This window comes from Scyliorhinus canicula, chromosome 3 (assembly GCF_902713615.1).
Source record: "Scyliorhinus canicula chromosome 3, sScyCan1.1, whole genome shotgun sequence".
Taxonomy (NCBI): domain Eukaryota; kingdom Metazoa; phylum Chordata; class Chondrichthyes; order Carcharhiniformes; family Scyliorhinidae; genus Scyliorhinus; species Scyliorhinus canicula.
Genome location: NC_052148.1, coordinates 93,371,028 through 93,443,116, shown reverse-complemented (window position 1 = coordinate 93,443,116; position 72,089 = coordinate 93,371,028). Strand labels below are relative to the sequence as shown.

General features: G+C 47.4%; 1 protein-coding gene across 1 annotated transcript; it reads right to left on the bottom strand.

Annotated features, from left to right (window-relative positions):
• Window positions 1-15,429: 15,429 nt before the first annotated feature.
• LOC119963624 (serine protease 53-like) lies at window positions 15,430-60,614 on the bottom strand. Its single transcript, XM_038792954.1, has 10 exons — window positions 60,488-60,614; window positions 60,262-60,406; window positions 47,223-47,370; window positions 46,550-46,825; window positions 43,890-44,078; window positions 28,011-28,083; window positions 27,766-27,910; window positions 25,386-25,536; window positions 18,958-19,230; window positions 15,430-15,957 (listed from the first exon to the last, which is right to left on the bottom strand). The coding sequence occupies exons 1-10, from the start codon at window positions 60,540-60,542 to the stop codon at window positions 15,775-15,777; spliced, it is 1,638 nt and encodes a 545-aa protein (XP_038648882.1). The 5' UTR covers window positions 60,543-60,614; the 3' UTR covers window positions 15,430-15,774.
• Window positions 60,615-72,089: the final 11,475 nt, after the last annotated feature.

Genomic DNA, 72,089 nt, shown 5'->3' with positions numbered 1-72,089 from the left:
GGTAATTTCTTCAGATCAAAATGCACAATACAAAAATGAAACAAAACAAAATGGCAGTTTGGAAAATGAAAAATGAAATGAAAATCGCTTATTGTCACAAGTAGGCTTCAAATGAAGTTACTGTGAAAAGCCCCTAGTCGCCACATTCCGGCGCCTGTTCGGGGAGGCTGGTACGGGAATTGAACCATGCTGCTGGCCTGCCATGGTCTGCTTTAAAAGCCAGCTAATTAGCCCTGTGCTAAAAAAAGCCCCTGGTTTGCAAAGCTAAAGCAAAAAGAACAGGTTTTAAAGGTTAGGTTAAAGATGATTACGGAGAGCCCAAAAAAAAAGGTTCTCTCCCTGTCTCATAAGAAAATCATAATTTTAAGGTTCTGTCCACTTTCTGACTGTGATTGGGTTAAAATAATTAGAATTTATCTAATTTGACCAAAATGTCAGTCTATCACATTTTAAGAGATCATGCGGCATGAGAGAACTTCTATATGTTTCCATAATATGGTGTGATCAAACCACCTGTTGCCCAACATGTTTTCTAGAACTGGGATTTTTGCCCACAAATGATAAAAATGAGTTTACTCTGCAGCGTGGCCTTGTAGTGTCTAGTCCGCTTTCAAACTGACTTCCTTATCTGATCTTTTCCCACGCTCTCAGCCTTTTCTGCTGTCATGGCTAATAGGGGCTGATTTAGCTCACTGGGCTAAATCGCTGGCTTTTAAAGCAGACCAAGCAGGCCAGCAGCACGGTTCGATTCCTGTATCAGCTTCCCCGGACAGGCGCTGGAATGTGGCAACTAGGGGCTTTTCACAGTAACTTCATTGAAGCCTACTCGTGACAATAAGCGATTTTCATTTTCATATGACTTTAATAGTATAATTTCTTCCTTTAAACTTTTATTACCTATAAGGAAAGTAGATTTCTATCAGTCCCCCCTTTGATTATTCAAAATATTAAATGAAATGAATCAAAATAAAATAGAAATTAAGGAAGAAATGCAATAGGATAGAGATAATCTTGGAGAGAAACTCATTCACATTGTCTTTAATAGTTTACTTGTTTGAGAACAGCCTTCAACAATGGAGCGGCGCAAAGCTTTCCAAAGTGTTATAAACATTCTGCTAATATTTCATGTGTGCAAATAAAATGATTATACAGTAAAATAACAAATCATTAAAAATTGAAGTTGAGTAAATGATTTAGTAATAATTGGTAAAATTATTATTAAAATTGATTATTTAATTCAGCAGTAAAATGATTAATAATGCAATAATAATGCAGTAAATAATAGTTCAACAGAAACTGTTCATTTCATTCTTATTGCCTGGTGGTGCACATGGATTACCATGAACCATGTGGATTGGTGGCACACTATGGGTAGGCCTGCATTAGTCAAAGTATCTGATCAGCAACATCAGTATGTAAATGATAAGTCCAAATATGCAAAATAGGAAAAGTCCTTGAATGATGTTAATTCCTGTGCCACCCAACCATCCGGAAAGGTAACCCCAAAGAGTGTAATCAGAGGATTGGTCAAGTTTTTAAAACTTTGTCTTGGATGTGTATTACCAAGTCTTTGACATCTTCTGAATTATCTGGGATGTAGGTGCACCACTCTGCACCAGTCAGAGCACAGGGGCCACCTTTTCTGGCAAGGAAATAGTCAAGTGCCATGCTAACAGATCAACATGCCTGCTGAAATGGTTAATTTTTCCACAGAAACAAAAGGGACAGAGAGTGGGCGGAGAATTTGGAATGATGCCATTTGCATCTCTCTACGTGGTCAACATTTTTTTAAATCACCCAAATGGACTGGGGAGTTAAAATTGGATTGCTGCCAAACCCATCTTATCTTTGTTTTGGAACAGTCTGACCTAAACAGGGGTTGCTTACTTTCAAACATCTCTCTTGAATCCTGGCAGTCTGATTTTTTTTTAAAATCAGAGTTTCACATTGCATGAAGTTTCATTTCCTATCCAAACTAATTTTAAACATTTTTTAGAACTAAATACAGTAACTGTTGCTAACTCGCCAGGACAAGGGAAGGGAGAATATATGACTGAATGTTTAGGGCAGCTTTTCGCTTGGTAATTGCAAAGGGAGCTGTACTTGTCCTTATCAACTTGCTGTGAATAGCCTTGGTTTAAAGTTTGCAAAAAATCTTTTTCGCAGACGGAATCATAGTTTGAAACTTTGTTTTCCAGCACGTGTTTGCTCCTTCACGGATCCGTGATAAATGGGTGGCGCTCTGAAAAATATACCATTTATACCATTTGGTTGTTTCTGGTGTTAAAAGGAATATGTAAGAAAGGGATACCACCTTCTGAATGGGTAGGGATTGCAGTACATACCCAACATCCAGAGATGTTAACATTTTCAGCATAAACTTTGTCATATGAAGAAACGTATTGTCATTTAACTCCTGGGTAAGGCCTGTTGGGCTAAACATGAAACTGAAAATCAATATTGTGGCATTTTTACAGATTCTGATTTTGATACGCGCGCTTCACAGAAGGACCTTCCCACTTGGTCCCAACTCGCTAGTGCTGTAGTTCTTTTTGTAGATGGATTTGCCAGGCCCCAAGTCGTGACTCTCCTCAGGAAGATTTTTGCAGGCCGCCTAAACCTATTGATAAGCACACATCTGTTAATTTTTGACAATAACTAAGTAAAGCATCACTGTCTGGCTTTCTTAAGTCAATAGTTCCTGCAGGGAACTATTTATTGTGTTGGATGCCTGTCGCCTTCTTGGCTGAAGTTGCCTCTGTTACTTCCACATAATCATTTCTTTCATCTTCCCCCCCCTTTTTTTTACACTTCCCCAAGGAGCAAAGATGATGGATTTACGGTGATTGCATGGTGGAAGTAAAAATTAGTTTCTTTCAAAACTGCTGATGTTGGTTCCATGTTGAATAGGCCATAATTATTTTTGTCCTTTGCCCAAATTGTGTGTGGCTCCAGAGGTTTCTTTTTGAAATGTCTGATGGACCATGTGGCTTTTCCATTTTCAGAATTAAGAGAAAAATGTAATTGTGCCATTATGTCCATGCCCAGAAGGGCCTGTGTTATTGGCCCTATCCAGATGGAGGCTATCAGTTGATGTGTGCCGAATTCAAGCAATGTGGGTTCTGTTTTGTAGTCATGTAGTCATGTAATCTGAACCCCTGCAATCTGAAAGGGCATGAATTCGCAAAATGGCCGTCTTCACCACAAAAAAGACATTTCCTCTCTTTTCTCGAATTGTTTAGCGGAATAAGAACAGTGGTCAGGGTTGGTGTTACCCGGAGGTGGAGGAGTAATTTCTGCTGGGGTTGCTGCGCTTCTGGCAGTGGCTGCTGCTTTGGGCTGGGGCTGAGGGCTGTTACAGTTTTTAACTTCCAAGCTATGGTTCAGTTGAATGCATTGTTCGATGAAGGGCCTGAAGGTAGTACCTTCTCGCTCCCATTCAGGAAAAACCATGTTTAGGGCATGAGACACTTCAGGTCTCAAACCAGCAACAAAAGCGGTTTTAAATGGTTCTAGATTACTTGTATCCCAAATCCTCTCTGCTTCCTGGAATTCCATTCCAGAAAGCTCCTTCCAAACTGATTCAAACCTTTCCTCATAGTCTGTGACATCCTCCAAATGCTTCTGAACTCAGGCTGTTATTTTTCCACAGTCAGTTTTAGGTGGGTTGAATCTTAATACATTGTTTATCGGTTGTTTCTATCGCTTTATCTTTAAACTGTTTGGTGCTTAGTGGGGTGAGTCGTAGTGCTCCAGTCCTGCCACTAGGTTTGTCTTTTACTTCACTATCATCGTTCAAGTTAACTAGCTTCCTTTGTTCAGAGCCTCATGAAGTGATAACAATCTTGGAGCCTGCTCCGGAAGGCTTTTGAATTGGGGTTCACAGCATGTTTTGGTCGGCCTCAGAGTGAGATAGCAGCTCGTTCTCGGGGACAAGGACCCTTGAACCCGGAACAGACATATAGTCTTGCTGCTCAGAACCCCCTTGTGGAGTCTATATCAGAATATTCATAGTTGTCGTGTCAGCAGCAGCTTTCGACAATGCCGGAGCTGTTACCAGTACAGTCTTGGTTAGAATTATTTCTGCTTCCACCTGTGGTGGAGTTGTTGGCTTTGGAGAATTGAGACATAGCTGAGGTTTTAAAAACAGATTTGGCAGCTTCGTCAACTTTCCTCTCTGTAATTTGTAATGACTTTTCATAGGCTGAAGGAATATTCGGGTAGTTTTCCGCCAAACTCTCTTTATATTTCCAAGGGACCATTTGCTCTTGGTAATGTTGTTTTTTAATTCAGTTTCCGCATTTGCTTCGGACAAATCGAATTGCCGATTAAAAGGAGATTTGAGACCTCTGAACAAATTTTCAGTAGAAATAACTGGTGGAGCTCGGCTGCCCCTTGAGACCGAGGGAAGCTCTGCAGCACCCTTGGAAGCAACAGGGAGTTTTTTAGGACTATTGTCCCTCATAACTCTTCTGCAAAACTTAGGAGGTGTGGGGACCCTTTTTTTTCGTCACTTTTAACTCTTCCGATAAATAACTGACTAAAGTACTTGCAAGACCCAATATCTCAGCCATTTCTTCGAAGGTTCTTTTGTCGGTTAAATGAAATGAAATTTAAATCGCTTATTGTCACAAGTAGGCTTCAAATGAAGTTACTGTGAAAAGCCCCTAGTCGCCACATTCCGGCGCCTGTCGGGGAGGCTGGAACGGGAATTGAACCGTGCTGCTGGCCTGCCTTGATCTGCTTTAAAAGCCAGCTCTTTAGCCCTGTGCTAAACCAGCCCCAGGTAGGGGAAGTTCCGCAAGCTGTTGTGGTTTGAGACTTTAATTGAGGCAAAGTTGTTGTCTTACCTCAGTCTAGCCGATTTTCGGATCAAAGTCTTCCGGTTGTCCGGTCTGCAATTCTGCCTTCGGGCTACACTGTTATTTGGAGGGCCTCTCCGGCACGGTCTGCCTTCAGGCCACTCCATTCTTCCTCCGTTCATCTGACTCCGTCAATTTTCCCCTCTACCGTTTGCCGACTACGCCAATTGGTGTATTTGTACTTTGTTAATATATTCATGCGTCCTAACCGTTTTGAACACTAAGGACAATTTATCATGGCCAATCCACCTAACCTGCACGTCTTTGGACTGTGGGAGGAAACCAGAGCACCCGGAGAAAACGCATGCAGACACGGGGAGAACGTGCAGATTCCACACAGCCAGTGACCCAGCTGGGGATCGAACCTGGGACCCTGGCGCTGTGAAGCCACAGTGCTAGCCACTGTGCTATCATGCTGCCCATTGTTCACATTAATCAATCATGGCATAACCAAAATGACTTCTGAACTTGTGGGCCAAGGAAAATAATTGGTTTAGGACATGTCGGGCGCGATTCTCCACAACGGCCGACGCCGGCATGAAACTCGGAGTGTTTCACGACGCTGTCGGAGGCCGCTCCTCGCCCCCTATTCTACCCCCCCCGGGGCTAGGTGTGGCGTTGCGCGAATCTCGGGCGCTGGGCCTTGACACTGGCGTCAAAGCGGCACAACGAGAATGACGCGACCGGCGGCGCCTAAGTGACGTCAGCCGCGCATGCGCAGGTTGGCCGGCTCCAACCCGCGCATGCGCGGTTGCCGTCTTCCCCTCCGCTGCCCCGCAAGGCGTGGCGCTTGATCTTGCGGGGTGGCGGAGGGGAAAGAATGCGTCTCTTAGAGACGCCGGCCCGATGATCGGCGGGCCAGTCCCCTCCCGAGCACGGCCGTGGTACTCGATCCCTTCTCCGCCCCCCACAGGCCCCACACTTACCTGTCACACGCTGTTTACGCCGGCAGCGACCAGGTGTGGTTGACAGCGGCGTGAACAGGTCGGGAACATCAGGTCGCTCGGCCCATCCGGGCCGGAGAATCGCGGGTCGCCGTGAAAATCTCCGAGCGGCGTGTCACAAAACACAACACGATTTTGTGGGGGGGGTGGGAGAATCGCGGGGGGGTGCCAGAGCGGCCCTCCCGCGATTCTTCCACCCGGCGTGGGGAGCGGATAATCACGCCCGTCATGTAGGATGTTAGGTTACATAACCATTCTGGAATTTTATTGAATTTACCTCTCGGGACAGAGAGAAACATTCTAGAAATTTTCTTCAGAACGTTAAGTAGCATGTGCATGATTCATGATCAAATATTGTGCATTGTCCGCAGTGGGTTAGCCCTGCTGCCTCACGGCGCCGAGGTCTCAGGTTCGATCCCAGCTCTGGGTCATGTCTGTGTGGAGTTTGCACATTCTCCCCGTGTTTGCTTGGGTTTCACCCCCATAACCCAATGATATGCAGGCTCGGTGGATTGGCCATGCTAAATTGCCCCTTAATTGGAAAAAATGAATAGGGTACACAAAATGTATTTTTAAAAATATTGTGCATTGTCTCTGCAAAATGTGGCCTTTCCCTATGTTAAAAAAATGCATTACCTGTTAGCCATGAAAGGTTCTGTGATATTTCTGTCTTCCAGGAAATTTAAAAATGGATAGAGTGCTTTGTATTAAAAAAATTAACTCAAATGGCTTCCTGCTGCACTGTGGGGATTCTATGAATCTCTGAATACAGAAACTATTTCAAGGCGAGCTGCTCAAATTTTGCTTTCGCTCTGCACTTGTTTACCACCAGGGGTCCTCATACGAGCAGGTCAGAGTTTGTTTTACCAGCACAAATTGGTACAATGTGAAGAAAAAATAGAATTATTTAACAGTGTAAAGGGCATAAAAAGTGTCAAAATCAGCAACACGCAGCAGTGCACAAAGTGCATGAAGTAACATCAAACATATGTGGAAGTGTTATTTCCGTGCATCAAAGATCTTAACTTGAATTTACATGCAAATGTTGAATCATAGAACAACACTACACAGTACAAGAGCATTCGGTCCATCAGGCCTGCATCTGTTCTTTTGAAGAGCAACCTAGTTTTACCCTTTGCTCTTTCACCATACTTCTGTTATCGTCCAATTCCCTTTTGAATTTATTTCCACCACCCTATCAGGCTGTGCATCCGACACCTTAATTGCATAAAAATATTTTTCCTCATGTCACCTCTAGCTCTTTAGCTAACAAACTTCAATCTCTATGCATAGGTTATTGACTCTCCAGCCATTGGAAACATTTCCCTATACTTACTCAAAACACTTCATGATCTTTAACACCTGTCAAACCTCCTCTGAGACTCCCCTGCTCTAAGGAGAACAGCCCAAACACCTCCAGTCAATTCATATGGCTAGAGAGATAGTGCAGGAGGGATGGCTTTAGATTCTTGGGAAATTAGGATCAGCTTTGAGGGAGATGGGACTGGTACATGGTAGATTGGTTGCATCTAAATAGTGCAAAGAACAAGAGGCGGGATTCTGCAGGAATCGGCGGGGCGGGCAACTCCAGCCCGAAGGAGTGGCGTGAACCACTCCGGCGTCTGGCCGCCCCAAAGGTGTGGAATCCTCCTCACCTTCAGGGGCTAGGCCGGCGCTGGAGTGGTTTGCGCCACACCGGCTGGCGGGGATGGGACTTGGCGCCACCCCAACCGGCACCGAAGGGCCTCCGACAGCTGCCGCGAGTTGGCACATACGCAGGAGCGCCAGCGTGTGCTGGCTTCATCCCAAAACATGCACGGGGGGGGGTTCATCTCCGCGTCGGCCATTGCTGAGGACCACAGCAGCCGACGCGGAAGTATAGAGTGCCCCCACGGCACAGGCACCTCCCGGGGCCGGATCCCCCCGCGCCCCCCTGATGACCCTGGAGGCCGCCCGCGCAGCCAGGTCCCGCTGGCAAATACCTGGTGTTATATACGCCTGCGGGACTGGCCGGAAACGGGCAGCCACTCGGCCCATCGCGGGCCGGAGAATCGCCGGTGGGCCGCTGCCAGAGGCCGCCGACTGGCGCAGCGCGATTCCCGCCCCCCCAAATCCCCCGTGTCCTAGAATTCGGCAGCTGGCAGGGGTGGGATTCACTCCACCCGCCGGACCCGACTCACGACCCGGCGGAGGGTCGGAGAATCCTGCCCAGCTTTTCTCATGCTGTTGGGTTAATTTAAATTAACTTGGTAGGGGGTTGGGAGCCTAACCATACGTTCAGAAGGGAATTAAGAAAATCTAGAAACAGAAGTCAGAAATTTAGTAGGTGAGTATGGAAGGCAAAGGAAGTAAAGGCTAGAAAATAGACAACTAAGGGGTTTGGCAGTACTTAATGGTATATATTTGGGGGCCGGTTAGCTCAGTTGGCTGTACGACTGGTTCGTGATGTAGAGCAACGGCAACAGAGTAGGTTCAATTCCTGTACTAGCTGAGGTTATTTACGAAGGACATCCCTTCTCAACCTTGCCCCTTGCCTGGCTGACAAATTAAGTCACCACCAGTCAGCTCACACTCAAAGGGAGAGTGATCTCTGAGACTGTGGTGACATTATACTTCAATGCAAGGAGTTAAGTGAATAGGCCAGGACACAGATAGACACAAAGGCTTTTCTGGTTGTGCCCACCCTGAGACCAGAAATTCTCATCCAAGGTCAAAGGGCCTTTAAATGATCTGTCAAATTTTCCATCCCACCCACGGAAGTATGTTAATTTGTTCTATCATGGGAAGTGAACATCACTGGCAAAGTCAGTATTTGTTGCCCATATCAAATTGCCCTTAAATTTAGTGACTTGCTGGGTCATTTCAGAGATTTCAGAGGGCAGTTAAAGGTCAACCACATTTCTGAGGATCTGCAATCCCCCCCCCCCCCATAACCAACAACCACTGCAGCAGCATTGCTGGCGCTACCTCCTCTCAATGCCAGGTTCCCTCTTCCTCAATGCAAGGTACCCCCCCCTCAATGCCAGGTCCCCCTTCACTGCCTTTTTCCTCTGTCTCTGCCAAGTTCCTCCTTCAAGGGCCTTGTCACTCTCCCCCCACCACACATAACGGGAACCAAACAAGAGCAATTGGGCCCACCTGAGAAGGCTTGCCCCGGCATTGCCCCCGGCACAGGCTGGGACAGGCTGTCACAGACTGGCACTGCCAGATTAGCACTGCCAATCATAAAGTGCCAACTGATGCCATGGGGTAATGCCAGGGTACTGTCTGTACATGTCCCCCTCACCCCGGTGACCTTACGTACCTTGATGCCCTGGCAGAATCGCCTTGACTTGGTAAAGTTGATGTGAAGCTCGCCGATGGCAATGAGGTTTAAATATTCAGTGAGGGTGGATCAAGTGAAGAGTAGGCCCTTTAATGATATGCATATTCATTGAAATGGGTGTAAATGAGATTCCCGCCCTTTCTGGGTGGGAACTTCGTTATGTCACCGACAAATGGCGTGGAAATTCGGGAAATGAGATCTCGCCGGCAAGAATCTCGTTTCCCGACTCTTGCTCCATTTTGCGCCCCTGTTGCCGATCTCACTGACAGAGAACGGGGGAGAAAAATTGCCTCCTGATGTACCATCAATTCGACTCAAGGCACATTTAGGATCCGAACTGTGGCTTTAATCTGTTAGTTGTTAGCCCGGTGGTCGACTACAGAGAATGGCCGACCGCCGGGAACTCTGGGTACTTATACCCTGCCTCCTCTTGCCTCTTGACCAATTGGAGAGCAGTCACATGACTAGTCCCAACCAATCGGACGAGAGGCACATGACCAGCCAGAGCCAATGGGAAGCCAGTGATCTGCACCAATGGCAGTGCTTATATCCATACCACCACGCCCTCCAAAAAAGTAACCTGGGTGTGGAGGCACAACATGCAAACATGGTCCTTAATGACTGCCTTTCATTTATATTCATGAAAGTCGGGTCAAAGCGATTGGCATCATAGTGCCATCTCCAGTAGTGCTATGGATCTGAATTTCACCCCGGTTATCTGTTTTTAGCACTGTAATATATTTCTTAATCAAAAGTGTTAAACCTCTGCATTTCAGTTCCTTCACTACATTTTTTTACTACCTCGCAGCTCGGAATACAAAGCATCCAATCCACCCCCCACGCTGAGCCAAATGATTGGCAGGTCATAAACCGCGATTTTCCACGCCCGTTCGTGTTGGATGGGTTCGGTGACGGAAGCATAAAAAACTTGGGAACTGCACGGTTGCGATTTACATGATGCACAACGGGATTGCCCCTCCCCCATCAGTGACAGGGTGCGTTTCCTTACATTTCAACATTGGGAATGTCAGTATAACATAATAAGTTAATATATGGGCCAGAATTCTCCGGCTGTTTGCTGGCGGCAGAATTTTCTGGTCCCGCCGGCTGCAGGTTTCCCGGTGGCATAGGGTGGCTTCAGTGGAATTCTCATTGACAGTGGCAGGTACAGAGAATCCTGCCACCAGAGAACGGCACGCCGCCACCTACCACCGGGAAACACGTGGCTGGCAGGCCAGGGAATCTATCCATGATTGTCAGACTTCTATGCTGGAAGCAAACCTCTCCACCCCCCACTTGTCAGAAAGTCCGGCATGATGGCAGAATTACATGAATCATGGCTGGTCTCCAAAGGAGCGCACCTGACAGACCTCCCAGGGGAGCTCAGGTGACTGCAGAGCTCAGAGAGGCCATGCTTGGACCCTGTCCTGACACCCATGGCACTGCCCATGCGTACCCTCTGGCACAGCCTGGATTATGCCTTGGTAGTGCCTGCGCAGTGCCAGGTGATTCCTGGACAGTGCTAGGAATTCCCAGGTAATACTTGCGGTTACCTGGGAGGAGTTCCAGGGTTAGCTGCTTTGCTTGTTCTGTGCTAGGGCAGCCTTTAAAAATGACACCAAAAGGGCAGTATGGTGGCGCAATGGGTTAGCCCTGCTGCCTCACGCCGCCGAGGTCCCAGGTTTGATCCTGCCTCTGCATCACTGTCCGTGTGGAGTTTGCACATTCTCCCCATGTTTGCGTGGGTTTCGCCCCCACAACCCAAAGATGTGCAGATAGGTGGATTGGCCACGCCAAATTGACCCTTATTTGGAAGAAATTAATTGGGTACTCTAAAAAAAAATTTTTTTTAAATAGCACCTTGATTCTAGCTTCCATGTTGCTGGCAGAGCAGGTGAATCAGAGGCCACCCCACCAGTGATACCTTGTGGACCCAATCCTTGAAGGTTTGTTTCAAGGTGCTGCACTATACGGTGGAGAAAGCCCCATTGATGTCAACAACTTCAATGTCGCTATTCCCACCCGCAATTTAAGGGAAAATCTCGTCCATCATATTACCATATGGATATTTGGGCCTGCAGCTCACCAACACTTATCAATCATACATCACACATTTACACTAATGGGCCAGGGTTTCATGGGCCCCAGGAAGCAAGCTGGGATGCAGAGATGTCCAGAGGTGCCATTCCAACAGATCTCCAACCACCACTGGAAATTTACTACTGCCAGGAATGGTGGCAGGCAGTCTACCCATCCTTCGGCCAATTGAAATCCTTAAATGGCCAAGTAAAGGCCACTTAAGTCCCTCTTCCCACCACCATTGGTACATTACCAGTGGCAGTTGGGCACTTCGCTGCAGCGTGATATATTCTATTGACCTTCCTGAAGGCTTAGTGAGGGCTTGCTGATCAGGTTCACTCTGGCCCATGGAGGCTGGCTCCCAACAGCAAATGTCACACCTGCTGGAAGGTCCCTCCCTGCCCGAACAATTGACCCCTCCCAATGTTGCTGGAGCCTGACAGATTAACCTCAGAGTTCCAATCTCATTTGCCTGCTCAAAAGCTATTGATCTGAGGCCTGCTGTTGTCTCAGCAGTGACCACATCCCTAGTGATGCTGCTGGGGCTGAAGATCATCCGATTGGCTGCCAGCTCATGGAAGCAGGATATTCTCTCTCAGAGGACCCAGAAGCCAAAAGACCACCAACTGACAGCCTGTTCAACATGAAATCCAGTCAGGACTTCACTGGCCAGCAGTGGCAGTGTTGCCTCCAACTTTCCACCCCACTCCCTGAAATATGGCAGCCCTACACTCCAAACTTAACTTAGACCTCTTTGTATTCTCTATTATCCTCACCTAATCCAGTCTTATATCAAAATCCTGTAGGACTTAAGAAGACATTACAAATGTAATCACTTCTAACGGCAGCAAGCATTTATTGCAAAGAAACTAACAAGTCTTAACACATATTAATGCTCTGATATAACAGTAGAACATTAATGGATTAATATTACATACATTCGGAAAGGAAGGCACAGTATCGAGCTAAGCCTGCTTCTGATGTTCCTCCCTCTTTCCTTCTTCAAAATCTCTCTCTTAAAACTCATTACTTATCCTTATTTTCTGCATACTTAAATTCCTTAACAAAGCTTTCTTCTCTTTTCACATCACGTCTGCATGAATACATTTTGACCATGTCATCAGGACAGAATAGGATTCGAGATGATTGCAAGCAATGCGATCAACAGACATTTCATGATTTAATTACTCCAGTTCTCCATCTGTCTGGTAGTTGTCATATCCCTCCTGTCTGTGTGGCTATTTCTACTGTTCGGAAACCAGTGAATATAATTGGAATGTTCTAACATAATCAAGATAGCTACAACTGTAGCGTGTACCCGACAAATTGAAAAGTTGCCACAAGGTACACTAACACAGCAACAAGCTTTCGCCTTTGCTCAGTTTGGGTTCTGTCAGGGCCACTCAGCCCCTCATATCATTACTGCTGTGGTCTAAAGATGGACAAAAAAGCTGAACTCAAGTGGTGAGGTGAGACTGATTGCTCTTGACGTCAGGGCAGCATTTGACTGACTGCAGCATTAAAGAGCCCGAGAAAAACAGGATTCAATGGAAATCAGGAGGAAAGCTCCCCACTGGTTGGAATCAATGCAAAGGAAGGTGCTAGTGGTTGTTGGGAGCCAATCATAGCCGCAGGATATCACTGCAGGAGTTCCTCAGGGTAGTTTCCTAGGCCCAACCATCTGCAACTACTTAAAAACGATCCTCTCTTCAGCATAAGATCAGAGGATATTCGCTGATGATTGTGGAATATCCAGTACCATTCGCGATTCCTCAGATATTAAAACAGTTCCCATGTCCATATGCAAAACGACCTGAACAATATTCAGGCTTGGGGTGGTAAGTGGAAAGTAACATTCACACCACACAAGAACCGGACAATAGGAATCTGACCATAAACCCTTGATATTCAAAGACTTTACTGCTGAATTCCCCACAATCAACATCCTGGGGGTTACCATTGACTAGAAACATAACTGAACCAGCCATAAAAATAGTGTGGCGACAAAAAAAGGGCAGAGGCTGCAGAAAGACAGGAGTGTGATGGAATACTCTCCACGTGACAGAATGCATGCATAAAATCTCTAACTGTGCATCAAACTGTCATATCATCTTATTCCATTCTCATTAGCCATGGCACTAGTAATAATCCAGACTGTGTGCTGTCTAGTAACTCACTGCAGAAATGACTAAATTCACCTGATAGTGTGCAGCAGATTGCCTTTAAATTAAATAACAGGGTACCTCATGATTGACGCAACAGACGGAGTTGATTGCCAGTAAGGGATAGAGCATTGAGTGTAATTGTTTGAGGTGCAAATTGGTCCCCAAAATTGGGCCCAACGTGAGAAGTGTTTCTTTTTCTTGATTTTTCACACAAATTTATTTGCACATAACTGATTCTGAAATCTACGATGAACAACCAACACAAACAGGCAGCTTGATAACTTGAAAAAAATGCTTTTAGAAATGTGCCTTAAGAGTCGTAACTTAGTGCAGATTTCTCAATACAGCTGAGAATGGGTTTAGCAAAACGAATAAGCATTTTTAATGACAGTAGCAATCCATTGCCTGTGCAATGTTAAATGGCTGCAAATGAATTCTTCATGATGCACAGAACCATTTGCTGGTTATATTAAGGTACAGTTGTCAGTTTCTTAGTAAATTTTAAATAATCACATCAAAAGATTTAAAAATCTGTCTATCGGTTTCCTTGCACCCAAAAGAACCACTTTATTTTATGACCCTCCTTGAAAGTCCCCAAACAGACACAAAGAGCAGAAACTTCTCATTGTAATTCATTCATCCTGGGAGGGTGACCACTTTTGCAAAAATGGGAGTTTCAAATGTAATATTTTCTAACGTAGCAGCAAAAGTTGGCAGAAATTTGATGTGGGAGGGCTGGAGCCAAGATAGAAGGCCTGGAGAAAAGATCGCGAAGACATAACCTAAGGTTCAAGGGTGTGGCTGAAAGGGTGGAGGGCCAGAGGCCTACAGAATACTTTGCTGATATGCTAGTGAAGTTGATGGGAGCGCGGGAGGATCCCTCCCAATATGAATTGGACAGGACCCACCGGTTGTTCCGGCCGAAACCGAGGACAAATGAACCACCGAGGACGGTGATCGTCAGTTTCCATCATTTCCAGGTGAAGGAGAAAGTGCTGAGGTGGGCGAAGCAGAATGCGAGGTGGAGTCGGAAGGCAAGGGTATACGTATATACCAGGACCTGACGACGAAGCTGCCAAGGAGGTGGGTGGCCTTCGGCCAAGCAAAGGCAGCATTGTACAAGCACAACATGCGGTTTGGTGTGATTTACCCAGCGAAGCTGCGGGTCACGCACAATGTCATAGGCTACTACTTCAACACAGCGGTGGAGGTGGAGGCAGATGCATTTGTGAAGGCAGATGATCTAAGGTTCTCCTGCCTTGTAGATGGAGGACAGGCTGGGGGGGGGGGGGGGGGGGGGGGGGGGGGGGGGGGGGGTCAGGATTCCAAGCCTTTGACCTGCTCTTATAGCCACAGTATGTATATATATATTGCTAATCCAGTACAGTTCTGGTCAATGGTAACCCCCAGAAAATTGATACTACGGGATTCAGCAATGGTAATGCCATTGAATGTCAAGAGGCACAGGTTAGATCCTCTCTTGTAGGAGATAGTCAATACCTAGCACTCGTGTGATGTGAATGCCACTTGCCACTTGTTAGTCCAAGCCTGGATATTGTACCTTCCGCACTGTAACCAATCACTGTTTGTCAATGTACCATTTGTCAATGTTCTCTGTTGATTATTATTTTGTCTACTATGTACGCACTGTATACATTCCTTCGGCTGCAGAAAAATACTTTTCACTGTACTTCGGTATGTGTGACAATAAATCAAATCAAATCAAAATCATATCTCAACCATCTACCTTTGTGCCAGGTATAACTCCAACCAGCAGATGGTTTTCTCCCTGATTTCCATTGACTCCAATGTTGCTAGAGCTCCTTGATGCCACACTGGGTCAAATGCTGCCTTGATGTCAAGGGCAGTCAGTCTCATCTAACCTCTAGAGTTCCGTATCCAACAGTGAGGGTATGAAGGCTATAATAATAGATAGTAACTTAAAAAGATTTACCTTTGTGTAAAACCTGTTTTATGTTCTTTCTGGTATAATGAATAGATTTAATTTATATCATTATATGGAAAAGAAATTCTATCATAACTAGTAATTGGTATAATTTTGGCAAAATATCATACAGTGCATTGTTTATCTTCCCGCAGTAATGGAGGGATTCCTGTGTAAAAAATATTACTGCAATGTATTTGAGCGAAAGTAGCATTATCTCAATTCTTTGGAATGCTAAATCTGATGTTAATTAGCTTTCTTTTCCTTTGGAGCATTCTGGGAACTTGCTGGTTAGCAGTCAAAAACCATACATAGCCTGGCTAAATTTATAGAGCTGTCTTATGCAACTGGAGGAGACCTTTTAACATGTTTAACAGGTGATCGCTGTTTACTTTTCAAGGTCAGTGTTTATACACACGCTTACTGTTTCAACCAAGTGGCGTGCTATTCCTTATTAATTTTGCTCAAATGTGAAGCTGCCACTTTGGCCTTTGATTGTTCCCTTTATCCACTTGAGGTAATGGTTTGTTAGACGTGTATAAATGCCAGGTTTCTTCGGTTCTTCGCAACCCGGTTCATAAACAGCAATGCCTGTTAACTGCTTTTTCATGCATATCAATGGTCCACCTGAATCTCCCTGTGACAAAATAGATAAAAATATTATCTATATATAATAGAAAACTATATAACAATATGATATAAACAAGGTTGTTGCAAAATGCAGCATTATTATGATGCCTCAATGCAGCCACCTTTTTTCCAGCTTGTGCTCAGCTTATTCAAACCATAGGGTCCATTGAGGTGCTGTTTACAGTTCTGGCCATTGAAGAACTGTGGGGTTATCCTGATAATCGATAGGATACTTCAAACTGACAAATGTAGAATATTATTGAGTTGCTACTGCAAATATCTGCAGGGGTGGCCGATGGCACAGTGGGTTAGCACTGCTGCCACACAGCGCCAGGGACTCGGGTTCAATTCCAGCCTTTGCACATTCTCCTTGTGTCTGCGTGGGTTTCCTCTGGGTGCTCCGGTTTCCTCCCACAGATGTGCAGGTTAGGTGGATTGGCTATGATAAATTGCCCCTTAGTGTTAAAAGATCTGCAAGTTAGGTTAAGGGGTTATTGAGATAGGGCGTGGAAGTGGGTTTGGGAGGAGTGCTCTTTCAGAGGGTCGTGCAGATTAGATGGGCTGAATGGTCTCCTTCTGCACTGTTGAGATTCTATGACTCTATGATTTCATGCAACTTTCATTCCCTAACCATGGATGATTAATATACATAAAGTACAATACTCCACTGTCCTGAGCTTACAGCCAAAAGTTGTTGATGGTGAGCCTATTGTGCAGCCCACCATTATGGCTGTTGTTCTTTACTATTAGTATTACCACCATTAGAGCACTGACAATAATTACTTCATAAATTTCCCTACAAAATAATTGAAAATCCAAACCAAATCCAAATCAATGGTTTCAAATTAGAGTTGTATTGCACTACACATATCACATCAACTCAAACTACAGAGAGGTTTAGAAAAAGTCAAAGTGAGCTGAGATTATAAATCAGACCACGTGTATAGAGTTAGAGGTCACAAGCATAACTGAGTTAAATCTGAAAAATAGGAGGTAGTTGAGACACTTGATTGGCTAAAAATTTGATAAAGAGGAGTTATTAGAGGAGGCCATAATTTTTAGGTACTTCTTAGATACAGCTATCAATGCCAGAGGATGGGAGAATTTTGAATGTAACACTCATGTTCAAAAAGGGTGCAAGGATAAATGAAACAAATACAGGCCAGTCAATTTAATCCTGATGATGGGAAAACTCCCAGAAATGATAATCTGGTACTAAATTAACAATCATTAGATTATTTAAGGAAAGTTAGCACAGATCTATCAAAGTCAAATTGTTAAGTAACTTGATTGAGAATAGAGAGGATTGAGGGGGGCAATGCAGTTAATGTGGTGTACATGGACTTCCAAAAGGTATTTAATGAAATGGCACATGATCGGCTCATCAACATAGTTGAAGCACATGCAATTAAAGTGAAAATGGATAGGAAAACAAAGAGTAGTGTTGAATTGTTGTTTCTCAGACTGGAGAATGCATGAAGTGGGGTTCCCAGGGTTGGTTTGACGACCAGTGCTTTTGTTGTTACATATCAATGACCTAAACTTGAGCGTATAAACACCATGAGTTTGTGGGAGGGAGGTAACTAGTATACATGTTAAAGAGGTCACTGGTATATATGGTACAAGCACAGATCCCTGTGGGAGTCCATGTTTGGTTATAAGTGGGATCTGATTTGATCTCCAAGATGGAAATTAAGTTGATTAGTTGTTGGGTTTTCACACAGCAGGCTATTTTGGAGAGTCTCGACAGCATGCTTGTGCACTACAGTAGGATAGATCAACAAGGTGATTCCTGTCTTCTGCAAACAGTTCTCAAATTGTGTGACATTGCAGCCTGTGCAAAGATCTGTTTGTTGGGGAGGTGGGGAGGGGGGTGTGGGAGGTATCCATTGCAGCTTCCAGGGTGGGACACAGTCTACTTAAAAGGAGGCATTCCAGGACCTTGGGCGGGATTCTCCGACCCCCCGCCGAGTCGGAGAATCGCCGGGTGCCGGTGTCAATCCTGCCCCCCCGGCGTGTCCCGAATTCTCCGCCACCTGAGATTCGGCGGGGGCGGGAATCGTCCCCGCCGGTCGCTGGGCCTCCCGCGGTGATTCTCTGGCCCGCGATGGGCCGAAGTCCCGCCGCTGTCAAGCCTCTCCCGCCGTCGGGAGCCAAAACACCTACCTGACCGGCGGGATTGGCGGCGCGGGCGGGCGCCCGGGTCCTGGGGGGGGGGGGGGGCACGGTGCGATCTGACCCCGGGGGGTGCCCCCATGGTGGCCTGGCCCGCGATCAGGGCCCACCGATCAGCGGGCGGGCCTGTGCGTGAGGGCACTCTTTTTCTTCCACCTTCGCCATGGTCTTCACCATGGCGGACGTGACCCCCCTCCCCTGCGCATGCGCCGGGATGAAGTCAGCAGCTGCTGACACTCCGGCACATGCGCAGACATACGCTGGCTGGCGAAGTCATTTTGGCCCCAGCTGGCGTGGCGGCAATGGCCGTTCCCGCCGGCCGGCGGAGCGGGAACCACTCCGGCGCGGGCCTAGTCCCTCAATGTGAGGGCCTGGCCCCTAAAGGTGCAGAGACTTCCGCACCTTTGGGACGGCCCGACGTCGGAGTGGTTCACGCCACTCCGACACACCGGGAGCCCCCGCCCCGCCGGGTAGGGGAGAATCCCGACCCTTGTTACTGAGAAATGGACAATGGGTACAAGCTGCATGAGTTGTCCAGTGGCTCCCTGGCTTGACAATGGCCACTATCCTGGATTGGCACCAGACATTTGGAATGGTGCCTGTGCTGTGGATGTTGGTAAACAGTTTTTCTAACCACTTCCTTCCCTGTGATCTGATGTTTGTCAGGAATTCTGGCTATATCCCATTGACTCCTGCTGCTTTGCCACCAGGGCTGTGTCCACTTCCTCCTATGTGAATGGACAATTCACTATTTTATTCATAACAACTATGCACATGACATATACTTAATACAGATATATTAATGGAATTAGTAACAATACTTCCAACTTACCTTGCACGTTTTAGCTCGACCCTCTTTATCGCCAGCACATATCATATCATCAGTTATGACTGGATTATGGTTATAAAACTCTTTACTGTTGCAGGTTTCTTGCTTTATCACAATTAGACTTATTTTTTGCAAAATGTCAGATGGATCATCATCATCAATCGTTGTTTGTCCCCATCCGAGAGTTTTGCATTTTGTTCCATATTTGATGGTTTTTGTTGATTTTGGCAGTTTGAGGACGTTTACATATTTGTTCTGTTTTGCAGTTTTGTTCAACTAAAGCACAAAGAAGGAAGGTCAGTACTAAGCGACTGATTTTTGTGACATGAAATTATATAAAATGAAAGGTTGCTGATAAAATCACCAAGGATTGAACCTCTGCATGAATATTTTCCACATTGACATGCAAATGGTGCAATTCTCCCATGATCCTGCTGGCAGGCCCAATGGTGGGTGGTTGGGGGTGGTGTTTGGTGGGGGAGGTTGGGGGGGGGGGGGGGGGAGGAAGAATTCAGCAGGAGGCCCAGAAATTGGTTGTCTGCCGGCATGAATTTTCCAGGAATCTTCCACTGGTGCCTGCCATGGTGGATCAGGAAACCCGCTGGAGGCCGGCATGAAACTGATTTCCATTCTGTTAATAGGATGCAAATGGCAACCCAACTTCCCACCCTTGAACCTCTACGACGCCAGCCTAAAAGCACGTCAGTGCGAAACATGTTCAGAACAACGTGGCGTGCAGGTATCGGGACTCCCCTGAACAATGTGTGGGGCTGCCTCCGGAGTTCAGGATGGAGGCCACTGGTAACCCTAGATGCCGGAAGACCACACCAGTGGGTGGGGTAAGCATCAGCAGGAGTGTCATTGTGAGGAGGTCCATCTTCCAGCCTCAGAGTGTCCCTGCATATCAATCTGACATCTCAGGAGGTCTCTCTTCATTATCAGGAGGTTCATCTGCTTTCTTCAATAATGGGTCAGTGATGTTAGACACATTTTCAATATGGTGCCTGGATATAACAGTGGACTCATCAACAGGCCTGTGCCACCACCGAATATGTCGAAACCCCCCCCCCCCCCAGTTGCATAAGCAATGAGATCAGGGTGAGAGGATATGGTGTGTTTTCCTGTCAGCCCCACAGTGGAAAACACTCCAGGTTTCCGCCCCCACTATGGGACTCAGTCCCCAGATGGACAATTCTGCCCTACTTTTTCAAATGTATCCATTACATTGTGTCAGAGAAAGGTTGTACTAACAGAGAAAATTGAGGGTCCATATACACCTTTGAAAGTGACAAGACTAGATGACAAACCCATTGTCCTTATTTGAGGAAGGTTGTAAATGGGCTGGAAGCAGTCCGGAGAAGGTTTACTGGACCAATACCTGGAATTGATGGGTTGTTTTATGATTGAAGGTTGGAGAGCTTATGCTTGCTGTGGTATTATCACAACCATCAGCATCACACGGGTGATTGCAGTACCGTGCATAGCCACTAGAGGGAGCTGCAAATACTACTATGTAAACCAGTGATGCTAGTCTTGGGGGAGGAGTATAAGCAAGAGACAGCTAGTGAAGGTCATAAGAGCAGTTAGTGTGAGAAGGTTAGATAATAGTTTATACCAGTGAGTGAGATTAGCAGTAGGTGAGTGTAGTTAGATATTATTGATCAATTCTGTATTCTAAAAGGACTAAGTGTTGAAACCCAATTTGGTAGTGTAAATAAAATCATAACTTTGTTTAAGTAAAAGCTATATTGTTGTCTTTGTGGAGCACTATACAATCCATCCTGAATAAGCAACGCAATGAATACCTCATTCGTATCCACTGGCGTTTAGGAGAGTAAGAGGCGACTTGATTGAAACATGTAAGATCCTGATGGGTCTTGACAGTGGATGTGGGGAGGATATTTCCTCTTGTGACAGAATTTAAAACTAGAGATTCAAGTTTAAAAATGAGAGGTAGTCCATTCAAGAAGGGGGTGTAGGCAGAGGGTGGAATTTTCCCATAATTTGTCAGTGTGTCTGACGCTGACTGAAAGCTGACATGTATCTCTCCCAACCAGATCTTCAGACACTCTGACAAAAAAAAATCAGGGGGCATGGTTTACTCCATCAATCTGGCAGAGGGGGAGCCTGATAGAGATCAGAGTAATAGCACTCAAATTGAACTACCCCCCACCCCCAAAGACACGGAGGAACCCCCTGACCACCACCACAAAGGTATCAGGGGCTCTCCCTTACTGGCCCCAACCATACAAGGTATCGGGGGCAGGCCATCAACCACCCCCACCCCTTCACCTTCTTCACTGGGAAATTCCCTCTTCAAAGGCATCGATCAGCCCGTTTCCCTCGGCCGCCATCACATATAATGGGGCTCCCCAGAGGGCCTACCCTGTCGCTGTCCTCGGAACAGGTTGGCACTGCCAGGTTGGGGTGGCAAAAATCAGGAAATGAGCTCACACCAGCAAGAATCTACTTTCCTGGCTCATAAGAATTTGTGCCCGTGTCGCTGTTTGCAGCAGAAATGAATGCAAAATCCCCCCCATTGTCTTTGAATATCTTTAAGGAAGAGCAAGACAGATTCTTCATAAGCAAGGGGTGAAAGGTTATCTGGGGTAGGTAGGGAGACATGTGGGGTTGTGGTTAAAATCAGATCAGCCATGATCTTATTGAACGGCGGAGCAGGCTCGAAGGGCTGATTGGCCTACTCCTGCTTCTTATTCATACATTCATATGTTCATAGAGCAGGCGGTGGTGTAGTGGTATTGTCACTGGACTAGTAAATCAGAGACCCAGGGTAATGCTCTGGGGACCTAGATTCATATCCCGCCACTGCAGATGGTGAAACTTAAATTCAATAAAAATCTGCAAATAAAGTCTAATGCTCACCATGAAACCATTGTCGATTGTCGTAAAAAAAAAAACACCTGGTTCACTAATGTCCTTTAGGGAAGGAAATCTGCCATGCTTAGCTGGTCTGGCTTACAGGTGACTCCAGACCCACAGCAATGTGGTTGACTCTTAAATGCCCTTGAAAATGGCCCAGCAAGCCACTCAGTTGTATTCAACCGCTGCACAAACACAAAGGAATGAAACCGGACGGATGCCCTGGCATCGAACTATGTTTAACTGAAGCCATGAGATTTCATGGGGTCCAGAGTTGATGTTGAGGACTCCCAAAGGAACTCCCTCCCAAGTGTATACCACCATGCCGTCTCCTCTGCTGGGTCTGTCCTGTTTATGAGACAGGACATACCCAGGAATGGTGATAGTGGTGTCTCGACATGGTCTGTAAGGTATGATTATGTGCGTGTGACTATGTCAGGCTATTGCTGAACTAGTCTGTGAGACAGCTCTCCCAACTTTGGCACAAGCCAAATTTAAATTCAGAGGGAATTTAACATTCAACCAAATTGCTGTGGGTCGGGAGTCACAAAATAATAATAATAATAATGGCTTATTGTCACAAGTAGGCTTCAATGAAGTTCCTGTGAAAAGCGCCTAGTCGCCACATTCCGGCGCCCGTTCGGGGTGGCCGGTAGGCCAGAATGCATCAAATTTGTTTATAATTTCTTGTTTAATTCCATTGCCAACATCACCACTGCAGTTTGGGGGTCTACATATAAGCCCCACTAACGTTTTTTGCTCTTTGGTGTTTCTCAGCTCTCCACATAAAGATTCCACATTGCTGGAGTTAATGGGCTGAATTCTCTGCCGTCGGGATTCTCCATTTTGCCGGAGAACCCCACACAATATCCTTGCTCACTATTGCATTAATTCCTCTTTAACCAGGAATGACACCGCTGCCTTGTTTAAATTTTTGCCTGTCCTTCCTAAATGTTGAATTATCCCAGGATGTTGAGTTCCCATTCCTGATCACCCTGCAGCCATGTCTCCATATTCCCGACTATATCATTACGCTTACATGTATTTGCATTATTAATTCATCCACTTAATTGCAAATGCACTGTTCATTAAGGCATAAAACCATTAGGCCTGCGGTGTGACCACCTCTCTATACATCCTTTCCACGATACTGTCTGCCTGACGGATGCTGCACAATGTCCCCAGCTGCCTCTTCAGCTCCGGAATCTGGGCTTCCAGGACTTGCAGCCGAAGACACTTCTTGCATACATGCTGGCCCAAGGCACTGAAATGTTCCCGGCTTGCCACATGTAGCATGAGGAGCAAGTCATAGCTTTGAACTCTCTTGTCCTAGCCCTTTAAATTCAACCTTTGGTGGATGCTTGGTATCAGATTACATTCAATTCTCTAGGGCCCTTCTTTCCTTGTCTTCTGGCCCCTGGTCCAGTGATGAGAGACATGAGGAATATTTTAAAAAACATTTTCTTTAGGATGTGCACATTGATGGTCAGACCAGCATTCATTATCCATCCACAATTACCCTCTTGAGTGACAGCTAAGAATGAACCACATTTTTATATGTCTAGTGTGGCATGTAGGCCAAGCCACGCAAGGATAGTAAATTTATTTTCCTGAAGAACATAAGCGAGCCAAATGGATTTTGACAAGGTCAGCACGGTAGCATGGTGGTTAGCATCAATGCTTCACAGCTCCAGGGTCCCAGGTTCGATTCCCGGCTGGGTCACTGTCTGTGCGGAGTCTGCACATCCTCCCCCTGTGTGCGTGGGTTTCCTCCGGGTGCTCCGGTTTCCTCCCACAGTCCAAAGATGTGGATAGCACAATGGCTTCACAGCTCCAGGGTCCCAGGTTCGATTCCGGCTTGGGTCACTGTCTGTGCGGAGTCTGCACATCCTCCCCGTGTGGGTGTGGGTTTCCTCCGGGTGCTCCGGTTTCCTCCCACAGTCCAAAGATGTGCAGGTTAGGTGGATTGGCCATGATAAAATTGCCCTTAGTGTCCAAAATTGCCCTTAGTGTTGGGTGGGGTTACTGAGTTATGGGGATAGGGTGGAGGTGTTGACCTTGGGTAGGGGGTAGGGTGCTCTTTCCAAGAGCCGGTGCAGACTCGATGGGCCGAATGGCCTCCTTCTGCACTGTAAATTCTATGATCTATGACAACATTCTGGTGGTTTATGGTCATTTTTAATCAGTCAAGCACTTTATCCCAGGCACATTAGTTCATTGAATTGAAATTCTACCAGATATCATGGTGGGATTTAAGCTCATGTTACCAGAGCATTAAGATGCACTCTGGATTACGAATCCAGCAACATTATCACTTTGCCACTGCACCCGCAAACTGTGATTGTGCTCTTTACAACAGAGAAGATTGTCAGAAGTGTTCAAAATCAGGAATGGCTTTGATAGAGTAAAGGAAGAGAAAAGCTTCCAATAGTTGACGGTTAGGTAACCAGAGAACACCGATTCTCTGATTGGCAGCTGTTTGGCAGGATGATGGTAGCAGGTTTAATAGTAATATGTAAAAGAGATTTAGACAGATTCCTGAAAAGAAGAAAGATTGTAGGATTTGGGAAAGAAAAGCGGAGGAGTTGATTAACAGGGTGTTTTTTAACAGGGATGATGGGCTCGGTGGTCTGTTGCAATGTCTGATTCTTTGACCTACAACAAACATCAATAATTATCCTATGATTAGCAACAGTTTCACCTGAAGTGTTTGTACCAAACACAATTGGACAATTTTCGTCCATTCATTCTATTTAATTTTAGTGATTATTCTGTGGGCTGAGATTTACTTCTCCTGTTTGTGGTGAATGTGTTTAGTGGTGCAACTTGAAATATTGTAAAAAGGACCTATACATGTTCCCCAGCAGTGTAAATTCCATGGTGGCATGCTTACAGAGTGGGACAATTCACACGTGTCATTGTAAGGCGTACAACTGGCTGCCTGTACATCGAGGGGAACCCAGAGGTGAGTTCACAGAACTTAGTGCAGCAACTCGTGAGGATCCCAATGCAAGGAAGTGGATCTGTGGATTTATGCTGGTGAGGGAGCTCACAGCAGTCTCCACAGCAGCTTCTTAGTGGCTGGCTTGGAGCAGGGGCAGCAGAGCGGAATCGCGGATGGGCATATTGGGCCATGCAGCTGACAAAGCGTTTCAAGATTGAGCATTCTTCTGCAGCTGAGACAGTTCCATATCAGCTGCATTGCCACATTTGGAGTCTGGCTTCAAAGTAGTTATGCCCGCACAAGCAACACTAATTTCTGGGAGTGTCAAGGATGGTTCCTGCTCCGTTAACCCTTTGTACGCAGACTCCAAAATCAATCCAATGTTATGGGCGACTGGACAAGTTGGAGGATCCTCTGGACAGGTGGAAATGGATCACTCAATAAGGATGACACTTTGAACACCCAGCATTACAGTGTCATTGGCATCAATGGGTTCAGTGCCACTTTCCGTGCCCAATATCCAACATTGCTGATTCCTACAATGATTCCACCCATAGACATTTACAATGCTACACGTAAACACATTCACACATTTAGCACTTATTACCTTGAGTAATGCCAAGTTGTTCCGTTGTGTCTTATTGTTATACTGAGGATGTACTTTTATCACCTTCACTCTAAATATTTGTTCTCCTCTATTGTTCTTCAAGGAATGCGCCCCAAGGACAACTCTGGTGTTTTTCATACGCAAAACATAACTTTATAACCAGTTAAATTAGCTTAATGACATTTTGGGATTGAAAACATCCTTATTATAAATTGATTATTAATTTCTAACCCTAACTTTGCTGATAACGTTAATACATTTACAGATATAGATTTGATTTCAAGAAATCATTGGAAAAATATGTGGAGAATATGTACTTCCTCGCATTGCTTCTACTCATCTTGACCAACAAAGAACTCAACCCGAGAGTGGAGCAAAAACTAGCCAATTTTGTCAAATTCGTATTTTCAGAAAGAAGAAAAATATGGAAACCATAGAATCATAAAGACAGTCTGAAGCAGGAGAAGGCCATTGAGCCCATTGAGCCCATGCCAGTTCTCCATAGAGCAATGCAGTCATTCACATTCAGCCACCCTGTCCGTGTAGCCCTGCAAGCTGATTTCCCTCAATTGTGCATCCAATTTTCTTTTGAAATTCTGAGTTCTGGATCATTACCTCTTACTGCATAAAAAATGTTATTCCTCACATCTCCGCTGCATCGCTTACCCAAAACCTTAAATCTGTGTCCCATGGTTGTTGTGCAAGCTACAAATGGAAACATTCCCTTGTCTAACTTACCTAAACCTGTCACAAACTTGCACCCCCATGTCTCTGGAGGCCTCATGACTCCGTATGATGTGTCCCTGCCATTTAGCCAGCAGGTTTGGGTTCAAATCCCATGTCAGGGCTTAGCTATGAAACAAATGTTTATGATGCAGTTCAGCAAGCTGATATTCTACACTATTCCCTGAAGGTGAAAAAGTAATGTCAGAAAGTACAAAACAAACACCTTGGGCGGGATTCTCCCCTACATGGCGGGGCGGGCGGTCCTGGCGCCGAGGAGTGGTGTGAACCACTCCGGTGCTGGGCTGATGGAAGGTGCGGAATCCTCTACACCTTCATGGGCTAGGCTGGCGCTGGCGGGGCTGGTGCCATGCCAACCGCACCGAAGGGCCTCCACCAGCCGGCGCGAGTTGGTGTATGCGCGGGAGCGCCAGTGTGTGCAGGGGGTTCTTCTCCGCACCGGTCATGGTGGAGGTCCACAGAAGCCGGTGCGGAGGGAAAGAGTGCCCCCACGGCACAGGCCAGCCCATGGATTGGTGCGCCCCAAATGCGGGCTAGCCAACCGTGGGGGCACCCCAGGTGGCCAGATCAGCCTGCACCCCCACCCCCCCGAGGACCCCGGAGGTCCCCTGCAGAGCCAGGTAAGTACCAGGCCTAATTTACGCCGGCGGGACTGGCCTAAAACGGGCGGGCGCCCGGCCCATCGTGGGCCAGAGAATTGCCGGGGGGGGGCCACTGCCAGCGGCCACCGACTGGCGCGGCGCGATCCCCCACCTCGCCAAAACCCCGGCGCCGGAGAATTCGGCAGTTGGCGGGAGGAGATTCACCCCCCCCCCCCCCCCCCCCCCCCCCCCGGCGATTCTCCGGCCCGGCGAGTTGTCGGAGAATCCCGCCTATCTTAAATAGACATTAAAATGCTCGGAAAATAAAGCTGCTTTCATACTATGACTTTCCAAATGGTGATGGCTCTGTGTGTATTTTAAGAGCATGGATCATTTTACGCTGTGTTGGACTGATCCTGTCTCATAAAAATACTCTTCTATCCTCCATATCAGTTATCCTTATGATTTTGTTTCCCTGTACTAACTTATCTTCCTGTTATCAGCTTGCAGTTGGGTAAAAGATGCTCAAATTATATATGGTATAAGTCCAAAGAGTTATTTCACACAGATTTAACGCTATCAGTTTGCACTGTATCCAAAAGCAGATCCAAAACGTGTAAAGAATTGTTCAAGAATAATTCTGTAAACTCTCCGAAAAAATAAATTCAAAAATGACAGCAGAGAATTTACAGCTTTTGATTTTCTATAATTTAACATGAAAAATAAATCATTTTGTAAAATGACTTATAAAAGAGTACAAATAAATGGCATAGAACGGGGTTATGAACATAGGAACATCAGAGCAGGAGTAGGCCGTTCAGCCCATCCAGCCTGCTCTGCCGTTCCATATGATCGTGGCTGACCATCTATTCCATTGCCTTTTTCCACACTTTCCATTATGCCTTTACTTCATTAGCATTTAGAAATAGTTAGACAAGATTGTTCACACAAAGGGCTAGTATAGGTGAAGGGAGTGGTCAAACTGCCACTTTCTGCACTGTGATTTGTGAATCCAGGGTTTCAGAAGATGTATACTAAATAAACACAATACTCACTTTGCACAGTCTGCTGAGGTCAGAACCCATTGGCTAGAGATCAAAGTTCCTCCACACCAGTGCTCATTTCCTAATTGGATGGATGCCATGTAAAGCCCAGAGCTACTTTTAGCAATTTGTCCCCCAATGATTTCCACGCCATAAGCTACGATAAAAACGTACCATTATTATTACAAATGCCTGTGAAGTTAGAGCCAAGTTATTTATACTCGTATAATAAAGAGCCTGACGTCAGTTATACTTACAGCCTTGACCTGCGAAGGCATTGATTATTGAAACAATGAAGGCCACTTGAAGCATTTTGCTCATCATATCCAACTGTGTGAAAGCAGCTTTATTTTATAGTAGTTCGGGGAGGATGTGGTATTAACAAGTTACAGACTGCAGCATAACAAATATACTCTTAGTTTGGTAACACCTAATTTTTTAACAGCTTTGTCACAATTCATTGTTCCAAAACCACAAAAGTTCAAAATTACACTCATACTCAGTGGAGAACCTGACTATTTGTACAAAAATATGTGCTTTCCGAGGACCATGCCAAAGAAATATATGTTGATCTGAAAAGGACTCTGCTGCATTACATTTGAATATTTTGAATGACACAGAAGAATTCTATTGCATGTTTTCTTTGTAAAATAAAAGATTTGACAAATATCAAAGTAACCACCAGTAAACAATATTGTACTTCAGAAAAACAGAGCAGATAAACTCAATCATTCAAAGAACCTGACAGTGCAGAAGGAGGCCATTTGGTCCATCGAGTCTGCACTAACCCTCCGAAACAGCACCCTACCTAGGATCACTCCCCTATCCCCTTAATACCACTTGATATGCACATCTTTGGGCTATGTGAGTAAACTGGAGAACCAGGAAGAAACCCACACAGATATCGGGAGGATGTGTGAACTCAACATAGACAGCCAGTCACGGATCCCGGACCCTGACCCTGTGAGGCAGCAGTGCTAACCAGTGTGTCACCGTGCCGCTTCCTTGGCAAAAGTTTAATTGCCAGTAGCTGTTTCTCTGACTCTTAATGCAGCCCAGTTAATTCCACTGAAAATCAGAAGATTTGTTTTCATGCCTAATCCTAACTCAACCCAGGGTGAGGGATCAGAGGAAACACTGCATTGTCAGAAGTGCCACATATTAGATGTGATGTTGGACCAAGACCTCATCTGACTATTGAGGTCGTTGTAAAAGTTCCAATGCACAATTATAAGAAAGCAGGATATGTATTGGCCAATATAAGACATAGGAGCAGAATTAGACCAGTCGGCCATCAAGTCTGCTCTGCCATTCAATCATGGCTGATAGTTTTCTCAGCCCCATTCTCCTGCCTACTCCCCATAACCCCTGATCCCCTTATCAATAAAGAACCTATATATCTCTTTCTTAAAGATGCTTAGTGATTTGGCCTCCACAGCCTTCTGCGGCAAAGAATTCCACAGATTCACCATCCCCTGGCTGAAGAAATTCCTCATCTCAGTTTTAAAGGATCGCCTCTTCAGTCTGAGGCCTCAGATTCTAGTTTTTCCTACTAGTGGAAATATCCTCTCCACGTCCACTCTTTATAGGCCTCTCAGTATCCTGTAAGTTTCAATATTTGTTCCTTTGACTAACACCACCTACCTGGTTGTACATTCATTCAATGTTTACACAATGTTTCTGTGCACATATCGGTGTACATAGCACGGATTCTTCAAACATCACCATTTGGATCTGAAACACTTGAGAACATATGAAGAAGATAAAAAGGCTTTAAATAATTAAAACCTCTTGCTCTCAATCGTCAACCCTCAGTGTGTCACTCGTCTCAACTTTACCATTAGGGATGTGTTACGTATCTGTTTTATAAATAGGTAAAGTGATTTGCCAGCAATAATTGTAACCGGAAAGGAATCAAAAATTGAGCCTGCTGCAATGATACATAACACAGTAATACAATTGGGTTCAACAGATAAAGCCAGAAGAAGAGCAATAGCATTTTTAATTGAATGATAGAGTATAAAATTAAATGAAAATGGCTTATTGTCACAAGTAGGCTTCAAATGAAGATACTGTGAAAAGCCCCTAGTCACCACATTCTGGCGCCTGTTCGGGGAGGCTGGTACAGGAATTGAACCGTGCTGCTGGCCTGCCTTGGTCTGCGTTCAAAGCCAGCAATTTAGACCTGTTCTAAACCAGTAATCATAAGTGGTAATGGTTAGGCCTCACCAACAGTGTTGTGTACAATTTTGGCACTCTATTATAGGAGGCATAATGGACTAAAGATTATTTGGCGCCTGTTTTGGGGCACAGATGTTGGGATTCATGTTCTGCCTGCAGTGGCTCCCATTGAATCAAGTCATTTTGGCTTTACAGTTCCATGGTTTTGTTGTGCAGTCCAGTTTAATCCATGTTGCTGTTTGGCAGAATGCTCAAATGGGGTTCTGACAGTGTGCAGGCGAGCACATGTTCCAGTTGGTTAAGATACCAGACCAGAACCCGATGTATGTTAGGAAACTGGGCGGGAAGGCCCAAAAATTTAGCAATTTGGAAACTGTGAGGAAAGAATACTTCACCCTCAGGAATAAACCCCCTGACAAATAGGGATATTTTATATTCAAACATACTTTGTTCTTAACACAAGACCAACTACATTAACATCACATAAAATAGCTTACCATTAACAGTTAAACAATTCTTAACAATAAATGAAACACTTTAACTTCTAACTTATACCTTCTCTATCGCCAATTAAGCAAAGCCCATTTCAGATCAAAAGTCACTTGTAAATAAAGTTAGCAAATACAGAGATACTTGCTGTCCTCTGTGTAGAGAGTTGCCTTCAGCCTTTTAGAAAAAGCTGCAAGTCCTTCTTTCTTTGGCAGACTAAAAGCTAAACTACTTGTTACAGAACTGGCTCTTCCCATAAATTACATCATCTATCCCAATAACTGTTTTATGACCATCTTATTCAGGCAAAATATAACCCCTCAATTATCTAAACTCCAGGGAACCTTCATTCTATGAACAAAAGTCCATTAGCCCTATATAGGTAAACAACTAAATGGTTACAATCAATGATTATCTTACTTTTATGACACTTCAATTACATATTTTGCAGACACATGACCTGCCTGTATGTTATCAGGAGTTTTAACATATGACTGCAAAAATATATAATACAACATATACAATAATTTCCTACATTCATCACAAGCTACCCACCAGCTCTTAAAGACAGTGTCCCCCTTAAAGAGAAGCTGGAATGTATGAAAAAGCACTGCTGCTGACTCTTACTGTTGCAATTAGAGAGAAGGAAAATGGAAAAGATGGTGATTCAAGATCCAAAGATGCATTGATGGGAATTATCGATGCATTTACCCCTTCTCCAGAATAGAAAATATTCCGATAAACGTTGTTCTGAATTTCCTATATTCTGTTGCTGGGGAAATTCTCCTAGAGACATAATTTGGGTTTAGACCTTCCACAGGGACCTTGGACATAGCCTTTGTTGCCAAACCAAATCCAATAAAAATGTCGGAAACAACAGCAGACACCCTTCATTCATTGCATTTGCCGATCTGCATTTGATTCAGTCAACCAAGAATCATCATAGAATCATCATAGAATTTACAGTGCAGAAGGAGGCCATTCAGCCCATCGTGTCTGTGCCGGCTCTTGAAAAGTACACCCTACCCAAGCCCACACCTCCATCCTATCCCAATAACCCAGCAGCCCCACCCAACACTGAGGGCAAGAGATTCTGTGGCAACAGAAAATGCTGGACAATCCCAGCAGGTCTGACAGCATTTGTGGAGAGAGAATGGAACTAAAGTTTCAATTCTGGATGACTCTTCATCAAAGCAGGCTCTTTGCCAGCTCTGGTGAAGTCATACAGACTCAAAACATTAGTTCTGTTCACTCTCCACATGTGCTGTCAGACCTGCTGAAATTTTCCGCTTTTGTCTTAGATTCCAGCATCCATAGAACATAGAACATACAGTGCAGAAGGAGGCCATTCGGTCCATCGAGTCTGCACTGACCCACTTAAGCCCTCACTTCCACCCTATCCCCGTAACCCAATAACCTCTTCTAACCTTTTTGGTCACTGAGGGCAATTTATCATGGCCAATCCACATAACCTGCATGCGTTTGGACTGTGGGAGGAAACCGGAGCACCCGGAGGAAACCCACGCAGACACGGGGAGAACGTGCAGACTCCACACAGACAGTGACCCAGCAGGGAATCGAACCTGGGACCCTGGCGCTGTGAAGCCACAGTGCTGCCCCTGGAATTTGCTCTTATCCAAGAGATTCTGTGGATTGTGCTTCAATGATCTGGGTGTCCAAGAAACATCATCACAATCCTGAAACTGTTACATGATGATATAACTATAACTGTCTTGATGGGAGATCTGAATGAAGCCCCTTTAACCTTTAGCCTTGGTGTTAAGTAAGGCTGTGTGATAATCTCCATATTATTTACAATCTGACAGTAGCTATTCACCTCATCAAAGATCAACTGTCCAGGGCGGCACGGTGGTGCAATAGTTAGCACTGCTACCTCACGGCACCAAGGACCCGGGTTCGATCCCGGTCCTGGGTCCCTGTACATGTAGAGTGTGTACATGTACATGAGGTGGCACAGTGGTTAGCACAGTTGCTTCACAGCGCTAGGGTCCCAGGTTCGATTCCCGCTTGGGTCACTGCTTGTGCGGAGTCTGTGTGTTCTTCCCGTGTCTGCGTGGGTTTCCTCCGGGTGCTCCAGTTTCCTCCCACAAGTTCCGAAAGACGTGCTGCTAGATGAATTGGACATTCTGAATTCTCCCTCTGTGTACCCGAATAGGTGCCGGAGTGTGGTGATGAGCGGATTTTCACAGTAACTTCATTGTGGTATTAATGTCAGCCTACTTGTGAATGAAATGAAATGAAAAATGATAATGAAATGAAAATGAAAATGAAAATGGCTTATTGTCACGAGTAGACTTCAATGAAGTTACTGTGAAAAGCCCCTAGTCGCCACATTCCAGCGCCTGTCCGGGGAGGCTGGTACGGGAATCGAACTGTGCTGCTGGCCTGCTCAGTCAGTACCAGCTCAGCCATCTCCAAACAACAGCAGTGAGTGTTGAGACAACAAAACCTCCACAAGTCAACCAAAGTTGTGGTGTGCAGAGTAGTTGTTGTCACTACACTCCATTACCAGTGAGGTATCAACAACACCAAAGAGAACTAGAGAAATTCCAGCGGCAACGCCTCTGCCTTCATCATGCTAACTAGCACAAAGCTCAAACTACAGGTGGCAGGACCATGGGCTTTTACTGTTACAACCCATTGCTCTTCCCTCATCCCAACACTCCCCTTCAGATTTTATGCTTTTAAAACTGCTGCATGACCAACCACAGCAGCCCCAGGAGAAGAAGGGGAGAGCTTCACCAGACCTCTGAGGAAGAAGCACAATTCTGTGATCTGCCACTTGCGTCACTAGCTCAGAGACCGGTACGCCACAAACTTTAACGGTGGGTATAAAATTGGGACCTGTGTGTGGTGAGTCACTGGGCCATGAGTGGGCTGCAGCCAGACTGGGGGTAAGTATATTGTATGTGCCAGCTCACTGGATGGTGAGATCACAAATACGTTCTGTTGACAGAGACTCATTTGAGACCTTAGATGGTGTGTGTTCGGGAGAAGGCTGATGAAGATGCACACCCAGATGCTTGGTGCACAGGTAGGCCAGACAGGCTATTGTCACTGTTACAATATGTGCAGAAGCCTGTCTCCAACATTGTAGAGTTCACGCAGAGTTTCTCATTAATCCTGTCAGGCGTTGAAGTGGTAACCAAATCTGTAGCAGCATTTATCGACCCAGCTGTGAAACAATGTCTGGAGTCCAATGTCTCTGCTGCACAGGCAGAGGGTGTGGTGATCTACCACTGTATATATGTGTGTGCTTGCATTAGGGGATGTATGACAGTACCTGTATTACAGGTTTTCCGGTAAGCCCCTGCCGGCTAGCTCTCCCCACAGGGAGCAGTATACATATTCATAAGTTTCCCTGAGATGCCGTTCTACAGCTGCAGCCGAAGGAATAGCATCTCACTGTAATAAAGCCTCTCTTGTACCAAATCGAGTCTTTGTGTGCAATTGTTAGCGCCACAGAGGGCACCTACCATCTCAGTGGTGAAGGCCCAGGGGATTGGGAATTTGTGTGGAACACAAGCCTCCCTTTCGTCATGTGAGAGAACCTTTAAGAAATGGGTGTTTATAAATGGGTGTGTATATAAATATCTGTAGTGAGAGTGCCTTTAAGAAATGGGTGTTTATTACTGCAGTGATGTCAGAGAGTGGGTGGAGCTGGGCTGTCTGTCAGCTTTTTACATTTGTTTTAGGCTGTTTGCTGCAGGGTGTGTTTTAGTTTCATTTTCAGTGTTCGAGCTGAAGCCAGACAAAGCAGGTGTACTGTTGATCTCTCTACCATGAAAAGACTATCTCTTGATCATTTGGTGAATTCAGAATTATAAATGTTTTCAGCAGTGAATGTAAACCTGATGTGCTTCTGTTAAAAGGTGTTTCTTTTGTCTTCTAGATGTTGTTTGGGAAGTTATTAAGGATTACTTAATGTTGTGTTCTTTGGGGGTTGTATTTGAATTAATGGTTTCTAAGATGTTCACTGTATGTTTTAAAAAGGTTAGCTTGAGCTCATAGAATAAACATTGTTTTGCTTTAAAAAATACTTTTCGATTTCTGCTGTACCACACCTGTAGAGTGGGCCGTGTGCTCCCCATACCACAGTCTATTAAACGTTGTGGGTCAGGTGAACTCCATGATACACTTTGGGGTTCTCTAAACCCTGGCCTATAACATTTTTCTCAGGATGACAACATTCGTCCTTCCACCACCCAGTGCTCTTGCTACTGATGTGGGTATTGCTGGCTGGGCCTGCAATTATAGGCCTTCCCTAAATGCCCATTTCAGAAGGCACTTAAAAGTCAACCACATTGTTGTGGATCTGGAGTCACATGCAGGCCAGACTGCATAGGGACGGCAGATTTCCTTCCTTAAAGGATATCAGTGAACCAGATGGGTTTTTACAACAATCGGCAATGGTTTCATGGTCATCATTAGACTTTTATTTCCAGATTTTTATTTCAAATTGCACCACCTGTAGTGGTGGTATTCAAACCCAGGTCTCCAGAACCTCTGGGTTGCTAATCCAGTGACAATATCATTACACCACCACCTCCCCTGCTGGTGTCTTTCAATCAACCAGCCCGGACTGCTGCCGTCCATGCTAGGTGGTACAGTCTGGAACCTGGCTTTGATGGCTCAAAGCTGCATGAGGTAGTGCTGCAAGGATATCTGCAGTCTCCCTGTTGAAGGTCAATAAATGGGTGCACGAGCCATTAGGAGAGACATCATTTGAGTGGGGATACAATCAGAGTGAAGATATTTGGGAATTTGAAGCCAAGTGGGAATTGAACTGGTAAATCTTTTTAAAGTGTTTTTAAAGTTAATAGCCTAGGTTAAAAAGGAAGCTGATACAGTGACAGTTAACTGTCAATCACCTGAAGCCTAAATAGGGCCTCAATTGGTGTTTTTTAAAATAAAACATTTTCTATTAAGGGGCCATTGTGGGCGGCACAATGGCACAGTGGTCAGCACTGCTGCCTCGCAGCTCCAGGGACCCGAGTTCAATTCCAGCCTTGGGTGACTGACTGTGTGGAGTCTGCACTTTCTCTCCGTGTCTGCGTGGGTTTCCTTCGGGTGCTCCGGTTTCCTCCCACAGTCCAAAGAAGAGTTGGTTAGGTGGATTGTCTATGCTAAATTGTCCATTAGTGTCCAAAATGTCAGGTGGGGTATCTGGGATAAGGTGGAGCATTGGCTTAAATAGGGTGCGTTTTCCAAGGGCCGGTGCAGTCTCAATGGGCCAAATGGTCTCCTTCTGCATGGCAGAGAGCTTATGATTCTAATTAAGCATGGCCAATCCACCTACCCTGCATATCTTTTTGGGTTGTGGGGTCGTTGTCCTGGACGAGGGGAAAAACGTTGGAGCTCAGCCGCGTGTGCAGAATCTTGAGCTTCTGTGCTTCTGGGATTGGGTCTGGTGCAGACCCGATGTATGCTTCAAAATAGGCTAGCCAATGTTCAAAATCATTTTTGGCATTGTCTGCTTGAGGATGCAGCTGCAGGCGATCCGGCTTGATGCGGAGGTCCATCTCTGAAAAATCTCTGTGTAATAAATTGATGCACTATCAATTATGACGAGATGAGAGTAGAATGTATTTGAGGCTTTATTACACAGAGATATGTGGCAGCTTACAAAATGGCTGCTGTACGGAGAGCACACATATTTATACTCTGCCTACTGGATGGAGCCAGCAGGCAGGGATCTACCCCCGTACCTGTAGTACAGGGGCCTTACCGTAAAACCCATATATAAACAGTATAATACATCAGTGGTGACTACCACAATGCATGAAAGTTATTGGTTCAGTTTTCTTTTTATAAATTAATGTGTTGTTGGTTAAAGTATTAATGGAAAGGCTTTTATGGATGGTCTTTGTTGTAGGATCTTGGCTCAAGAATACTGTGATGGAATAACACAGCTAGATGTAAGTGGGCAATGGTAGATCCATGACGATCAAGGGAACCCCCCCCTCCCCCCCCCCCCCCCGCCCCTCCCCACGTAAGGACAGAAGATAATGGAAATACCCAGCTGCTGAGGAAGCATCTGTGGAGACTGAAACCTGGTTAACATTTCAGATCAATAAGTTTTCATCAGAACTGGGAAAAGTTAAAGGTGGACAGCATGGTGGCACAGTGGTTAGCACTGCTGCCTCACAGTGCCAGGGACATGAGTTCATTTCCAGCTTATGGTGACTGTTGTGTGGAGTTTACACTTTCTCCCCATGCCTGCATGGGTTTCCTTCGAGTGCTCCAGTTTCCTCCCACAGTCCAGAGACATGCAGGTCAGATGGATTGGTCATGATCAATGCATGGGGTTACGGGGATAGGGAGGGGAGTGGGCCGAGGTAGGGTTGGTGGGTACTTGATGGCCGAGTGCCCTCCTTCTGCACAGTAGTGATTCCATGAAATAGGATTGAGCAAGATGTGGGCGGGATGAGGACAAAGAAAGATCTGCGAGACAGGAGAGATTGAAGAGTTAGTCTAACAATTGGAGTCGGCAGGGATGTTTTCCCACTGACCCATCAGATAACAGATTACAAGCCCCTGACATTTGAAAACCTCAGGCCATGTTAGGCTGCCAGAAGCTCGGGTGCATGCTTGAGGAATGACAGAGGTGTTTGCAAAGCAGTCACCCAATCTGCTTTTTGTCAAGGAATATGTTAGATAGAAAGGCGTAGACATAAATAACTCCTGGAAGGAATGTTTGGAGCCTTGGACAGTGAGAGAGGAGATGAAAAAACAGGTGTTACATCTCCTATGTTTGCATTGAACAGTGCCACGTGAAAGGACAATGAGAGAGCACGTTCAGCCAGGTGGAGGAGTGTCACAATCGATGGAAACCTTTTGGGCCTCCATTCAAGGAAGAAGCAGAGAGCCTCCTGCGAGGATGGAGGTGCAGAGAAATCGGATGCCCATGGTGAAGAAGAGACAGTTTGGGCCAGGAAATTAGAAAAGTGAAGGAGCGTATTAGAACAGTCATGGCTGCAGGGGGCAGAGACTGGACAAGAGGACAAGAAATAGATTCAAGTGAGGAAGAAATCAGTTCAGTGGGGCACGAACAGGCTGAAATGATAGATCTACAATGGCAGTCCTGGTTATGGATGTGGTATGGAAATAAAAGCAAACTCTCGTGGAACTATGAGGCGGGAAGCTGGGTTGAGTAACCAGGGTAGATCACCAGAGGAGATGAGAACAGTGACTGGTTTGGAATCAATGACTTGTTGTTTGCTTCTGAGATCATGATGTCAGGACAGGGGTGGTGGGAGGAAGGTTGGAGAGTTGGGGTTCAGCCTCCTCAAGGTAGAGGTCAGTTCACCAGAAAACAACAGGCCTACCCTTGCCAGCAGGTTTAATGACAGTCAGGGTTGGAGCTGAGTACAGCAAGTGCAGGGGGAGATGCGAGTGAGTGAGAGGAGCAGCGTTATTGAGATGGCTGATGTCAAAGGCCAAGGATAGCGGGCAGATAGGGGGATCCGGGTGAGGGAACACTGGTGAGCACATAATTAAAAATTTAAGTTTTTTTTTAAATTATGAAATGCTTCAATCGGGTGAATCTACTTTCTCTGATTGGGATATTGGACATAAGTGGTCAAAAAATATCACAAAGAGAGGGTGAGAACAGAAGTTAGGAAAAATTTATTTTCATTTCATGTTTCACGGTGTGTGGCGATCGCCGACAAGGCCAGCATTTGTTGCCCATCCATCTCTCATTGAGCTGAGTGGGTTACCAAGGGGCTGGTTTAGGTCACTCGGCTAAATCGCTGTCTTTTAAAGCAGACCAAGCAGGCCAGCAGCATGGTTTGATTCCCGTACCAGCCTCCCAGAACAGGCGCCGGAATGTGGCGACTAGGGGCTTTTCACAGCAACTTCATTGAAGCCTACTCGTGACAATAAGCGATTTTCATTTCATTTCAAACCATTGCAGAAGGCAGTTAAGAGTCAATCACATTGCAGTGGGTCTAGAATTACATGCAGGCCAAGCCAGGCCTGGTAAGAAATGGCAGATTTCCCTTCCTAAAGGACAGCAGTGAACCAGATGGGTTTTTGCAGCAATCATTTCATGGTCACCATTTCAGAGATTAGCTTTTCCATGTTCCCGATTTTATGAATCAAATTTGAGTTTCACCAGCTCCTGTGGTGGGACTTGAACTCTTCCACCCGGAGAATTAGACGATTCTCTGTGGACGACTAGGCCAGGGACATAACCACTGCACCACATGTTGCCCCATGAACATGGGTGGTCGTTGAAACAAGGGAAGGGATTTTTACCCCCGCACCCCGTGGTGTGTTTTGCCGTGACGGTGGTGGCCTGCCATTGGCTGTTGGCAGGATCTTCCAGTCCTGTCAGTATCAACAGGTTTAACTGCTATCCACACCCTCTGTCGTCGGGGAACCCATGGCGGGGGGGGGGGGGGGGGGGGGGGGGGGGGGGGGGGGGGGGGGGCTGGCGGGAGGACGTTGTCTGCCAGCAGGAACAACCGGAAAATTTTGGACAAGACTATCTTTGTCACAGGGAGCATGGAGCATTTGTGGACAAAACCACATCATCTTTTAATAGAGAGGCTGGAGGGGTAATTAGTTTTAGGTTGCTCTCGCAAAGAGCTAACGCAAACACAGTTGCTCTGTGTTGTGAAGTTTTATATTTTATTGAAAGCAGCTAGCATTGTCTTGTCTGTTATACATTTTCTAGCCAATACATTGTATCCTCTGATGTACAGTATGCAGAATCTTGCCATACTTTTTCAAAGTGTCAGGCTCAGACTGAAAGCCGGCGTGTAGCTCTCCTGCGGAAAATAAAAAGTGGGCAGGGCTTACATCACCAGTCACGTGGGGTGAAGCCACATGGAGCCATCTTCATTCTAGACCACAACGTCTTCACCTTCGACAACAAATTCTTCATCCAGACGCACGGAACAGCCATGGGGACCAAATTTGCACCTCAATATGCCAACATCTTCATGCACAAGTTTGAACAGGACTTCCTCACCACACAGGACTTTCAACCGATGCTATACACCAGATACATCGATGACATTTTTTTCCTTTGGACCCACGGCGAGACATCACTGAAACGACTACACGATGACATCAATAAGTTCCATCCCACCATCAAACTCACCATGGACTATTCTCCAAATTCAGTTCCATTCTTGGACACACTCGTCTCCATCAAGGACGGTCACCTCAGCACCTCGCTTTACCGCAAGCCCACAGATAATCTCACGATGCTCCACTTCTCCAGCTTTCACCCGAAACACATTAAAGAAGCCATCCCCTATGGACAAGCCCTCCGTATACACAGGATCTGCTCAGACAAGGAGGAGCGCAACAGACACCTACAGATGCTGAAAGATGCCCTCGTACGAACGGGATATGGCGCTCAACTCATTGATCGACAGTTCCACCGCGCCACAGCAAAAAACCGCACCGACCTCCTCAGAAGACAAACACGGGACACCACTGACAGAGTACCCTTCGTCGTCCAGTACTTTCCTGGGGCGGAGAAACTACGACATCTTCTTCGCAGCCTCCAACACATCATCAGCGAGGATGGACATCTTGCCAAGGTCATCCCCACACCCCCACTACTGGCCTTCAAACAACCGTGCAACCTCAAACAAACCATTGTTTGCAGCAAATTACCCAGCCTTCAGAACAGCAACCACAACACCACAAAACCCTGCCAGGGTAATCTCTGCAACACATGCCAGATCATCGACATGGACACCACCATTACACGTGGAAACACCACCCACCAGGTACGCGGCGCATACTCGTGCGACTCGACCAATGTAGTCTACCTCATACGCTGCAGGAAAGGATGTCCCGAAGCGTGGTACATTGGCGAGACCATGCAGACACTGCGACAACGAATAAACGGGCATCGTGCGACTATCAACAGGCAGGACTGTTCCCTTCCAGTTGGGGAACACTTCAGCAGTCAAGGACATTCAGCCTCTGATCTCCGGGTCAGCATTCTACAAGGAGGCCTTCAGGAGACGCGACAACGCAAAATTGCTGAGCAAAAACTTATAGCTAAGTTCCGCACGCATGAATGCGGACTCAACCGGGATCTGGGATTCATGTCGCATTACATTCGGCCCCCACCAACTAGCCTGGACTTGCAGAGGCCTACCGACTGAACTGGCTTGGGACAATTCACACCTCTTTAACCTGGAGTTACCTCTCTCTCTGCATCTTTGATGATTTGATTGCCTGCAGGTGCTCGCATTCCGGGGCATCTCTGACTGTGTCTATATAAACATTTCTGGAACAAGCCTTTCCATTCACCTGAAGAAGGAGCCGTGCTCCGAAAGCTCGTGTTTGAAACAAACCTGTTGGACTTTAACCTGGTGTTGTAAGACTTCTTACTACAAAATGGTAACATGCACTCGACCTTCCCAGTGCTACTAACAGGTTAGACACCAGATCAGAAAAATTGATTTGAGGAATCATTGGAAAGCTGTGAAAGTTTAGGATAATAAATGAGACATTAAGTGGAAAAAAAATTAAGGATTTGGGGTTAGTTTTTTTTTTAACATGTCATCAATAAGTCCATCACCGTGATGAAAATTTGGAACGGTTTAAGGACTTTCAGAAAGCAATAGCACCTGTGGGGCAGTGAGGAGGTAGATGGTGAGCAGAGTACATTCATCCTCTGCCCAGGTCTTCAGTACAAAAGTCAAGACTGGCATCCGATTGCAGCACTGAGGAAGCATTCCCTGTTTGGAGGTGTTGGCTTTCAGGTGAGATATTTGAAACCAAGGCCCTATCTGCCTGCTTGGGTGGGTGCAAAAGATCCAGTCGCACTAAGAAAAGGAGGCAAGTTATCGCTAGGTGCCTCGGCCGATATTTATCCCCGCAGTCAACATCACAATAATAGATTATCCGATCATTATCACATTGCTGTTTGTTGGAACTTGCTGAGTGCTAATTAGCTGCTGGTTTTCCTACATCACAACAGTAACTACGCTTCAGAAAGAATATAAAGAATTTTGAGACACCCAGTGGTCATGGAAAGTACTGTATAAATGCAATTCTTTCTTTCTTTGGTTGTTGGATGGTCGAGCCGTTTAGAGCCAGACTGTGGGATGGCCATTCATAAATTGGAGGCCCACTTCAGGTCACTGATTCTGTGCATTTGGAAAAACAACTAGGTCCCACAATGAACTGGCTAGCAGTCGGAAGCTACAGCTGGATTTTATGTGCCCCTGCCAGAATCGCTTTTGGCAAGGGAGGGGGGGTGGGCACCTAAAATAGGGCAGTTGCCCTGACCATCACCTCCGTATCACCTCCGATCCACCTTTGTCATATGTTAACAAGCTAATCGAACACGATAATATGCTACCCACAATGCAATACAGTTGGAATTGCAGTCGGGAGAGAGTGGGATTTTAAAAGGGAGGAGTGGAGGATCTTTGCTGACCTGCTCTCCGAAACTCATCACCCTCCCCCGTTTGCCCCCCTTCCTGTCTTGGCCAAACCCTCCTTGGTCAATACCCCTGAACTTAACTCACCCCAGAATCCATTGGGCCTTCTTCTTGGGACTGGCTGTAGTCACGGTATCAACCATTAATGAGCTCATGGCGTTGACCGATCTGCCGGCCAATTAGATTGGCATTGCGTTTGTCCGTGGGTCCGGCTGACATGAAGTGAGTTGATCGCCAGCCGACCTTCCTTCCGGGATTGGGGGATGTAAGTTATCCTCCCCACTAACCCCCCACACACACATACACACACACACACTACTGCCCTGTAAAATGCAGCCCTTTCGGTGAGACTCTTTCATGCAGTGGCCTGAGATGGTATTCAGCAGCCTTGATGTTTTTGTGGACTCACTCATGGTCCTCCTGGCCGTATCAAAAGAAGTAGACATTTGCAAATGTCCTCTGGCCAACTGTTTAAAAAGCATCAGTTAGACGACTCACTGCCCCTCTTACACATTTAATGGGCTTCTGCAGAAGTAACAACGATAAACTGCAAAGTCAATCTTCACAATTTAATGAGACTTGTGCCTCAATAATGCTGCTGCTTGACGAGCAGCAGGGTAGCACAGTGGGTTAGCCTGCTGCCTCACGGCGCCAAGGTCCCAGGTTCGCCCCCGGCCCTGGGTCACTGTGTGGAGTTTGCACATTCTCCCCGTGCTTGCGTGGTTTTCACCCCCACAACCCAAAGATGTGCAGGGTAGGTGGATTGGCTAAATTGCTCCTCAACTGGAAAAAATGAATTGGGTACTCTAGATTTATTTTTAAAACTTAAAACTTAAAAATAAATAAGTAATGCTGCTGCTTGGTGACCCTAGCAGAGGGTGGGATTGATACAGGAACAAAGTGACAAGGGCAGCACTCTGATTTTAAGGGTAACGCCTCACCCTCATTCTCACCCAGACACCTAAATTAAAATTGGCCTTATTTTTCTTTTGTTTATTTTTTCAAAGAATATTCACAATGGTGTCTTTTAATAATTAAACCACCACAAAAATTTGTATTCAGCACAATTTCTAAAAATGTTATTCTGCTTTAATCATTAAAGCTCATCGTAAGCAAAATTTTAAGGGTTCAGTTTCAGTTTTCCTGCAAATTACAACTCAACCTTTACAATCGACATTGTTACTTTACAGTAAAAAATATATTTTGTAACAGTTAAAGCATGTTCCAAATAGTATGATCAATGGCCAAATAAACAAAACAATTAACACAGGTTTCCATCATCACTGCCAATTTTCACACTGTGTATCAGGTAAATCTTTCACAAATCCAGAAATAAATGTTTTTCAGTTAACAAAAGAAAGTTTCCATAGCTACGCAAAAAGTAAACTCGCAATAAAAGCTGCATAAACATGAAATACACCCTATCTCCAGGGTGCAAATTGATCTGTGAGCAAAGATTCAGGCATGATTTGCCTTTTCCTGGCCACTCACATCTCTACCCAGCTGCACAGTCAGGAGTGGTGGGATTTGATATGCATTTCCGATAGTTTGTGATGCCAGCTGTTAACTAAAACTTTACAGTGTTTCTGGCTCTTTGGCAACAATAGCTGACGAGGCCACATTGCCGATAGCACACGGGTGCGGGGGAATATCACCAGAGGAAATAAACACAAACATGTCCGACGACCTGTCCACAAGCTGCACTGAACGAAAACAATATTGATATAATATAGGGACAACAGTTGTGTCGGAGAGAAGTGATATCAATACAAAACTTGCAAAAACAGAAAAGCTACTCGACCAAAGCTTTCAAAAACACAAGCCGCCATTACACCTGAGGATATCAAGTAGTTTTTTACATGTATGACTACAAATGAACGTTTCTGTAAAATTTCAAGTGACCAAACCACCTCAGTAACATGTATTTTTGCGTCAGGTTCCTTTTGATTGATCCAAGTACAAGCAAATAGCAATTTGAACAATGACAAACAAAAGTGCAGCCATTTTCTGTTAGATTTGTTAATCTGTTTCATCAAAATTTACAACTCCAGTTTTTTCCTTGATCCAGGTTAAATATTTGTCTGTTAGCCGAGTATAAATGCCGGGGTGCCTGGCAATCGCACACTGTTTCCCAGCTGAAGCAATGCCAACCATCACCTCCTTCCGGCTCAGGGCTTTTGTTTTACACATTAACGGGCCTCCGGCATCGCCCTGTGGAAAAAAGAATAAGATAATTATTCTCAATATTCTTTTACATAATATGTAAGGATTCACAAAATGTTCGAAAGTTAATGATGGCGTTTGGGTTGTTAGCAATTTTCGTCAACTCACTTAGAAATGCAAAGAAAATTACAACGCAAGGACAAATACTGCGGGGCAGGCCCTGATGTCTGTGGCTGGGGTGGGGGTGGGCATCCGATGTGGTGGTGAGGGGGCTGGGGGAATGGGGTAGGTTCCTTTAATTTAACTTTGAGATTGGGGCAGCCTTTAAAAATGGGCAACTGATCTAAGAATCCCCCCTTTGCCGGCACCTCTCCCTTCCACTCCCGATTCTGACCTTGTGTGACTGTGTGTGTCGAGTTTGGACCTTCTCCCCGTGTCTGCGGGGTTTTCTCTGGATGATCCGGTTCCCTCCCTCAATCTAAAGATGTGGAAGTTAGGTGGATTGGCCATGCTAAACTGCCCCTCAGTGTCCAACGGTTATGGGGATAGGGCGGGTATGGGTCTAGGTAGGGTGCTCTTACAGAGGGTTGGTGCAGACTCAATGGGCCGAATGGCCTCCTTCAGGGATTCTATTATTCCTGCAGGGGTTCTATTATTCTATGAAATAGCAGTAAAACAGTACCTCGTTATGAAATCCTCTTAATCCAGGAAACCACTTTCTATACATTTGTAATTTTAGCCTGTTGTCCATACAAAGTCTACATCGTTCGAATACACCCTGTAATATTCAGCAGGTTGTAGCCTGAGGATACGGCCTTGTAATTGTTTTGTATTCTTTCCTGTTTAAAACTGAATGTGCAGGTTGAAGCTAACGGGGACCTCTGGGCCAATTACAGCAGTTGTTTTTTAAATTCTGAGGTATTGGTTGAATACTAGTGCTGTTATTAATTTTAGCATGATTGTCATATTAGACTGATTGAGATCTGGCTGCGAAGCCGACGAGTTTCACACAGCTTTTCTCACCTATCAAATGCTCTTTGTGCAATTTTCTGATGATTACGTCCAGAGATTTTGGATGGTTCCAACTTACGTTAGATAGCAGGTTAGTTATATAAATCGTTGGAAGGTTTAAAACCAGTTCTAACTCCTGGGTGCTATACTATTGACTTCTCCGAACCCGCACTGGACCCCTCCCCCCTTCCCGACATGCCCTCCCCACTCACCCCTGACTAACATCCTAAACCCCCAACTAGCCCCCAGCTCCCGACTACCATCCCAACTTCCCAAACCTCTGACTATCCCACCAGCTCCCAACTACCCCCACACCACCTGACTATCACCCACCCCCTAACTACTCCATCCCTCTAACTCTAACTGCCCCCAAATCTGCTAACTGTCCCCCAACCTCACCTCCAAATACACCCACACCCATAGCTACCCCCTCTAGCCCACCACCCCTGAGCACCCATATCTCCTCACTAAACCTTACCCTCAACGCCTGACTCTACACCATGCCGACATCTCTCAAACACCTGAGACTCACTATCCCGACCCCCACCGACATCTCCACCCGCCCTGCTCCCTCATCCACTTATCTTGATTTATCTCAGTGCAATACAGCAGCTAGTGTCATAAAAGGAGAGGTGGCTTGGCTTCCCTGATGATCCTATATCCCAAAGGAAGGAATTCAGGGTCAGGTACTCAACATCCTGGGGGTCACCATTGACCAGAAACTGAACTGGACGAGTCATATAAATACTGCGACTACAGGAACAGGTCAGAGGCTAGGAGTCCTGACTCCCCAAAGCCTGTCCACCATTTACATGGCACAAGTCGGGAGTGTAATGAAATACTCTCACTTGCCTGGATGAGTGCAGCTCCAACAACACTCAAGAAGTTTGACTCCATCCAGGACAAAGCAGCCCACTTGCTTGCTCCCTCTTCCACAAGCATTCAAACCCTCCGCCACTGACACACAATGCAGCCCTGTGTACCATCTACAAGATGCATTTCAGGAACTTATCAAAGTTCCTTAGATAGCACGTTCCAAAACCGGAACCACTACCATCTAAGAGGACAAGAGCAGCAGATCGCTGGGAACACCACCACCTGGACGTTTGCCTCCAAGTAACTAACCATCTTAATTTGGAACTATATCACCGATCCTTCACTGTCGCTGGGTCAAAATCCTGAAATTCCCTTCCAAATGGCACTGTGGGTTTACCTACAGCACATGGACTGCAGCGGTTCAAGAAGGTAGCTCACCACCACCTTCGCAAGGGCAATTAGGGATGGGCAACAAATGCTGGCCTAGCCAGCAATGTTCACGTCCCGTAAAAATTATTTAAAATAAATATTTCCAGCCTCCCAGGTTGCGTGTTTGGGTGAGAAATCTCGAGCTCCCATCTAAGGTAAGAAAATAGAAATGGGATGGCAATGCGACGGTGATTGGCACTCCGCAAAAGACTCGACTCATTATCTATTTCTAAAAATCCTACAAACGATAGTGTGCAACTTACCAGGCAGGAATCTTTTTTACCCTTTTTATCGCCTGCACAAATCATGTCATCTGTTATAAGTGGGCTCCCATTGTAATATTTTTTACTATTGCAGCGTTTCCGCTCAATCACAGATACAGTTGCCTCTTTCAAGGTGTCAGACAATGTTTTATCGCTGGGACTGGTTTGTCCCCATCCAATGATAGTGCATTTTGCTCCAGATTTAATGTCCTTTGTGGAAGTTGGCAGTTTCAGGATTTCTATCACCTTCTTCTTGATTTTTGCATCTTGTGCTAACTAGAACAATAAGAAAAATGTCTTTACTTGGTTCTGAGTAGCTGCAGTCAAGCATATAAAATCAATTTTACTGCGGCATTTATTTTATTCAAATATAAAGTGCAGAAGGTGGAAAGTTATTGCTTGCGAGTAACTCCAAAACGCCCCTTCATTTATTTAGGCAATTTTGGATATGTGAATCTAGACAGTAAAATGTGAGTAAAATACCTAAGGTTGAGAACATCACTCAGTAAGAAGCAGAACAATTTGTTTCTACCCATGTTTTCCACCAATGATCTGCAATAATTATAAGGAAACCGTGTAAAAATTCTGCCCCTCTTTTTTTAAGCCAGGAAGGAGGGTTTCTCATTCCCACACATTGAACATATTTACAGATACCTTCTTGAACAATAATCACCTCCAGTAGCATGATGTCATTGTCCACTTTATTTTTGAATTTAGAGTATGGGATATGCGTTTTAACAGAAATTCTTTGTTCCATCTCATCTTTCGTTCGGAATGAGTGAGCTCCAAGGATTACGGTGACTTTCTTTTTCTTGAGCAACCTGTGGATTTTGAATTGCGAAACATTACTTGGTGATTCAACAACAACTTGCATTTAAATAGTTCCTTTAACGTAGAAAAGCATCCAAAGAGATTATGTCCGGGGTTCTCCAAGCCCACTGGTCGGGGGCCGCTAAAAAAGGCCCCCGCAGTGATTCTCACTGCTCGACAGGCCGAGGGCCCGCCGGGTTCCACCGAGGCCAGCCAGCATGGTTCACATGTGGTCCCACCCGGCGGGACCTCCGCGTTCTGGCTGCGGGGGACATCCTGGTTTGGGGGGGGGGGGGGGGGGATCTGACTCCGGTGAGGGCCTCCACGGTGGCAGGCTCGTGATCGGAAGCTACCGATCGGCGGGCGCACTCATTCCTGGGGGGGCCTATGTTCTTCCGCCATGGAGGGCTCCGCCATGTTGCCCGGGGGCCGGTGTGGAGGCGGCCGTGGCGCGCATGCACGGACCCTACCTGCCGTGGTGCACAAGCGCAGACCCATGCTAGCCATGGCACGCATGCACGGACCCTACCTGCCGTGGTGCACAAGCGCAGACCCATGCTGGCCGTGGCGCGCATGCACGGACCCTACTTGCCGTGGTGCACAAGCGCAGACCCATGCTGGCCGTGGCGCGCATGCATGGCCCCTACCTGCCGTGGTGCACAAGCGCAGACCCATGCTGGCCGTGGCGCGCATGCACGGACCCTACCTGCCGTGGTGCGCAAGCGCAGACCCATGCTGGCCGTGGCGCGCATGCACGGACCCTACCTGCCGTGGTGCGCAAGCGCAGACCCATGCTGGCCGTGGCGCGCATGCACGGACCCTACCTGTCGTGGTACGCAAGCGCAGACACATGCTGGTCGTGGTGCGCATGCACGGACCCGCACCGGCTGTGTCGGGCTGGCTTTTGGCGCCGGAGCAACGCACACCATTCCAGCGCTGTTCTAGCCCCCAAACAACAGGGGCATTGCTGGGCCTGGAGGCCCGTTGACGCTGGCGTCGCTCATGCCAGATTTGACGCCGGCATCAACACTTGGCCAGGATTTCATAGAATCCCGGCCTTTGTCTTCCTTATTGTGTTGTGGGATTTGGACATCACCGGTAAGGCCAGCATTTGCTGCCTGTCCTTGATTACTCTTGAGCTGAGTGGCTTGCTAGGCCATTTCAAGAGTCAACCACATTGCTGTGGATCTGGGGTCGCTTGTCGGCCAGACCAGGTAAGGATGGCAGGTTTCCTTCCCTGAAGGACTTTCGTGAAGGAGATAGGTTTTCACATCAATTAATGATATTCATCATTGAAGTGTTGGGCACTGTGGACTTGTGAAGCAGACATATGCCACCAACACTGAAGAAGGTTCAACACTATTTTATTAACTCTTATAAAATAATAGACATACTATAACTGTGCGTTTACACGATGCTAGTTTAACTAAAGACCTGTGCCTGTCCGAACCAGTTGAATCTCTCAGCATGTGTGGTGAGTCTGTACTATACTTGATGAGCTCCTGTGCTTCTGAGAGGCAGCATCCAGAATGAGTGGGAAAAGTGATGCCCTCTGCCTTTATAGTGCGTGTGTTCTAACTGGTGATTGGCTGCTGTGTTTGTGCATGTTGATTGGTCCTAGTGTATGTCCATCAGTATGTGTCTGCACCATGATATACTGGTGTATATTATGACAATCATTGTCACCATTACTGAGACTAGCTTGACATACTTGATTTGGAAATATATCGCCATTCCTTCATTATCACTGGGTCCAAATCCTGGAACTCCCTCCATCACAGCACTGTAACTGTACCCACCGCACAGGGACGGCAGTGATTCAAGAATGCATCTCACTACCACCTTCTCAAGGGCAATTAGGAGTGAGCAATAAATAATGGCCTGGGGAAGCCCACATCCATTGAATGAATAAAAAACTTGTTCCATCAATTGCCATGGTGAGATTGGAACGCAGATCCCCACCAGCCTGGGCCTCTGGATTATTAGTCCAATGTTATTACCACTACAGCTCTTTGCTACTTTTATATGTTGGTGCACACCCACCTGCCAATTTTGTTTAAACTCTCCCCACTCAAGGAATGAACCCCCCCACCCCGCCAACCGAGGATATTGGTACGAGCCCTGTTAAGAATCAACCTGTCCCTTTTTAATAGGAGCCTCCTGTACCAGAACGGTCCTAAAGTCATACAGCGAGATTCTCCATTCCTGAGACTAATTAAGTATTGACGCCGGGGCAGGATTTGTGGACTTCCACGACAGCAAAACTGGTGTCACACCTGGACCAATTCGGCTACTGTTAAGGGGCTAGCACTGGCGCCACATGGAACACAATTGATTCCAATGAGAAACGGTGCGGAATTCACAAGGTTCGTGATTGACACTCAGGAGGTTGACAAGCTGCAGCCACATCTACACACTTCACTCCCACACACACCATCCCAGCCAACAAGATGGCAGCAAGCCCCACATTTTACGGACGCCAAGCTCAAGATCGTCCTGGACGCTAGAGGAGAGGCAGGCCACAATGTACCCCAGCCTGGGAAGGTGGCTGCCAGTCACCATGCCTGCATGCAGGTGGCAGAGGTGGTGAGGTCCAGGAACCAAGCAAAACCAACTTGGTTTCCGAGTAGAAGGAAACAAGACATGCTTTTGGTTGGGCTCAGGTGTAGAAGTTTCGGTTCTATCAGACACTGTCCGGATTTAGCCACAGCACAGGAGGAAAGTGCACAACGTCCTCAGGGTGGCCAGGGTGAGTAAGCAGCACTGTGCCCCTGGCACCAACCCCCATCCCACTACCCATAAACTACTTTCTCTCTGCCGCCCACCCGCATGGCAGCCAAAGCCCCAACCTGCACAACATGCCGCCAGCCAGACCGGTCACCATGGCCGTGTGCCCTGGCCACTGAAGCCAACAGTTACCCACCCCATGGCTGCATTGTCTAACACTGTGCATTTTATGTTTCCCCACCCCGCCCCACCCCTCAGGGTAAGTGCCGCCCATTACCGCTGGGAGTGGGAGAAAACTGTAGGGGGACCGGCAGACTTGTGGCCTCTCACCAGTGGCAGAGCAGTTGGCCCTGGATGTCATTGGCGGGCCTGAGGAAAGGGATTTCGCCGGGGTGGAGATTGGCTGCGAGTGAGGAAGTGAGATCCCGCTTAGCTGCGGTTCGCCGTGCCGGGTACGTCAAACCACCACCACCCTCACACCACCCTTACACCACCCTCACACTACCCTCACACTACCCTCACCCTCACACTACCCTCACACCACCCTCACACTACCCTCACACCACCCTCACACCACCCTCACACCACCCTCACACCACCCTCACACTACCCTCACACCACCCTCACACCACCCTCACACCACCCTCACACTACCCTCACACCACCCTCACACTACCCTCACACTACCCTCACACTACCCTCACCCTCACACCGCCCTCACACCACCCTCACACCACCCTCACACCACCCTCACACCACCCTCACACCACCCTCACACTACCCTCACCCTCACACCACCCTCACACCACCCTCACACCACCCTCACACCACCCTCACACCACCCTCACACCACCCTCACACTACCCTCACCCTCACACCACCCTCACACCACCCTCACACCGCCCTCACACCACCCTCACACCACCCTCACACCACCCTCACACCACCCTCACACCACCCTCACACTACCCTCCCCCTCACACCACCCTCACACCACCCTCACACCACCCTCACACCACCCTCACACCACCCTCACACTACCCTCACACCACCCTCACACTACCCTCACACCACCCTCACACTACCCTCACACCACCCTCACACCACCCTCACACCACCCTCACACCACCCTCACACCACCCTCACACTACCCTCACACTACCCTCACCCTCACACCACCCTCACAACACCTTCACCCCCAAAAGACCTCACGCCTGGCACAGTCTAGTCATGCATCTTGTCTTGTGTCTTGCAGGAGCTGCTGGTGATGGGGCAGGTCTCTCCGGTGTCCCCTGCCCTCAGTCACTGCCAGTGCCACAACCAGAAGACCCCCCCATTTGCTGAGCAGCAATGGCAAGACCGACAGAAAGTTGACTCATATGGCTGAAACTCAGGACACCCCGGACCTCGATTCCAATATTGACAGTGATTTCCCATCACAGCTGTCTCCAACACCCTCCACCATCCCAGAGATACCCACCTCGATTGGGCACTTTAGTGAGGAGGCTCCTGGGACACCCTCTGCTGCGCACCTCACACATGCCCCGGTCATCAGGAGGAGGCAGGAACTCCAAGGCGGCAGACGGTCAGAGGGTGGGCCATCCCCAAGGTCTAGCTGCTGCTCAGATGGGCTTTGGGTTTCTGGAACGGACAGTCCCATCCATAATAGTGATGCAGTCACAGAGCCAGGGACTACATGAGGGGTTTTCGGCGAGCAACCAGCACCTGCAGGGGCTAGTGGAGGAGTCCAACTGAGTGCAGGAGCAGGAGATAGTGCCAACCATGAGTGCCACCTAGGCCAACAGTGCATGGGTAGCATCCGCGGAGGAGGCCTTGGGGAAGGCGCGGGTTTTAACTATGGATCAGCATGTCCAAGGCCTGGGGCACTCTGAGCAGCTGCTGGCCGAGGTCCAGGACAGGGTGCCTTTCACAGGCAGCATATGCCAGAGCCACCTGGACATTGCAGCGGCATCCTGAGCATTGCCCAGTCACAGTGGGACTTGGCTGAGTGTCGGTGGCATTGCCCAGACGCTGGCCGACATAACACAGACACAGAGGGAGGTGGCCCAGTCCCAGAGGGAGATGACGCAGTCACTGGTTGATGTGGCACAGACCCAGAAGGTGGTAGCACAGTTCCAGCATGATGTGGCGCATTCCAGGCGGAGGTGGTTCACTCCCTGTTCTCCATAGCCGCGATCATGCAAACCTTGGTTGAGATGAGAGCAGGCCTCCAGGACTGGCAGCGCCAGGTGATGGGGATGTCTCAGGGGATAGCTCCGCTCACACTCCAGTCATATGGAGTAGCTTGGTGGCCATCGGGCACCCTGAGGGAGTAGGAGATGAGGGGCCCATGCCGGTTATTCCCGCAGCACCTCGGAGTCCCCCCGCCACCTCCTGTCCCTAGTGTATCTGGTGGGCAGCGGGCAGAACAGGGTGCCAACACACCAACTGGGGCACCCGAGCAGCAATCAGACACATCCAGGCCCAGTTGTCCCAGAAAACGGCCGCCAAAAGGGATCCAGGTCGCAGGGCTGGAATCATAGCAGGGTGGTGAGGAAAGGGATATGGGTCGGTTTTTGGACGAGCCGGAATTCCCAGCTGGATGAGAGGAGGCAGGCGCTGGAGGAGCGTTAAGGTCGAGAGAGGTGCTGGGTAGCATAAAAGGGATGAAGGCGGGGAAGGCCCCAGGGCCTGACAGTTACCCAGCAGAATCCTATAAAGAGTTTGTGATGTAGCTGGCACATCTATTGGGGATGTTTAGCAAGGGGCTGGAGAAGGGGCAGTTGCTGGAGACACTGCCCCAGGCGTCAATCATGCTAATTCAGAAGAAGGGATAGGACCCACTAGAGTGTGGGTCATATACGTCCATAGCATTGTTAAATACAGATGTGAAGGTGTTGGCTAATTTAGTGGCAGGTGGGTGGAAGGATGCATTCCATGGGTGGTTGCAGAGGACCAAACGGGTTTTAGTGAAGGGCAGGCAACTTTCCAATAACATTAGGCGGTTTTTAAACATGATAATGATCCTGTCGAAGGGGCGGGTACCGGAGGTAGTGGTCTCTATGGACAGAGAGAAGTCTTTCAACCAGATGTAGTGGCGGTACCTGTTTGAGGTTATGGGAAGTTTTGATTTGGGTCGAAGTTTCTGGCGTGGTTGCATCTGCTGTACATGGTCCTGGTGCCAAGTGTACGGATAAACGAGAGGCGATCGCGGAGCTTCGGGCTGCAAAGGGGAACGAGGCAGGGGTGGCGCTGTCGCCGCTGCTGTTCTTGCAGGCGATAAGAGCCCTTGGTGATGGTTCTTAGGGTGTCAGTAGAGTGGCAGGAGATTGTGAGGGGGTAGAGGGAACACTGGGTGTTGCTGTATGCAGACAACCTGTTGGTGTGCATATCGGACCCACTGGAGAGCATGGGGAGAATTATGAGCATACGAGAGAGGTTCGGGGTCCTTCCCTTCCCGGGCTGTCAGAAAGAGTTAGGCGTTTCCTGTGAATGCGGCAAATTGGGAGCCAAGGAGAGGTTTAGGTATTTGGGGGTTCAGGTGACGGGGGAGTGGGCGACGATGCACAAATGGAACCTGAAAAGGTTGGGAGAGGAGGCTAGAGGTTCTTTAGGAAATTAGATACGTTACACCTGTCATTGGCGAGGAGGATCCAGGTGGTAAAAATGAATGTTCTGCCAAGGTTCCTGTTTGTATTCCAGACTCTCCCAATCTTCATTCCGAAGGCCTTTTTCCGGAAACTGGGTGCAGCGATTTTGGAGTTTATACGAGAGGAGGAGGTAACTATGGTGAAGAGGGCCATGCTACAGAGGCAGAGAGCACGGTTGGCGTCACCAAATCTGCTGCAGCTCATATGGGCGGTGAATGCAGAGAAGGTGAGGCAGTGGTGGGAAGGAGAGGGGTCAGTATGGGTTAGGATGGAGGAGGAGTCCTGTAGGGGTCCAGCCTGGGGGCCATGGTGACGGCGGCATTAATGCTGGCACCATGGAGGTACACGGTGAGCCCGGTGTTACAGTCCATGATTAGGGTGTGGAACCAGTTGAGGAGACACTTTAGGATGGAGGGGATGTTGGTGCTAACATCGCTGTGTGGGAACCACAGCTTTAAGCCGGGGGAGACAGATAGCCTGTATAGGAGGTGGGGCTGGTGAGGGATCTATACCTGGAGACGAGGTTTGCAAGCCTGGAAGAGCTGTGGGAGAGAGTAGAGCTTCCAAAGGGAAGCAAATTCAAGTATATGCAAGTGAGGGACTTTGTGTAGAAGGAACGGAGAGTGTTTCCCAAGCTGCCGGAGTATACCTTATTGGAGTGGCTGCTGCTCCCAGATGTAGAAGGGGAGGGTAGGATTGGGGATATATGCAGATGGCTGGTGGAGCACAGGTGTTGAGGATTAAGGAGAAATGGGAGGAGGAGCTGGTGCGGGAGATAGGTTGGGGAGTTTGGAGTGAGGCGACGTTTGGAGTGAATTCGACCTCCTCGTGTGCGAGGATGAGTTTAATTCAGTTTAAGGTGGTCCATAGGGAGCATATGACTTGGGTGAGGATGAGTGGGTTCTTCCAGGGGGTGACAGACGAGTGTGAGAAGTGAGGGTGAGGGTCAGCAAATCACGTGCATCTGTTCTGTGGTTGAGACGTTGGAGAGATAGTGGGAGGGGGTGTTTGGGATTTATCAAATATTGTGGGGGTGGAGGCTGGGCCGGACCCTATGGTGGTGATTTTTGGGGTGTTGGAAATGCCGGAACTGATGGAGAGGGGAAAGGCCGATATTGTGGGCTTCGTCTCTCTAGTTGCCCGGTGAAGGATTCCGTTGGAATGGCGGTTGACAACGCCACCAGGGGTGGCGGCCTGGATGGGGGACCTGTACGACGTTCTCCATCGAGAAAAGATTAAGTTTGAATTGAGGGGATCAGCGGAGGGCTTTGAGACATGGTGGGGCTGTTCATGACCATGTTTGAGGAATTGTTCATTGCAGGAGACGAAGGAGGGAGGGGACAGGGAGGGGGGGGGAAGGGGGGGACAACGTGTACAAGCTGTGAACTGTGGAGTATGGAGAATGTTCTTTGAATCATTTATGTTTATGTACCTTTGAATAAGTTTGGAATAAAATGGATTTTTTTAAAAAAGCTAGACACCTGGTCACATGCTCAAAAGATTCAATCAAATTTGTTAGGCATGATCTCCCTCTGACAAAGCCATGCTGACTATTCCTGAGTCTCTGCAAGTGGAGATACATTCTCTCCTCCAGAATTTTCTCCATTAGTTTTCTACAACCTTTCTTAGATAGTGGGACCACATTAGCTTCTCTCCAGTCTTCTGACACCTCCCCTGAGGCCAGTTGGGCCCCTGCAATCTCCTCCTCGCCTCTCACAGCATCCTGGGGCACAATTCATCCGGAAGTGGAGATTTGCCCACCTTTAAGCCTGTCAACACTTCCAATACCTTGGGCGGATTTCTCCGACCCCCCGCAGGGTCGGGGAATCGCCCGGGGCCGGCGTAAATCCCGCCCCCGCCGTAGCCGGAATTCTCCACCACCCGGGAATCGGCGGGAGCAGGAATCATGCCCCGCCGATCGGTGGGCCCCCCCCGGCGATTCTCCGGCCCGCGATGGGCCGAAGTCCTGCCGCTGACAGGCCTCTCCCACCGGCGAGAATTGGAGTAGGTCTGGTGCCGGCGGGATTGGCGGCGCGAGCAGGCCCCCGGGGTCCTGGGTTGGGGCAGGGCGATTGGACCCCGGGGGGTGCCCCCACGGTGGCCTGGCCCGCGATCGGGGTCCACCGATCAGCCGGCGGGCCAGTGCCGTGGGGGCACTCTTTTTCTTCCACCGCTGCCACGGCCTCCACCATGGCAGAGGTGGAAGAGACCCCCCCTACCGTGCATGCGCCGGTGGTGACGTCAGAGGCCACTGACGCATAGGCGCATGCGCAGACCGGCAAAGGCCTTTCGGCCAGCCCCGACACTGGGTGACGTAGCGCCAAAGGCCGTTGGCGCAGTTTTGGCGCCGGTAGGCGGAGCGGAAACCACTCCGGTGCGGGGCTAGCCCCTAAAGGTGCGGAGAATTCCGCACCTTTGGGGAGGCCCGACGCCGGAGTGGTTGGCGCCACTCTGCTACGCCGGGACCCCCCGCCCTGCCGGATAGGGGAGAATCCCGGCCCTTGTCACTCCCTATGGCAATTTGCTCAAGAACCTCACAGTCTCTCTCCCTGAATTCCATATCTGCCTCCTCATTCTCTTGGGTTAAGACATATATGAAGTATCCATTCAACATCCTACCAATGTCATCTGGCTCCACCCACAGATATCCCCCTTGTCCCCAATGGACCCTACTTTTTCCCTGGTTATCCTCTTCTCATTGATATACTTAAAGAATATCTTGGGATTTTCCCTACTTTTATCAGCCAGAACTTTCTCATATCCCCTCTTTGCTCTCCTAATTGCTTTCCTTAAGCTCCTTCCTATACGTTCTGCACTTCACTAATGCTTCCATTGATTTGCTCTCCTTGTACTTGCTAAAAGCCTTCCTTTTCTTTCTCATCGTCTCCTGAACATCTCTAGTCATCCATGGTTTTCTGGGTTTGTTACTCCTTATTACCCTGGCGGGAACATATGAAAATGAAAAAATGAAAATCGCTTATTGTCACGAGTAAGCTTCAATGAAGTTACTGTGAAAAGCCCCTAGTCACCACATTCCGGCACCTGTCCGGGGAGGCTGGTACGGGAATCGAACCGTGCTGCTGGCCTGCTTGGTCTGCTTTAAAAGCCAGCGATTTAGCCCAGTGAGCTAAACCAGCCCCCTAAACATATTGGGCTGTACCTTCCGCATTTCCTTTTGGAAACCACCCTCCCCCCCCCACTCCCACTGCTCTTCTGTAGATTTCCTCAAAAGTAACTCTTTCAAGTTTACCTTGGCCAGATCCTGCCTTAGATAACTAAAATCTGCTCTCCCACAATCCATAACCTTTTTTGCAACTTGTCAATTTCTTTTCTTTGTCCATAAAAAAATAAATTGAACCATGTTGTGATCGCTATCACCAAAATGCTCCCTCAACATCACATCAACTACTTATCTGGCTTCATTCCACAGAAATAAGTCCAGCACTTCACCACTTCACCGTCACCTGTTGGACCCTCTATTGAGCTAAAACATTCTCCTATATACATATTAAGAGCTCCACTCCATCTAAGCCCTTAACATGGTGACTGTTCCAATTAAGCTTGGGAAAGTTGAAATCATTATTTTTATATGCCTCTGCGAATTGCACACACATTTGCTCCTCAATTTGCCGCTAACTCTCTGGACATCTATAATAAACACCAATGTAGCTGTCCCTTTGATATTCCTAAACTCTACCACAAAGCTTCATTTAATGCCCCCTCTCACCCCGAAGATGTCATCTCTCCTTACTGCAGTAACTGATTCCTTAACTAAGAATGCAATGCTTCCTCTTCTTTTAGCCCCTCCTCTGTATACCGGGATGTTGAGCTGCCAATCCTGCCCCTCCCTCAACTACGTCTCCATTATGGCAACTATATCACAATTCCACTAGTCAATCCTCGCCCTTAACTCATCCATTTTACCTGTAATACACCTGGGAATAAAGTAGAGACAATTCAGCCTTTTCTTACTCCCTTGAAACGTACCACCACTCTATTCCCTCTGACTTAATTGCTTTTCTGTGTTACGCTGTGTCCCTATTCTGTTAACAGTCTGCATCCCCTCCCACCACCGAATTAGTTTAGACTCCTTACAACAGCACTAACAAACCCACTAGCAAGGATATTAGTCCTGCTCTGGTTTAGATGTCGACTGTCCCTCTTGTACAGGTCCCATCTTCTCCAGAAACAGTCCCAGTAGTCCAGGAATCTAAAACCCTCCCTCCTGCACCAACTCTTAAACCATGCATTCATCTCCACTATTCTCCTATTTCTGTACTCGCTAGCATGTGGCACTGGGAGTAATCCAGAGATTATGGGCGCGATTCTCCCAGCCCCGTGCTGGGCTGAAGAATCGCCGCAACCGCGCCACGCCGCCGTGATGCCAGCGCGCGATTCTCTGAGCTGCGGAGAATTGGCGCCATTTGCGCCAGCGCGTTTGGCGTCGCGCCGGTCGCAGGCCGCTGTACTTGGCCAGGCCGCTGATTCTCCGGCCCAGATGGGCCGAGCGGCCGCGCGGAAAAAGCAAAGTCCCGCCGATCAGGGGTAAACCGATCGGCGGGCCGGCCTCTCTCCCCCGGGCCTACTTTTTTGCGCGTCCGGCCCCAGAACCCCTGCTTCATGTTGCATCGGGGACGGCGCGTTCCGTAAAGCCACCGCACATGCGCAGGTTGGCGTGTCGCCACTGCGCATGCACGGGTTGGCGCTGCCCCCAGTGCGCACCAGAAAGTGAGGCTGGAGTGGCTTGAACCGCTCCAGGGCTGTGCTGGCCTCCTGTGGGGGCCAGAATCGTTAGTGCCTGTGCCCGTTTCGCGCCATCGTGAAACGCGATGGCGTTCACGACGGCGTGGACACTCTGTCCCGCGATCGGAGAATCGCGCCCTATAACCCAAGAGGTCCTGCTTTTTAGTCTACTGCACAACTCCTGGAATTCCTGGTCCAAGACCTCATCCCTCTTTCTACCTATGTTCTTGATACCAACATGGCCTCTGTCTTTTCACCCTCCCCTTCATGATGCCCTGCAGCCGTTCAGTGACATCCCAGACCCTGGCACCTACTGTCTGCTCATTTATGTCAGATGTGGCTATTACACTGCGTCAACTGATTTCACGTTGAGGTCATGTAATCTATTTTAAACTGGCTGCACCTTGGTCACATTCCTGGGAATGATTTTGAAATTAGATCCAGATAAGATTTCAGTTCAGGCACAGGTACATGTGTAAAATTAAGAACGCAAGAAATGGGAGCAGGAGCGGACACACAGTCCATTGAGCAAGCTCCGCCATGAATTGTATGATTCAATACAATCATGGCTGAACTTGGGCTTCAACCCCACTTTCTTGTTCACTCCCCAGATCCATTACTATCCTCAGATCAAAAATCACTCTATCCCAGCCTTGGATTCAATGATGGAATATCCATAACCCTCTGGGGTAGAGAATTCCAAAGATTCACAACCCCTTGTAATATCTTCTCATCCTGGTCCTAAATAATTTGCCCCTTAACCTGAGACTTTGCCCTGTGTTATAGATGCTCAGCAGAAACTATTTCTCAGCATTTATCCTATTAAGCCCCTTCAGAATTTTGTAGTTTTCAATGAGAGTGCCTCTCATTCTTCGAAACTCCAGAGAACATAAGCCCAATTTATTTAGTCTTCCATCATAGGACAACCCCCATACCCCGGGGACCAGTTTAGCGAACTTTCACTGTATCACCTCCAATGCAAGTATACCCTTCCTTAAGTGTGGAGACCAAAACTGAACACTATATTCCATATGTGGCCTCACCAAACTCCTGCACAACTGTCTTTCTTGCACAAGCACACTCAAGTCTCTTTGGATATCAACAATTACAAGTTTTACAACTTTTCTTTCCAATTAAGGGGCAATTTAGCGTGACCAATTCACCTCCTCTGCACATCTTTGGGTTGTGGGGGAGAATGTGCAAACTCCACACGGACAGTGACCCCTGAGCTGGGATCGAACTTGGGTCCTCTGCACCATGAGGCAACAGAGACGTTTTACATCTTTTAACATATATCCTGCTATTCTCTCCTCATGGCCAAAGTGAAAAACTTCTCTGTACATGATATTCCATCTGCCATCTTGTTGCCCACTCAGTTAACCTGTATTTGTCTTTTTGCAGCCTTTCTGTCTCCTTCCCACAGCTAACCTTCCCACCTGGCTTGGGGTAGCCTCAGCAAACTTTGATGCATTACTCATTGTCTCTTCGTCAAAGTTATTAATATAGATTATAAATAGCTGATCCTTGCGGCACTCCACTATTCATTGTCTGCCAACTTGAAAAAGGCCATTTATGCAATTATGCCCACTCTCTGCTTTCTATCCATTCACCACTAAAGTTCCATTAACTATTAAAGTAAACCATGCTAGTCCTGGCTATTAAGTTTGCAAACCCAATTTGACACTAAGCTGGAATTAAACCACTTATTTACAGCCTGAAAATTGGTACTGTTCCCTCTCATTTGTCTGGGAAAATGAGAGTAAAATGAACACATTTTCTTACTCTTGACAGTTTGCTGCCGTAAGCACCCATTTTGCTTGGATCAGAGTTCCTCCACATACATGCTTGTTGTTAGCCTGGACGGACACCATATAAGGTTTGGAGTGAGGTTTAACATCATGACCTCCGATGATTTCCACGCAGTCACCTATGGGATGGAAAATAACATAACTATCACAATGTGCAATCATTTTAGTGAAGTTACAAACCCACTTTATCGTATACTTACAGCCCTGGTTAGCCAAGACACTGATTACTGAAACAAAGAATGCCACCTGAAGCATTCTGAACTTTTTGTTCAACTGCAGAGATTGGTCCACGAGCAGCTCTTGTAGCGTTCGTGGAGGATGTGGTTTTATCCACATCGCGAATGAAGTGACACTTTGTGTTCTTATAATGATAAACTGTTATTTTTCTTACTAGTTTTAGCAACTTTTTAAATGTCATAAATATAGCTCTGGAAACAACATTACGCCAACACTCACGTTATAAAATGATAGCACCTCTCTATTTGCCATAATGTGCAAAGTTCCTGCTGCCCAAGGGCAAATAAAGACAATGGCATAAAGATTGTCTGTGGGAGATCTGACTGCACATAGGAAAAAGAAAGAGTAGAATTAGTCATCTTAGGACAGACATAGACAAATGTTTCGACAAAAGCAAACATGAATCTCAAATTATGTGTTGTCAAGGATTTCACCATGCAGAATATTCTACAAGGGAGGGGGGGAACAGGTATTGTACTAGGGACCACTGTTTAAAAATAAGGAGCCAGAATTGTCCATTTCAGAGACAAGGGGTGCAATTTAATGGCCATGTTACGCTTAAGCGGGAGCACGACAAGGCCTTTAAATAGCGGGAGAGGCCAAATTCGAGAACTGCTCAGGTCTGATCTGATTGCGATCTACCAGCCTGCTCCCATTGGCGAAATCCGGATCTCTAGCGTGGCAAGAAACCAATTATCACCACTTAAGGCCAATCTCCATACAATTAATGGGAGCGACCGCCTTATCTAACGGCCCCTGTGATCTAACCCCCTCATCAACAAGTGGTCATGTGAGTGCCGATTAGTACTCTTTTTAAAAACTGGCAGAAGGGCTGCTGTGGAGACCTAAGGAGGTGAGTAGCCATCTTCGGTCACAGGCTAAGGGCCTGGAGGCACTGTGGCTGCTAGCCCGGTGCTCGGAGAAGGGTGGGAGAGCAGTCTTGGTCAGGATGGGCAGCCATGGGGGTTGGGGGGCGCGGAGCGGGGGGTGGAGAGGATGGTCACCAATGGTCTCGGTTGGGGGGGGGGTCTAATCAATCACAGGTCCACCATGCCAAACCCTGTGTACCCATTCCCAGGGCAACCCTAGCCTCAGCCCACCAGCCCCACCAACCACCCATAACTCCCACTGACCGCGGACTCCTCAAAATGCAGTTCCGATGCCTCGACTGCTTTGGTGGTGCACTCCAGTACATCTCCCAGAGGGCTGGCCGCTTTGTGTTGGTCTGCTGTGTCCTCCACAACCTGGCACAGCAGTGAGGCAACATGCTGGAGGTGGCCACTCTCTGAGGAGGATGAGGATGAGGAGGTGCCGGACCATGCTTAGCCTTCCATGCTCTATTCTGCGATAGGTGTATCCCCAAGTTGTCCCGTGGCCTTCAATGCCCCTGGCGGGAGTCCTCTGGGGACTCTGGGCTGGAGGGCCCTGGCTCACTTGCCAGCGGCAAATGCCTCACCGTTCCATACTGTACCAACCGGGTGCTATCTACAAGACGTGGCATTGTCAGGGAGTGGAACTCGGAGGAGCAGGTGGCCCCATCACCACTCTGTAGGATGGGTCTGAGTTGGCATCCAGCACCCCTGGGGTTTACCTTGAGATGGAAGGGCAGCTGGTTTGAACTGCAGGTGCCCCTGCATCATCTGGTTCTACCAGCCCGTGTGGTTCCCCAATGTCTGCAGCATCGTGTCAATGCCATCGCGATTCTCCTCAGTGACTGGGCCATGTTCTGCAGTGCCTCAACAATGCCCACCTGCGACTGGGACAAACTCCGCAGAGTCTTGGCTATTCCCATCTGAGAGGGGGAAATGTCCCTCAGAACCTCATCAAGGTTGGCCTGGTACTGGGTCACGTCCACCAGCAAGTTGGACATTCTACAAAGGCCCTCAGCCATGGCCATCACCGACTGCATGACACCTTGGACATCTCCACGAATGCTGCTGATGTTGTGCACCAGGCTCTCCACTCCAGTCATCACCCAAGCAGTGTTAGCCTTGGTGCCACTCATTGTCGGCGCTACCACCTGCGCTTATAGGATCTGGGACTCCTCCATTTGGCTATGAACCTGCTGGAGGGTGGCTGACATTCCGCTCTGAATAGCACCCAACAACTGCATCAGCTCCGGGTAACCCTGTTCCAGAGGCTCAGCATCTGACTGGGACCCAACTGGGTCCTGGGATCCAGCAGACCTTCGATTGCTGTCTCTCCTGGGCACTCCTGCTTCCACCTGATGTGCATCTGCAACTGTGTGGTGCTCTCCTGAATGTGCCCCAGGAGCCTGACCACTATCCTTTCCCATTGTGTGTGTCTCTGCGCTAGTGGAGGGTGGGAATCATAGCTGTGCCATGTCTATGGTGGCATCCTCAGAACTCTTCTACCAGATGCACTCATGGGAGGCGGGGGATGGGACCACCCAGGATCGGCTGGCACCATCGGCTAGAGGTCCTGTGGGAGAATGGATATGTGGTCAGTGGGAGGGATTGGTCAGTCTGTATGGCATTGCCAACTCCGGTTTGGCCGGTCATCTGGGTGGCGGTTGGTGGAGCCTCACCTCTGAGCCTTGCGCCGACCTTCATGTTGGTGACCTGTCTGTCCTTGGCCACCCCCATAACCTCCAGGGCCCGTTCCTCATAGGGGTGAGGACTCTGATGTCCACCACCCCGCTGTCCACCTGGGCCCCTCTCTGGTCGGTTGTGGGCTAACCTCTCCTGTGCAGATAGAGAGGCGACATTGTTCGCCGCACATATGGATATTCACGGGGGAAGTGCTTGGGGTTGTGGGAGGAGGCTTAGGAGATGGGACGCATGGGGGTGTGGGGGGGGGGGAGTATGGGGGGAAGAAGTATGGGGGGAGGGAGTATGGGGGGGAGGAGTTAGAATATGGGAGGGTGAGATTATGTGGGTGGAGGGGGTGTTGGAGGTTGGGGTCCCGTGCTAACTCACCCAAGCGACCTCCTTACGGCACTGGGTGCTGGTTCTCCTGGTCATACTCCCTGAGCTGATGGCCACTGCCATTTCCTCCCAGGTGGCGGTGGCTGCCCTGTGGCTGACCCTCCATGACCCTCGAGGGAACAGGGCATCCCATCTGACCTCCACCATGTCCAACAGTCGTCCCAGGTCACCAAAGTGTGGGGCTGGACTCCATGATGGCATGGCTGTGAGTGGAGTGGGGTTGGCGGTGCTGCTGTCACTTGTTAGCAGGGGGCTGGCGAGAGTGGTCCCAGGCAAATCAGGCGGTGAATCATGATTTGCGGTGTGAATCCCATGGTCCCTTGTTAAGTGGACTAATTAATGTTTTATGACGGTGACGGCCTTGCTGGGCCAAGTGTTGGCAAGCTCATGGCATTTCCCGGGCGCTACCACACTTCGACACTGTTCCATTAAATTGCGTCCAAAGTGCTGACGCCGGTACTGAATCACATGAGTTCTACTTCCCCGAAAGCGGCGCCGGTCCCAAAGCGATTCAGCACGTTCTAATGGGCTAGCACCGGCGTCACATGGAACTACTGCAATTCCAATGAATGCTGCCATATGATTCGCTGGGGTAGGGATCGACACTGGAGAGCCTGAGAAGCAGGAACTGCATACAGGTACTCCACTCCACACGCACCCTCATTCCAGACAAGAAGAATGCATTGGTTGCACTGGAGCACGCCCATCCCATTGATGGGTCAGTTGGGGCCACAGCGTACCGAGGGAGGTGGCCTTGGGAAGTACCCATATGACCAGTGCGGATAAGTTCACAGTGAGAAGTGCAAAGCCGCATGGCTGTCTTGTAGGTTGCAGCAATGGTGGTCCATGCCTGTCCACCCTGACCCCAGGACCCACTTCCAGGCCATTCCCTGCTATTCCCTCCGGCCCTGGCAGAAGTTCCCCAGCCAGCAGCACAACTGTCAGCACACTATAGCGATGTTGGACACTTTTCGTACCCCCTGTCTCTCCCTCAACAGCCACGGCGCCTGTTTCCCAATGTTAAATACCACAAGTGAATCTTGCCATCGGTAATTCTTCCTGGCAGAGTCGGAGCATCATGGGGGCCTGAAAATTGGCGGGTCGGGCCCATTAATGATATGCCAAAAGCGTTCACTGTACAATTTGCATGCCTTTGCTGGCATGCGGCGTGGAACGCATTCACATCACTGTCAAGGCACCAGAGCGTGGCGTTCTATTTGCCGCCCGGTGCCGGCTTCGGTTTTCGGCTGATTCGTGATTCTCTGCCCAATCACGGTTCGCGATTCCGGCGCCACTGGACAGAGAATCCCGCCCCTTACCTTTACTCTGTTGTATTAAAGCATTCAGTTTAAGGTCCTCTAACTTCAGGTTTGCATTAGTCATAATGGAGAACTGTTCAGTCCATTGCACAGCCCATTGGAGAAGTTCCTGTCATGATATGCAGACACACACATACTGATATACAGACAAGCAGCTAATGGACGCAGAGAACAGGACATGACCAATAAGCAGGCAGGACACTCAGGGGTGGGATCTGACTATAAAAGACATGAGGCACTCACACTCCGCCTCTGGCTGGTTTAGCTCACAGGGGCTGGTTTAGCTCATCGGGGCTGGTTAAGCTCACTGGGCTAAATCGCTGGCTTTTAAAGCAGACCAAGCAGGCCAGCAGCACAGTTCGATTCCCGTACCAGCTTCCCTGGACAGGCGCCGGAATGTGGCGACTAGGGGCTTTTCACAGTAACTTCACTGAAGCCTATTCGTGACAATAAGCGATTTTCATTTTCATTTCAATTCCACTGATGAACATCTAGAGAGTCAGTCAAGGGTGTTGTTACAATCTCACACCTCCACCACGTGGCTAAGAGCTAGTCTGGTTCAGTCAGACAGAGTAACCACACTTAAATTAGCAGAGAGTCGAACTCACAGAGAACTGTGCTAACTGTGCTATTAGTTCAATAAACCTGATTGAACTAACTTCAAGATCTGGAGTATCTTTCTGATCTAAGCTACATCCAGTTGCAGCCAGTGTTAGACCAGTGTACCTAACACGACATGATACTAGGAGACTACTAATTTAAGGTGGCTTACCTCAATCCGTTCCGTGACGACCAGCAAATGTATCCCGGCGCCATGGAGAAGATTCAGGCTCCTCACCAGCTCAGGACCTCCGGCAATTTCAGTGCCAATTGGTGGATATTTAAACAAAAGTTTCTGCTGTACACCAAAGCCTCAGACCTCGAGGGTGCATCTGATGCAAGAAATATCGCGCTTATCCTCTCAACAGCGGATGATCAAGCCATCGAATTATTCAACTCTTTTCACTTTACCGAAAGCCAGGATAAGACAAAGTTTCAGACTATCCTGGACAAGTTCGATAGTCACTGCGAAGTGGACACCAATGAAATCTTCGAGCGTTACATATTCAAACAATGTCTTCAAGGTAAAGTTGAATCTTTCAATGCCTTCTTAACTACCCTCTGCCTGCTAGCACTGTCCTGCAACTTTGGTGATATTGCTGACTCCATGATCAGAGACCAAATTGTGTTTGGAGTTCACTCTGATCCTCTGAGAGAACAGCTCTTAAAAATCAATCATATGACCCTGCCAGTCGCAATTGAAACATGCACAGTGCATGAGCATGGAAAAATTTGGTATTCCCAATACAAATCGGCTGAAAATGAGAAACTTGCCTCCCACGAGGCAGTGAGCGTGCAGGCCATCTCCCGGATGCAGCACCTCAGCATTGAAGACAGCGGCCATCTCGCGCGCTTTTCCCGGAGCCCCACGGATGCGCGATGCGAATGGGATAACGAAGCGGCCGACACCCACATTGCGCAGGCGCAGATGTCTGCTGACCGCACTGCGCAGGTGCGCCAACATACACCGCGTCACGACGTCAACATCATTAAGTGCCCGAACTTTGGCAACGCCCACTTAAAAGTACACTGCCCTGCAAAAGGCAGGCGATGTTTAAACTGCAGGAAGCCTGGACACTATGCAGCCTTGTGCAGGTCTGCACCACCAGTCAGGCTTCAATCCCACCCATCAAGGCGCTGTTGCCCCCACCGCCACCTCGCCAGCGGCCGACCAGGATCAGACGCAAGCCACAGAGACTGGACTTATGAACATTTGTTCTGTTCACTATGTTCTGTTTTCTCGCATTAGACAGCTGTTTTCACATGTACATATGTTCACATCCACTGCATGTATATATGTTAATATTGGCCTATTCTTGTAAATACGCTCACATATGTTATCCAAACATAAAAAAGGGGAGATTTCATGATATGGAGACACACACATAATGATATACAGACAGGCCCAGACAAGCAGCTAATGGACACAGAGAACAGGACATGACCAATAAGCAGGCAGGACACTCATGGGTGGGATCTGACTATAAAAGACATGAGACACTCACACTCCGCCTCTTTCCACTGATGAACATCTAGAGAGTCAGTCAAGGGTGTTGTTCTTACACCTCCACCACGTGGCTAAGAGCTAGTCTGGTTTAGTCAGACAGAGTAACCACACTTAAGTTAGCAGAGAGTTGAACTCACAGAGAACTGTGCTAACTGTGCTATTAGTTCAATAAACCTGATTGAACTAACTTCAAGGTCTGGAGTATCTTTCTGATCTAAACTGCATCTAGTTGCAGCCAGTGTTAGACCAGTGTACCTAACACGACAGTTCCATGTACAATGTCACAAACCAAAGACAGTATGGTCTAATTTGAGTAACCTTGTCTGTCATTAACCGACTGATAATAAACTCAAAATGTAGGCTTCTCGTCCTCTGGCGCAGCAAGATCCAACGGGATCTCATGCGACGTTGAGATGTAAATCCCACCCACAATGGGCGAGATCACTTTTTGGCAAATCTGCAGATTAGAGCGAGTCGGTTCTCACTCTAATGTGCAGATTCCTGAGGTACCTGAGGCTTTGGGATTCATTCTCTTTGCCTTGGAGACCTTGCCTTGAACACTTTCGCAAAGCAGTTATTTAACTCCTCTGCCATTTGCTGGTTCCCTATTATTATTTCCCAGTCTCATTCTCTAAGGGTCCTGTGTTCACTTTGACTTCTCTCTTCCTTTTTGTATATTGAAAGAAGCCCTTACTTTTTATTTTTTATATTATTCGCTCATTTACCCTCATAGTTTATCTTCCTTTTTGTCATCTTTTGTTGGTTTTTAAAACTTTCCCAATCCTCTAGCTTACCACTGATTTTTGCCACATTGTATGATTTTACTTTCAGTTTAATACTATCCTTAACTTCCATGGTTAACCATGGTTGGTATATCCCCTTCCTCGAATCCTCCTTCCTCTCTGGGATATGTCTTTGTTGTGAGTCATGAACTATTTTCATAACGGTTGGCATAGTTGATCAACTGTCTTTTCTGCTAAACTCCTTTCCCAGTCCCGCCTGTTAACTCTGCTGTCATTCCTTTGTAATTACCGTATTTAATATTAGCACAGTTGTTTCTGATCCAAGTTTCTCACTCTCAAACTGAATGCTATATTCTTTCAGGTCACTGTTTCCTAGGGGATCTTTTATGCTGAGATTGTTATGTTTGTTTCACTTTAAATTCTTATTTTCAACAATTAATCTGTGCATAGAGCAAACCAACGTTTGTTTGGAAATTCTAGTTGGCTGTCACAGAGCATATAACTAGACAATACAGCCAGCACAAACATAAGATCATCAGTCTCAGTCTTCACTCCTGTTTTTCTTGTGAATTATTAAGCTTTCTTTATTTATGGAAGAAACAGTATATGCTCTTTACATATTATGGAGAAATAACAACACTAAAACAAGTCAAAAAGCAAATTTCGTTTTGGTCTCAGATTTCAGCATCCGCAGTAATTTGCTTTTATATACTGAAACAAATCATCTGGCCCATCTAGTCCTGGATAATGTTTATTCTCCACAGGAGCAGGAGTTTGAATCTCATATGTCAATCCTTCTCCCTCAACTTTCTGCTGCCTTTCTTTTCAACTGCCTATCTAACTGCTTCTTAAATGTTCGCATTGTCTCTGCTTCAGTCAGTAAGTCAGGTCATATGTTCTACAGCTTTATGAATCCTCTGCGTAGGAAATCCCTGCTTTCTGCCTTAAATTTCTTCATTTTAATCTTGTATCTAGGTTGCGTTCTTCCAGATTCCACAGTCACACTCCTCTATATCTTCTTTGACCCATCCCTACAGATCAGAGCCTAGTTCAGCACAGTGGGCTAAACAGCTGGCTTGTAATGCAGAACAAGGCCAGCAACACGGGTTCAATTCCCGTACCAGCCTCCCCAAACAGGCACTGGAATGTGGTGACTAGGGGCTTTTCACAGTAACTTCATTGAAGCCTACTTGTGACAGTAAGCTATTATTATCACTTTCAGGTTGCTTCTATTTTTAAAAAAATGAGTGCCAACATCATCCAGTAATCCAGAAAGTCCATTTAAAAAGGTTATTCATGAAAGCTCCGCCTTCTCAACCTTGCTCCTCGCCTGTGATGTGGTGATCCGCAGGTTATATCACCACCAGTCAGCTCTCTCCCTCAAAGGGGAAAGCAGCCTATGTTCATCTGGGACTAATGCAACTTTATCTTACCTTACACTGTGTTAATGACTGTCTCCACTGATGGTAATTTAGTTGATTGTGAGGCTCAGTGCCTCATTTAAGCTGTTATATTCTGATTTTCAAAGGACCATAGAATTTAGTGCAGAAGGAGGCCATTCGGCCCATCGAGTCTGCACCGGCTCCTGGAAAGAGCACCCTACCCAAGGTTAACACCTCCTCCCTATCCCCATAACCCAGGAACCCCACCCAACACTAAGGGCAATTTTGGACACTAAAGGCAATTTATCATGGCCAATCCACCTAACCTGCACATCTTTGGACTGTGGGAGGAAACCGGAGCATCCGGAGGAAACCCACGCACACACGGGGAGGATGTGCAGACTCTGCACAGACAGTGACCCAAGCCGGAATCGAACCTGGGACCCTGGAGCTGTGAAGCGATTGTGCTATCCACAATGCTACCGTGCTGCCCCCAGTGATGGTTTTGCCAGTCACTTTTAACAAATACCTTATTTCCCCTGATACATAAATTCATGTATCACAAAATGGATCTCTTCTGGCTTTGCAGTATTTGTTGCAGCACCTTCAGCATCTTTGTTACTTCACAAGTTCAAAGCGTTCTCAAAGCATTCACATCCCATTATATATACCTCACCAAATGTGACCCATTTTAGAACAAATAGAAAAATACTTCCAGATTTGTTTTGTTTGCTATTAGGTTTTGGGACTCAATTTCCTTCCCCTTACTAGTGGACAGTAGAACCATCAACTGTTTAGTGCCTCACCCAAGTGAGCATTCTTCATGTGTAACCTGACATAGGGAATTGTTTTATAACTGGTGGTGAATCATCTTCTTGAACCGCTATAGCCATGTGGTGTAGGTACATCCACAATGTTGTTAGGGAGGGAGTTATTAGCAGGTTATTCAACACAGGGGCATCCCAGCTGAGCCCAATCCTGTCCTCAACAAACATCTAAACACACACAGCAGGAATCATAGGGTAATCTGCTGGTACGCCCAGATATTGTGACGTTAATCTTGTATGGAGGTTTCATTAATTTCTCACAATTATCTGTGGCATTATCATTCTTGGATGCTGCTCCTAGTTGTATTTGAGATCTAATCGTTGTTGCAACAAGACTGTACAGAGCTTGGGGGGTGGAATCGATCGAATTGGCCTTGGTTACACTTCACTGTCGGATCTTTGTGTGTAATAACTTCTTACGATCTTTGTTCCAAACAAATCTTTGTGACCTCAGCTGGTTGTCACATACCATCATTGGGGCCCTGAATGTAAGCTTGTTGCAAGTGTAAACAATGCTGTACTTAGATTTTTATCGTACACATTGGCTATCTTCTCTTGCAGTTTTAAAAATTGTTCCCTAGTTTGTGAGAGTAGAATGCCCATGTATGAGTGAGGACGTTCTTGCAGAACATCAGGCCGTATATATTCTAAATGGCCAAAGTGGCATTTTGCCCATGCCGGAGATTGGGCCTGAGGATGGCCTTATGCGGTTGGGTGCAGGGGGCTCGATGACCCCCTTATAGATGAGTTGGGGAGGTTTGGAGGCCGGGTGGGGGTTCTAGAGATCGGGGCGCCATTTTAAAATGGCAAGCAGAGCAGGAAATGGGACTGAGTGCGGCTTCGGCAGGGGTCTTTCTCGGTGCTGCAACACACCTGACACACCTGAATCAAGAAACCAGCTCAGTACTCAGTTTAAACATTTTGAATTTGTATAGTAGGTCCAATGCATTCCAATTCAGACTCAGGAACTTTGTGGGCATTTTGACAATATCCCTTTGACCTGGTATGAATTTTATAGCAGCTGCTTTTACCTTTCGATTGCTTTTCTGAAGCCCTTCCTGTAATAATTGCAACCTCCTCTGGCCTGGTTCTGGTTAAGCAGAAACTTAAGCGGTATAATCCAATTAAGAAGGCCATGCAATGCTGGTCTGAGGCAATGGAAGAGCTCCTATGGAATGGCTTGGAGTCAGTGGACTGGTCTATATTCAGGAACTCAGCGGCCAACCTAAGCGAGTATGCCACCACCGTCACAGACTTCATCAGTAAATATGTAGAAGATTGCGTGCCAAAGAAGATAGTCCGTGTGTTCCCCAACTGGAAACCACGGTTTAATCGGGAGATTCACTCCCTACTGAAGGCCAGGTCTGAGGTGTTCAAGACAGGCGACCCTGATCTATACAAGAAATCCAGGTACGACCTCCACAAAGCCATCCGGGATGCCAAGAGACAATGCCAGACTAAGTTAGACTCACAGACAAATGGCACAGTCTCTCGTTGGCTGTGGCAAGGCTTAAACAACATAACAGGCTACAAAGCAAAGCCGAGTAGAATCTCAAGCAACAGCATACCCTCCCCGGTGAACTCAATGCATTCTATGTTCATTTTGAGCAGGTAATCAACAAACTGTTATCAACTGCCCCAATAGCCTCAAACATGCCCATACCCACAGTCACAGCCTCCAAAGTCAGATCGACCATCTTGAAAGTGAACCCTCCGAAAGCAATGGGCCCCGACGGGATCCGTGGACGTGCACTCAGAGCCTGCGTGGACCAGCTGGCAGATGTGTTCACGGACATCTTCAACCTCTCCCTATTCCCTTTCGAGGTTCCCACCTGCTTCAAGAAGACCACCATCATACCAGTGACAAAGAAGAACCAGGCAACGTGCCTCAACGACTACCGTCCGGTGGCCTTGACATCTATCACCATGAAATGCTGCGAGGGGTTGGTCATGTAACACATCAACCCCATGATCCCAGAATGCCTTGATCCACTGCATTTCGCATACTGCCACAACCGCTCCACATCAGACGTTATCTCCCTGGCTCTACACTCATCCCTGGTGCATCTCGACACCAAGGATTCCTTCATCAGTCTCCTAGTTATTGACTGCAGCTCCACCTTCAATAACAGAATCACAGCCAAGCTCACAGCAAAACTCCAAAAACTTGGATTTCACTCCTCCCTTTGCAACTGGATTCTCGACTTCCTGACCCATAGGCCATAATCAGTAAGGATAA

Coding starts and splice junctions, on each gene's coding strand:
- LOC119963624 (XM_038792954.1), bottom strand. CDS start 60,542: ATGCTTCAGGTGGCATTCTTTGTTTCAGTAATCAGTGTCTTGGCTAAC. Junction 60,407..60,487: donor TGTCTTGGCTAACCAGGGCT/GTAAGTATACGA, acceptor TCCATCCCATAG/GTGACTGCGTGGAAATCATC. Junction 28,084..43,889: donor TAAATTTTGATGAAACAGAT/TAACAAATCTAA, acceptor GCTTTCACACAG/TTGGATATGATGAGCAAAAT.